The sequence below is a fragment of the Ursus arctos genome, unplaced genomic scaffold (genome assembly GCF_023065955.2).
Source record: "Ursus arctos isolate Adak ecotype North America unplaced genomic scaffold, UrsArc2.0 scaffold_29, whole genome shotgun sequence".
In the NCBI taxonomy this organism is placed as follows: domain Eukaryota; kingdom Metazoa; phylum Chordata; class Mammalia; order Carnivora; family Ursidae; genus Ursus; species Ursus arctos.
Genome location: NW_026622974.1, coordinates 28,226,767 through 28,298,855, shown reverse-complemented (window position 1 = coordinate 28,298,855; position 72,089 = coordinate 28,226,767). Strand labels below are relative to the sequence as shown.

Genomic DNA, 72,089 nt, shown 5'->3' with positions numbered 1-72,089 from the left:
GTTTTAATGGGAGATGAAAGCTTGCTATAGAGAGTAGTAAGGGGGATGGAATAAAGATCAATAAGAAATACTCAGACTAAAGCACAGACAGATGAAAGGATGGAAACAGAGACGATACCATAATAATTGAGAAGGAAAATAAAGTTTTAACATGTGTAAATGGTACTCCAGAAGAAGACATAAAAGAAAATGAGGCAGAAACAATATTTGAAGAGATAAAGGCTGAGAATTTTCCAAAAGCCACAGATTTAAGATGTGTAAAAAAGAAAACTATCCCTAGACAAAAATAATAAACTTGCTGAAATTAAAATTCAAAGAGAAATAAAACATATTTTAGGCAGCCAGAGAATGAAAGACACATGACTTTCAAAGGAGCAACAATATGAATCTCATACTATTTTCAAAAAATGACATGGTAGCCAAAAGACAATTAGATGCCATCTGAAAGTACAAAAAGAAAACTACTGACAGCCTAAATTCTATATAGAGCAAAAATATCCTTTCAAAATAACATTCTCTAATTACAAAAGAGTTGTATAAGATTGGTGCTTTTTTCCCCTACAAGTTTGGAAGAATATAGTAGTAAAGACTTCTGGCACTAAAGTTTTCTTTGCGGAAGAATAATTCATCAATTTCTTCGATATGTGACTATTATAATTTTCAATTTTTTCTGTCAGTTTTTATAGGTTGTGTTTTTCTCGGAACTTGTCCATTTCATAAAAATATTTTTTTTAATATCTTTTAGTCGGATCTTAGCGTTATGCATCTTTTCCTTACTGAAGTTGGCAATTTACAGACAATTTTACATTATCAATTTTAATAGGGATTATTTTTGTTGTTTTTTGATGAACTAGTTTATAGCTTTGTTTACTCTCTTTGCTGATAAATTTTAATAGGGATCAATTTTACAGACTTTTTTTCTATTAGTGTATATAGCACAAAAGTTGATTGAATTGGAAGATGAACACAAAATGACAACATTGTTTCTTGCTCACTTATTTGTTGTATTCAGTATTATTTTTATTTTTGTTGGAATGCCATAATTTTTTAACAAAAATGATAAAAGGTTTATACTTCAAAGAAATAATTCAATCTCCTAAGTAGCTTTTTAATCAGCTTTTAAATATTTTAAATATATCATTTGTTAAAACCATATCGGCTCATATTCATACCTCATGGCTTCATCAATTTCTTTATTCTTTCTTAATCTTCACCATCCAAGATAATTACAAAATAGGTTTAAATATTTTTACTTTCTTATTCAATTTTGTCTTTTATCTTTTTTCTTACTACTCAATACTACTCTTTTCTTGAAATTTCTTTTAGAAATGTCTGGCCATTTCCCTTCAAATTGGCACAGGTGGATTTTTAGGGTCATTTGAAAGTGATAGTTTTATGTATCATTGTTCATGTTTTCTCAAGCAAGACACCAAAATTAAGATATCCCTGTATATCTACAATAACACTAAATAATCCTATAAATATTTGCATATACCTTATGCCTTCACTTTGACTTTTGCTGCTTACTACCAATTTATCAGTTAAGGCTGGAGTAGCACCGTATTTGAGCTCACTTTGGGCAGTTCACCATCACAGCATTCTCGGCCTGCCACAGACCTACATCATTCCGTTGATTCTTTACTTAGTTGCATATTTTACTGATTTCAAAGTTATATACGAACTTCCTGTTTTTAGCTACTGAGCCACATTTCCAACTGAGACCATAAATTCACAAAGACTACTACATCCTAAAGCTATCAGTGAACAACAACCCAAAAACACACAGAAAGCTCTCAGATTTTTTCTTTTTATCTCATCAGGAAAGTCTCAGCATCAAGCATGTTTATAAACATGCGATGAAAAAAATTATGGCTGGAAATTAATTTGTAGGAGAAAATACGTGTTCATGTAATCAAAAGTAAAAAGACTGCTGATTTGTTGACTGACGAACTTGTCTTTCAGGAATGTGGCAGTATAATCCTCTCAGAACTCACCCTTCTAGCTATTTTCTGCTCTCCTGGGCAAGCCCTTTTCATGTAGTTCTGGTGCTTTATACCTAGTCTTTTCTTCCTGCAGAGGTGGAGGGACTGACAGTGGTCAATAAAGGTAAACAAGGTGACCATTGTGTTCAAGCGATAAGGCTCCCCACTAATAAAACAGTAAATCTTCTAATTACTCATTGAACATAAAGTATATTTGTTATATGGACATTTACAAATAAATTGGGAGATTGGTCATTATGAACCATCTCCTGACTTTCCTTCCTATTGAAGTTAATGTAACATTTTAAGTGTTAAAGAAATAGAACTTCTTTTCCTAAACTTTAGTGTATCCCCAATATCAGTCCACTCACCCAAGGACTATAGGTACCACAATTTGAGGAATAACCGATACAGAGGGAAAAAAAGGTCAAAGCAGTTCGCTCAGCTAGCTTTCAGTTCATTGAGCTAAATCCTTTTTTTTTTCAAGACATAAGCATCATTCAGTTCATTTCACTGGGGATTTGAGCCCAAAACACTTGATAATGTGAAGTGTATGAAGTATCATATGTTTTAGAAATAAAAGGTAACAAGACTCATACACCCGAAGTCACTGGGCCTGTCCACCTCGACTATGAAGACCAATAGTGCTTGATGACAGATTCCTATCCTATGCATTAGTGTTTCACCGTATCAAATAAGCAAATTGTAGGTAAATAAAAATATCTATAGTTCAGGCACACTTTGCCACTTTGTATTTATCACTGCCCCAACAGCAGTGACCTGCACGTTAAACTCCAGTCCCACTGGCTTCCTTTGATTCCTTTCCATCCCAGGATATTTTCACAGCTGGTTTTCTTTGTCAGGAATAACACACACACTCACACACGCATGCACCCTTTATGGCTAGTCAGTATTCATCTGTCCGGTCTCAGTCTGAATGCCACATCTAAGACTAGATTACATGTCCTTACAGAACTCTGAGTATTTCCAAAGTCATCTCACGATCAATAGGGCCCACAACTGTCATCATCATGTTTTCTAACTTGTGTGTAATACATCATCATTTTAAAAATACTTTCATTCATTTTTCTTCTACTCACAGAAACGGCATTTCACATCACAAGGGGGCAGCAACAAGTGCTTTGGGCTCTGAAATCAGATGGCCTGGCTTGCCATCCCCTCTCTGCCATCTCTGAGTTGTACGAAATGACAAGATACTTAACCTCTCTGTGCCTTGGTTTCTTGATCTGTAAGCAGAAATAATGGCACCTTTATCGCGGGACTGGGAGAGTGTCTAGCACTTTGCAATTACTCAATAAATACTAGCATTTACCATTTCCTCCCTAACTTTTTGGATGAACCTACGTGGTTTGGCCAAGATCAGACAAATAGTCTTTTGATTTCTTTTACATGTCACTTCGGGGTTTTCTTCTTCAAAGCAGATGCATTGTTTGTTTGCAATTGTCAAAAATAACTTAAAAACTAGCATTTCATTTCAAGAGATTGTGTAGGAGATTTTAATAAAGTTAAGTCCTGCCTGAAGACCTTGATTTCGGGTTTTCTAAATAGCTGGCTGTTTTCAAATTTATAGTCAAGAAAAAACATTTTTCAGAGTCCTATTTTTAGTCAAAAGCATTGATATTTCTTACAGATGACATGCTGTACCAATTGAAACCAGCACAAAAAAAGAGAAACAAAGGTTATGACATTTAACATTGAATGCCAAGCTCTCTCGTCATTAGCAAACAGAGCCTCTTTTTGTTAATTTCTGTAATCAGAAATTGTGACCTTTGCCTCTTTATTCAGCGATGACTTTAGGCTTGTATTATTTGTGCAGTTTCTTCCCGAACACTTGTTCTTTTTAGTTAGTGTTCTATTTTTTATTTACAAATTATTTTCTCTTATTTTGAAAGAAAAAAATCTGTCTTCCCTTTCTTTTTTTTTAATTGACATCAACTGATAATTATTCTGTAGAAACCTAAAATAACTAAGAAATTCTGACTCTGACACTACCGTTCTTGAGACTGTTTTTCCCCACACATGAAAGTGCAAGTGGTCCCCCTACCTTACTTGTGGATCTTCTGGATTTTCTTCCATGTAAAGTTACTAAGAAGCTGGAGACTTCTGGAGCTGGAGACTTTACAGGAATCTTCCAAGTTATTAATACCTGAAATTATTGTAACATTGGTTAAATAAGTATGATTGTACAGTCAAGCGTAACAGTCAAATTATCTGCTTTTCTTAAGTAATTTATGAGTGAGTCTTCATTTCTCAGGTATCTCCAGGACCCTAGATTTAAACTCATACAATCTTCATTATTCACACATGTTGTATTTGCCAATCAACCTACTTACTAAAATGTCTTTGTAACCCCCAAATCAATACCCATCGTGGTTTCACAATCGTTCACGGACATGCGCACTACTGCAAAAAATTTGAGTCACCCAACGCACACTCCATCAGCTGAGGTCAAACAAAGGCAATGCTCCGCCTTCTTCAGATCTCACACGCGGAGGAGCCTGATGTGGGGCTCGATCCCAGAACGCCAGGATCACGCCCTGAGCCAAAGGCAGACGCTTAACGACTGCGCCACCCAGGCACCCCCAGATCTCACACGGTAAACAAATGTGTCCTTTTCACTGTCTCTCTAGTGCCCTGTTTTCCATGTGTGCTGTTTGTTGGTGATTTTGCTGTTTAAAATGGCCCCTCTGCAGATTGCGGAAGGGCTTTCTAGTGTTTCCAAGCACAGGAAGATTGTCATATGCCTTAAGGGGACACCACATGTGTTAGGTAAGTTTGTTCAGGCATGAGTTACAGTGCTGTGGGTCATGCATTCAATGTTAATGAATCATTTAGAAAATCATTTAGAAAATCATTTAGAAAATCAAGGTCTTCAGGCAGGACTTAACTTTATTAAAATCTCCTACACAGTCTCTTGAATGCATACTAAATTAGGTGTGTTTAAAGACACCTAAGGTCAGAGGTTGATCAGTTGTCAATTTGTTTTGATGGCAGACTCACAGAAACCTCACCCTGCATTTCCCCTAGGAGGAATAATTCAATATTCACTAATTTAGTGCTCAAGGTAACTTTATAATATGTAACTACCATGAATAATGAGAATTGACTGTGTTTTGTTGTCAGCTCGAAATCTTTGAAATCAGAATCTACCTGAGTATAATTAGTTTAGCTAAAATGTCTGTCAATGTATTAATTTGGACAATTTAATGAATTTTTAAAAGCAAAATTGAACACTCACTAAATTGATGAATCAAGCTAGTTCTTTAATCTACGGTTGTTCTTTTATGCCAATATATGTCAAAATATCCAGTCAATGATGCTAATTCCGTACTTATAAAAAAGTTCCCAAAGCTTCCAATGAGCTATTGGCCAACAAATACACTGAACTTAATATCTTAACATTTTAATTAATTTTCTTAACAGTATCCAGACACAGTCTTAGTGTGCTTATCAACAGCACTGCACTAAAAGGCCCTTTCACAGGGGCGCCTGGGTGGCTCAGTCATTAAGCATCTGCCTTCGGCCCAGGGTGTGATCCCGGGGTTTTGGGATCGAGCCCCGTGTCGGGCTCCCTGCTCCACTGAGGGCCTGCTTCTTCCTCTCCCACTCCCCCTGCTTGTGTTGTCTCTCTCTGTGTCAAATAAATAAACAAAATCTTTAAAAAAAAAAAAAAAGAAAGGTCCTTTCACAGAGATGAATCCTAGAACTGAGAATATAGCCTGAAAATGAAGAATATGTTATAGAATTTATTAATAAAAATATTGAAAAAATGAATTTAAATATATGTAAAATGATTCATATTTGCATAGCTTATGCATGTAGCCAAGAGTTTACATAGCAATTGATCCTTCAAAAGACATGATTATGATTTATTCCACAAATACAAGTTGAGAACCTACTATTGCTAGGCACCATTCTAGATACGGGAATTACAGTTGTGAATAAGACAGGCAATGTTCTTATTCTTGTGAATAATCTGGGGGGTAGAGATAGACAATAAAAAATTTCACAAATAAATACAGATAGAGATAATAAAGATGATATTAGGGAGATGTGTAATAAAGATAAAGATAGAGGAGGAGGCTTACTTTAGAGAGTCTGAATGACAGGAAGCCATGTGAAAGTTTGGGGACCAAAGCAGTGCAGACAGAGAGAATAAGTGCAAAAGCCCTAAGTCTTGGAAGACTGTGGCACATGCAAGATGCAGCCAGCTAGCTAGTGTGGCTGGAGCTGGGGTCTTAGTGAAGCAAGTATAAAAATGACATCCGTACCTATGACCTCCTCATGTGAGTGAGAAGTCCTCTCTAGGTGTCTGTCTAGGAGTCCACTCTTCTTGTCTCACAGGAACATCTGAGGTCCTTTTATGTACAATTTTTAGGCTGCAGAGAATTCTGGGTACTTCACGCTTTCCTCTTTTTCCCAGAAATCAATATCCCAATGTCTCTACGCTATCAGGCCTTCTGCCCCCAGAAATCTCCATGCAAGAAGCAAGCTGCATTCTCTTTCATTTATATGGTTAAATCCAGAGACACAAGTCAACTTCTCTCAGGAATTTCCTCATCAAGCAACCCTTAGCCCCAACTGCAACGTTCGAATGTACGCAGTATGAACAGGAGATAAACTCTGACCTAACCTCCTAGGAGTTGGTTTAAAAAAAAAAAAAAAAAAAAGGAAAAGAAACAATGGGCAGTGCAAAGAAAAATAAGTTAGGCAGAAGCATGAAGAAGTCATAGCTTCACGACCAGAAAGAAGTGAGCTCTGCAGAAAAGAACTCTTTACCCATACCTACTTCTTCCCGCTAGTCATTATGGGATGGAGCCTGTCCACCATCCCCAGCTTGCAATTATGTGAACAGAGACGACTCTCCCTCCTGCTGGGTGCTAAGAAGCCTGTAAGGTGCAGCCTTGGTGACCACACTCACCCTGTAGTACTGTGAGCCGATGCCTTGTCCTTCTTTCCGCCCTCTTGGCTCTATGGGAACTGAGGTGGCGCACTGTCTACCATTCTGGCCTGCACTAAGTGGAAAACAGCAAATAGGTGGCACCTTAGTCCCTTAGAACTAAACACTGAAGACAGAACTACCCAGAAGGAGGAGCCAAAGCAAGGTATTCTTTATTTTATTTTATTTTTTTTAAAGATTTTATTTATTTATTTATTTGACAGAGAGAGACAGGCAGCGAGAGAGGGAACACAAGCAGGGGGAGTGGGAGAGGGAGAAGCAGGCTCCCAGTGGAGCAGGGAGCCCGATGTGGGGCTTGATCCCAGGACCCTGGGATCACGCCCTGAGCCGAAGGCAGATGCTTAATGACTGAGCCACCCAGGCGCCCTGAAAGATATTCTTTAAATTCAATGTCACTGAATAGTAAGTACACTTAGGAATGGTAAAAATGATAAATATTATGTAATGTATGTTTGACAACGAAAAATATTATAAAATAACTCCTTACACAGCAGACTTTGAAATCTGCTTTTCAAAATCACCTTTCTCCCCTATATCCATAGTACATAGAAAAGGTATACATATAGTTTGACGCTACTAAATTCCCTTTAATAAACCACTTCTAATTCAGGTTTACTGCTTTGTAGATTTTTTGAAGTGAGGTTTAAAATTAAAGACATAAAGGTTAAACTGAAAAATCTGGCTGTTTTGAATGTCATCTAAATTTTTAAAATTTATACTTGCTAATAGTCATCTGCTATTATCCCACAGTCACTTCAGTTATGTTAACAATGTTGTCTGTGCATCGTTTCTCTTAATTTCTACATGCTTTTTGCAAGCAGTGTTGGCAAAGATAATTACTTTAAAGAATGGAAGCTGCATTTTGCCAAAGGGAGTGGGATAAAATAGCAGAAAATTTGCATTTTCTTCAAAATGCCAAACTTATGAATTCTTGGTGGACTCTTGATTTTTGTTGCTAAAGCTTGCCAGTCCTTTCTGGATGAGATGTGTGATTGGAATTTATTTGAGTCCTTTTTTAAATGGAAGATGTGGAGACCAAAACCTTTCCAATTTAAAATTCCAAGTTTTTTTTTCCCTTTGAAAATAGTAACTATTATTAATTTTGTAGCATTGGTGGTCCTACAGACGGTCATGACTTGTGCTAACAAAATCCAAATAAGGCCTGGCTTCACAGCGAATGTGACCCATCACAAGTACAAACAGGTTAGTGTGCCAAATATCACTGAAATGGTACACTATCATCGAAAACTTGAATTTCCTCTCGAAACTCAGTATCTCCCAGTGTTTAAGTCCATGGATTCCAGAACCTCTCTGCATGGCTTCAACTCAGCTCTACCATATATTAGCTACAGAAGCCTAGGCCAGATATGTACCTGTTCGTGCATCAGTTTCCCTGTCTATAAAGTGGGATAATAACAGTATCTACCTCATAGAATTGTGATGAGTATTGAACATAAAGCACTTAAAACTTGCACAGAGTAAATATATATAATTGATAGTTAATTTTTTCACAAGACACACATCTGTCCACTCAGCATTAATGTTTTAAATTAACACCTCAGTAATTTAATAAAACTTATCCTCTTTACTACATGATTACTTACCTTTTTAAAAAAGCATTCTTTTGTTTTCTTGCTCCATTTGTTTATTTGGGGGGGAAATATTTTTTCACAGTGACCATGCTTTCCAAGAGTGACTGTGCTGTCATTCTAACCAAATCATGGCCTCCTACATTTTGTGCCCAGGAGCCATCTTTGTTTATAACGGTGTTATTTTTTTTTTTTAAGATTTTATTTATTTATTTGACAGAGAGAGAGAGAGCACGCACAAGCTGGGGAAGCAGAGGCAGAGGCAGAGGGAGAAGCAGGCTCCTTGCTGAGCAGTGAGCCTGACGTGGGACTGAATCCCAGGACCCTGGGCTCAAGATCTGAGCTGAAGGCAAACACTTAACCGACTGAGCCACCCAGGTGCCCCTGTGATGGTGTTATTAGCAGATGTTAGTTCCAGGCAAAAATTTTACCAAAAATGATAGGAATACTTTGTTTGGTTCTAGTTTCTCTAAAAAGTTAAGTTTTTAGAAGTTTCGTAGTTATCATCATATCCAGTCTGACATGTCTTTTGTTAACCTTAATATGCCAGAAATCATAGTTCCTGACATCTATTAGCCAGCATTAATTTTAAAAACCCTCAAGGAAAACCTCTCAGGGAATGGTTACTGTTACTTTTTTTTCCTGCGTTACGTAACTTCTGAAAGTAAAATAAAGGCTGGCCCTTTGATTCTTATTTACTAACAACAGAAGAAAAATGTGCAGCTCAGATTAAAATCCTCAGCAGCCAATACGTTCATTTAATTTCAATGAACCATGGAAAGTAATAACAGCATTACTTATGTATTTTTCAATATTAGATAATTCTTCAAAATATTATTAACCACAACTTGGTTATTCTTTCTGAGAAAATCTCTTGAAAATAACCATCATTGAAATAAAATTTTAATTCATGACTGTATTAATAATTTAAAATATTTCCAATTCTGAACACAAGTTTATCTTCAGTGTTTCCTGTTTGAAATGATTATTTCTATGCAAAATCATATATATATATATATATATATATATATATATATCTCACATTTTCTTTATCCACTCATCTATTGACTGATTTTTAGGTTATTTCCATATCTTGACTGTTGTGAATAATGCTACAATAAACATCAGAGTGCAGATATCCCTTTGATATCCTGTTTTCATTTCCTTTGGATATATATCCAGGCGTGGGATTGCTGGATCATATAGTAGTTTCATTTTAAATTTTTTTTTAAGATTTTATTTATTTATTTGATAGAGAGAGACAGCCAGCAAGAGAGGGAACACAAGCAAGGGGAGTGGGAGAGGAAGAAGCAGGCTCCTAGTGGAGGAGCCTGATGTGGGGCTCGATCCCGGAACGCCGGGATCATGCCCTGAGCCGAAGGCAGACGCTTAACGACTGTGCCACCCAGGCGCCCCTCATTTTAAATTTTTTGAAGAATTCCATACTGTTTCCCACAGTGGCTTCACCAATTTACATACCCACAAACCGTTCACAGGGTGAATTTTTTTTTTTAAATATTTTTGCCAACACTTGTCTACTGTTTTCTTGATAATAGTCATTCTAACAAGTGTGAGGTGGTATCTCATTGTGGCTTTGATTTGCATCTCCCTGATGATGAGTGATACTGAGTATCTTTTCATGTACCTCTTAGCCATTTGTATGGCCTCTGTGGAGAACTGTCTATTCAGTTTCTCTGCCCATTTTTTAATAGGATTCTTTGTGTTTTTTGTTACTGAGTTGTATGAGTTCTTTATATAGTTTGGATATCAACCCTTTCTCTAATATATGGTTTGTAAATATGTTCTCCCATTCTGTAGGTTGCCTTTTCATTTTTTTAAATTGTTTCTTTTGCTGTGCAGGGGTTTATTGATGGATTCTCTACTCTGTCTCATTGGTCTATGAATCTATTACGGCAGCTCCTTATTCTTTTACCAACTACAGATTTGTAGTATGTTTGAAATTAGGAAGTGTGATGCCTCTAGCTTTGTTTTTCTTTCTCAGAATTGCTGTGGCTATTCAGTATCTTTTTGGCTTCCGTATAAATTTTAGGATTGTTTGTTCTATTGCTGAGAAAAATACCATTGGACTTTGGGTAGAAATTTCATTGCATCTGTAGAGGGCTTCGAGTAGTATGGACATTTTAACAATACTAAATCTTCTGGCCCATGAATACAGGATAGCTTTCTATTTGTGCCTTCTCCAATTTCCTTCATCAAAGTCTTGTAATTTTTACTACTCTGATCTTTTACTTCTTTCATTAAGTTTATTCCTAGTATCATTGTTTTTGATGCCATTGTGAGTGAGGTTGTTTTATTTCTTTTTAGATATTTTGTTGTTGGTATACAAAAATGCAACTGATTTCTGTATGTTGACTTTATATCCTGAAGCTTTGCTCAATTCATCGATTAGTTCCAACTGCTTTTTGGTTGAGTTTTTAGGATTTTCCATTTATAAGGTCATATCATCTATAAATAAAGACAATTTTACTTCTTTCTTTCAGACTTGAATGTCTTTTATTTCTTTATCTTGTCTGATTGTTCTAGCTATGACTTACATACTGAATAAGAAAGATGAGAGTGGACACTCTTACCTTCTTCCTAATCTTAGAAAAGTTTTCAACATTTCACCAGTGAGTATGATGTTAGCTGTGGGTTTGTCATATAAAGCCTTAATTATGTTGAGGCGTATTCCTTCTATACCCAATTTATCAAGGGTTTTTATCATGAAGGGATGTTGTATTTTGTCAAATGCTTTCTCCCTGTGATTAAATGTAAAGTTAACCATTCCATTCTCAGAGATATTAGATGTTCAAATTATCAGAAGGTACAGATTTTTCCAGCTTGATGAAAGCACCTTACTTAATAATATATATTGTTAATAGTTTTAAATTAAAACCAGTTTTTCCCTCAGTTTTTTTTTTTTCCTAAACCAATGAGTAGGTTGTTTAATCCAAGTGCTTCTGGATTCTTATAATGTTTAATAATGGGGCATTTTCAGAAAATTTCCCCTATTTCATTAGCTCAATTATCTGCAAATGTCTTGCCCTGCTTTCATTCAGGGAAACAATTTAAAGCAGTTCCTTAAACTTTAAGAAAGAGTTTTAGTAATGCAAATGTCAGTGCTTTTGGCTTGTCTAAGGAGACTAAACAAAAGAAAGAGCACATTATTAAATAGTCATAAGACTTTCAAACTTTGAGAATGTTTACTTAGATCATTTTGAAAGATTAAAACATTGCAAACAAGTTCTTAGCTGAGTCAGATTTCTTTTATCCTTTCTAAATCAAGTCAGAGTTAATAGTACCCAAGAAGTCAAATAATCATCCTCATCCTTTTTTTCTGTCCCCCAAACAGATGATCATAACAAAATCCTATTAGTAATAGAGGCTCATGAAAACAGTATTGTATGGAAGAATGGGAGAAGAGATGATGGGGGTAGAGTTTTATATCAAAGTCTTGGCTTCATTGGAAAAAGTACGTCTGCAATTTTAAAAAGTCTTGCAGGTGAATCTAAACCATTTTTCTCCTCACCTCTTTATCCATCCCTACCCAGATCAGAATTACAGTATTTAAAAGAGGTTAAACAGTAAATGATTCTGTCTTCATTTGAGCATGTACCATCTGTTCTTTTTGACACGGGAATTCTACATTGGAGATAAATCAAAAAATGAGTTAGATGGTGAGGTAGGCAGAATAATGGCCTCGAAAGATCCACATCCTAAACCCCAGTAATATGAATATGTTACTTCACATGGCACAGGGGACTTTACAGCTATTATTAAAGTTAAGGACATTGAGACAAGAAGATTATTCTGGATTATCCAGTAGGCCCAATCTAATCACACAAGCCTTTAAGAGTAGAAGATCTTTCTTGGCTGTCAGAAAGAGATGTGACAGTGTAAGAAGGGTCAAACGCATGGAGATGCAATGTTGCTGGCTGTGAAGATGGAAGGAATTCACAAGCCAAGAAACATGAGAAGTTTCTAGAAGCTGGAACAGATAAGGAATGGATTTTCCAGAAGCACAAGCCCACTGACATCTAGATTTTAGTCCTGTCATGCCCATGTCACATTTCTAACTTACGGAACCATAAAGGAAGAAAGCTTTGTTGTTTTAAGCTATTAAATTTATGGTAATTTGGTTTTGCTGCAAAGACTAATGGTAGTAAGATTTTGACTTTGACTACTCTTGCTTAAGAAGTATCAGACAGTTACAGAACTTTAATTTACTCAAATTATAGACACTTGAGTATACTACAAATGAAGATTATTTGTAAGTAAGTAAACCCATTCTTCCACAATTATACAGTTAGATTAAATGTTTTCAAAGTATTTAATTAACAAATGCAGGTTTACTCAAATTATATCTAATCAAACAGGTATGATCACATAGCTATCTGCAAATAATGAAGTACAAATGAATACATTGTGGTAACTTTTCATTGTCTCCATAGCAGGATAAATACTTAGTATTTTTTGTCAAGGTATCCCCAAATTATATGTAATATAATATACCAAAACAATAAAGTGAAATGTTTCATGAAATATCCTTCCCGTTTTTTCCATACTCTGGCCTCACAATCTTGATATAATAATCAAATAGTGTATGCCCAGATTAGGTAAATAATAATCATAATCATAATTTAAGATATTATGTAACTTATGGTTCCCAAAGATAATAAATTTATTTAGGAACCATGACTAAAAAGAGAATATATATATATTAAAATGTATAATATATTGTTTGGGGGGGACATACTTTTGGCCCAGAGGAAATGTGCCCTCCCAAACAAAGGTGAAATTTCTCTGCTGAATAGTCTCCAAGGGCAGATCTGCTCAACGCTCAGGGGCCCATGAGCACGTGATGCAGTTGGGGAAGATGAAGTAAGGGTAGCTCACTGCTCTCCACCATTTGCCTTGTTGCCAACTGAACAGACAGACACCAACCCTCAAGTAGTACTTTAGTCAAAGGATCTGGTAGTAAAATTGGAGAAGGGTAGAGGTAGCATGTGTGAAAAATTTTTAAATGATTAATCTAGTGCATCCTGTGCTCATCTTCTATAATGTTCATCTTTGGAAAACAAATACCTTTTGACCCCAGAAGACTGATACAGGGAAAAAAATATAAGTACTATATGCATTTTAATTAGCAATAAACTATTCGAATAGCCCATGTTTGTCTTTTGTTGATATCTGTTTTTAACACTTTTTTGTAAGCATAGAAATAAATAAGAATTCTCTAGTGATCATTCCAATAGAATTTTGTGATGTGGGAATTGTTGCCAATATTGTTTACACAGTAATTCATTCATTGTGTCAGTTGGGATCTGGTCAGGGGACAGAAACCATATCAGTTATTTGAACAAAGTGAATTTAAATAAAGATCTGTTCGTTTAGTGCAAAGTTTTTAACTCGGTAACTAAGAGGATAAAAGAAAAACACTAAAGGGTCATGGAGGCAGTAACTCTTAGAAGGAGTAGTACCTCTTGAGCTGGAGGAACAAGGTGAGGAGGTTGGAGGAGCACCCCCAGGCACTGAGACTGCTCGGCTGGGGCTGAGTGGGCTCACAGGAGGGCTGCCTAGGCCTGCAACCCGGTGACCTGAGGAATGGACTTTGGCAAGCTGGCGTTTCTGAGGGGAGCCTGAGGCTGGTTGCGCAGCTGCTGGACAAATTGCAAATTGGATTCTGTCGATGCCACGGGCAGAGGGAGGGCATGGTGGTGGCATGCTGCTCACAGAAGTGGCAAGAAGCCAAAAAATAAATAGGGAGGAGCCCGCGCCATCATCAGAAAGCAAGGATGGAAGGGTGGGTTTGAAGTTGAGGCAATAATTTCACAACTTGTACTTAAGCCAATATAAAAGCACCTACTATATGACAATGTTTAAAATATTTTCACTTTATTAGTTTCATAGTCTCTAACCAAGTGGAAGACTTGATGTTTTTGCCCATTTACCCTTGGCCTAAAAATCTCTTCTTAATTTTTACATATCTGCATCTATCCCATAATTCTAAGTCAGCACCATGCCACTGACCTCCATAATCACCCAACAAAAAGTTCTTTCTTCCTTCTGGGAACACTCATACAATTTTGTTTGTACCTCCTTTGTGACATTCATCACTTTTCACTGTACATTATGGCTGTTTATAAACTTCTTTAGAGGTCCTCCTACATAGAGGCCATGACTAATTAATTCTTCTACTTAGCATAGTGTCTGGAGAGCAGTAGCTGTTGACAGAAGGACTGATTCTCCCACGACCAGAAGAAAAGGCCTCAGATTCCTGCAGATCTGCAAGAATTTGAAGTGAATCAGACCACTCTTTTTAACCCTCCACATCAAAACCCCGGCTGGAAAGATATGCTACCCCTTCACTCTTTTCTCTCACACTGGATCTTAGAGGATGAGAAGCACTGGGGACAGAACTCGTGGACAGTTATTCTCTTAGAGGAAAATGAATTTGCTCCTAATTCACCCCGTGCAACCACTTTCCATCTGGTTTGGAGGGAGGGGAACTTGTAGAAACCCCATTCTAGTTGAAGTTCTTCTTGGAGTCAGGCCTAAGTACCAACAACACTCAGAACACTATACTTGCTGATGAGTTTGCTTTGTTATACAAAGTCCAAAGGGAAGGGGTGAAGAGAAAATATTTGCCAAGCATGTGGAAACCAAAATGGGATATCCAACACTAAACAACATCAACAGGTGAAATATGAAGAGAAGAAAATTTAGCAATGGAAGTATCGTAATGGCACAGAATGGCTCACTGAAAGGACCGAAACTTCTAAGTTATAAATTACTGCCCCTTTTTGCACTCATTTCTCCTCTTTCTAATACTCTTTGTATGCTTATATTAAAAATATTAATAGAGAACAACTGGACTTTTTTAATTCTTTAGTTCAATAAATATTTATTAAATACCTACTGGTTGTCAGAACAACACTGGGGACTGGAAAGGAAGTTGTTAACAGAGCCCATACCTTCACAAAGCTTTGAGTCTGAGGTAATATTCAAAGTAATGTAATATTCATTATACAATTTTTGAAAGTTAAAACTAAAAAAGCTTTGGTCAAATAAAATATGCTTCCCAGAAGGTGTAATGAATCTTTAGAGGTAAGGAGCAGAAGAGCAAGCATTGTGTTTTACATGTGTTATTTATGAAGAAGGAAATAGGGTTACAAAAGTTTGTGAAAAAGGTTTTCATGTTTCTCACTTAGTAGACTGAACTAGAAAGTGAGAATTCTTTTTAACACTTATCTATCACTTGGGATTTTCACTAATTCTGGGAATTCCAGATAACTGTTAAAAATGAGAATCAGTCTCCAGAGGTTTCGCCAACTCGGTTAACCCAGTCATTAAAAATCCTCAGGCAAAAATATACCATATTGCCTACATTTTAAAAATGCATATTTTTCACATTTTAGCATATCTGAAGTTGAGATTTGCTTTAAAAGTGTTTTATACTTAATCTATTATTACTTCAGTGGTACGTCTTATAGCTGATTGTTTCCCACAATAGAAAAAATTATGGCACATAAATGAGAACAAAATAACTCTTTCTAAAAAGTGATTATTATAGGAAACGCATAGCTTTCATTTAAAACTGATGACATAAAGAGAAATGATAGATAAGGGGGCGCCTGGGTGGCTCAGTCCATTAAGCGTCTGCCTTCAGCTCAGGTCATGATCTCAGGATCCTGGGATCAAGCCCAATGTCCAGCTCCTCGCTCAGCGGGGAGCCTGCTTCTTCTTCTCCCTCTGCCCCTCCCCCGGTTCGTCCTCTCTCTCTCTCTCAAATAAATAAATAAAATCCTTTAAAAAAATAAATAAATGATATATGGCCTGGGGAATAATAAATCAAGTGTTTCAAAATTTTAATCTAGGGGCGCCTGGGTGGCTCAGTCTTAAGCGTCTGCCTTTGGGTCAGGGCGTGATCCCAGGGTCCTGGGATTGAGTCCCGCATTGGGCTCCCTGCTCAGCGGGAAGCCTGCTTCTCCCTCTCCAACTCTCCCTGCTTGTGTTCCCTCTCTCACTGTCTCTCTCTCTGTCAAATAAACAAACAAAATCTTTAAAATATTAAATTAAATTTAAAATCTTTAATGATGGAAAATAGGGTAAGACTCTCAATAAGATTGTAATAAGATGTATATTTTATAAACAAGATTGAAACAGATATATATATGTATAATGAACAATGAGTTTTGCAAAAAGATTTGTTATATTAACTCATACCACCATGGAAAATATAAGTAATTTGTATTAAACTCATTAAGCAATTTCTTACATCAGCCAAGGATTCCATTACTAGTCATTGATCTGACATTTAAATATTAGGCTAAAGAATTGGTGTCATGGGATGCCTGGGTGATTCAGTCAGTTAAGCTCCTACCTTCGGCTCAGGGTCCTGGGATGGAGTCCCGCGTCAAGATCCTTGCTCAGCAGGGAGCCTGCTTCTGCCTCGGCCTGCAGCTCCCTCTGCTTGTGCTCTGTCTCTCTCTCTCTCTTTCAAATAAATAAATAAGTAAATCTTAAAAAAAAAAAAAAAAAGAATTAGTGTCATTGTGAAATGGAATAGTCTACAAGTAAAATTCAATATTGTGTTCCTAAGGTCTTTAGTAGATCACGAATAGAGTTTAGAAACCAAATTATCTTAATTTGTAGAAAATGGGAGTCAACATAACTGATTTGATTTTGGGTAAAGTTTCTCCATCTAAACTTAAAACACCACTTTAATGGAAACTCTGAATCTTTCTCTACATCTGGGGTCAATTCTAGGAAAAATAGCAGTTGGCTGATTCAGTTCTTTGTGTGGCCTCCACGCATACTGTCCATGCTTGCTTGTTTTTCTAGGGAGAATATGTATTACAAGGAATGTGATTTAAATAAACTAAGAAGGCCCTACAAATCCTGATTTTTGGGGGGCCGATAGCTAACTAACGTTGGGAAAAGTTACTCTGTGAAACTGCTCTGTAAGGTACAGGCAAAGACAACCTTCTAGGTTTGTTTTAATAAATAAATGTTACGGAAATGTTATCGTGTGCATGTCATATATACAATAAATGTTAGCATTTATCTACCTGAGTGGTGTTAAATTACTGACTGAATTTTTCATATTTCACGTAGATATTTTGTCTCCAAATAAACAGGATAGGGCTTGATTGAATCAGTAGGGGAAATAATATTTTTCTGATATATAAACTTTTTTCTTTGCTATATTTGTTAAATAAATATAGTCACAGTGTATAAAGAGATAAATATATTTTACTATGTCATAGAAAAACAAATATTTAGAGTTTCTGTAGATAACCTTTAGAAATACAAGAATTTGTGTAGATATTTGCTTTTCTTTTTCTTTTTCCTAGCTATTTCTTACAGTCTTCAAACTAAAATTTCACCTGAGCTTAATCCAAGGTATATCAAAACAATAACCAGTAAAAAGATTTATAACTAGCTTATCATGTATAATTAAGTTTATTTCTATATGGTCATTTCCAAAATAAATATTTCATCTTTTCCATCACACCTTTCCAATTCTTCCTTTACACTTGGTGAATTCTATAAATAGGAGTATGAAATGGACGATCAATGAATTTCCAAATGAGAGAAGTCAGAGAAATAAATATAAGGGAGAAAGGCAGAGAAAGAAAGGAAGGGAAAGAAGGTGAGAGACAGGTGGGGGGCAGAGAGAGCATGAGAGAGAGAGAGGTGGGGGATAAACAGAGTGAAGCCATCATTAGGGAGTGTATGCCAGTTATGAAAGTTTTACACAATATCTTTCAGAAAGCAACTATTTTGCTGATATTTGATAAGGACTGTTCAAAATCTAAGGCAATTGCAGAAAGAAGATAAAAATTTCTGTAGTTTGCCTCCAACACCCAGACCTTCTAGCAAGCCTCTAGCCAAGAAATATTCTCAGAGACGCCTCCGACCATCTCACTGAAAAATGGCAGGCTCGCTGCTCTCTACCCAACTCCTTATAGTATCTGCTTCTCTATGTAGCACTGAGCACTACTTGAAGGAGTTATGCATGGATTTTGTTTTCTGTCCTGCTCTAGAAAATCTATGGATGCAGAAGTTTCGTTATTCACTTTTAAGCTGTATCCCAGTACCTAAAAGAGTGCTTAATAAATAATAGGGATTCAATACAAACTTGGTGAGTGAGTATAAGAAAGTGACTTCAGCACAGCCCAGGGAAGAGGAAAGACCACCCAGACTAAGAGTCAAGAAGCAACAAAGTTGCGGTCACTCCAGAAGTAAAAAAAACCTCACCATTATATAGCAACAGCAGTTTTACTGATTTCTAGAGAGGAAGAATTATAAATTTATGTCAGGAACCCCTCTTGTAGTTTTTTTTTTTTTAAGATTTTATTTATTTATTCGACAGAGAGAGATCTCGACAGCCAGCGAGATAGGGAACACAAGCAGGGGGAGTGGGAGAGGAAGAAGCAGGCTCATAGCGGAGGAGCCTGATGTGGGGCTCGATCCCAGAACGCCGGGATCACACCCTGAGCCGAAGGCAGACGCTTAACCACTGTGCCACCCAGGCGCTCCCCCCCCTTGTAGTTTTTTAAAATGTATTTTGCTATTTGTTTTTATGCTTAAAATGCTATGGCAATTAATGTGTAGTTATTCATCTCCAAAGCGGATCAGCCCTTTTTAATGCTATGTATTAAATCACTCTTTCAGACATTGCTTTAAATACCTGTTTGAACTTGACCATAACTTAACAACTGTATCTGTGCCGTTGGTGCCCAGGGAAGACAAAGCTTTAAACATGGTGCATTAGTACCTCGGTAGTACAAACCAGCCCAGAGATGGTTTTACCAGTTGCTTGTGAACCTTGACTTGGTGGGACACAGAAAAGGAGTCATTACTAGACCTTTTCCCCTCATAAAGCTCAAGTTGTAACAGAAAATGATACCAGAACCTTCTTCCAGAGGCTTAAAAAACAGAACAGAGGAGAAGAGAAACATGGCTTTTTATGGCTGATCTTTCTTAAATTCTTACTGTGTGCTGGGCATAGATTTAAATCCTCAAAATAACCACATACAATTCTCATTAACGAGATAGGCCTAGAAATTTAAATGCTCACCCAGGTTCACACAGATAGAGTGACGAATCTGAGTTTTAAACACAAACACCATCAAAAGATCAGCGACGAAACCCACTCTTGACAATGTTCCCATCTTGCGTACACACACAGTTCATTTCAAACATTCCACGATGAATTCCGTAATAGTGATCATCTCTACCGCGTAATTCTCTTTCTCGTTTGAATTAAGTGGATGCCTTTGTTTCTTCAAAGGGTTAATCTACTCTAACAGAATACTGGAGGTATTTTTAAAAGTCAAAAAATAAATTCAAAATATGATTCATTGTAAATAAGTTTGTTGTAGGATCTGGCACTAAAAGCAGTTCTAGGTCAGTTTCTCCCACGGTTTGTACAGAGACCTACATAATATTGTTTTACTGAATAAGAAGTTACATCAAAAGGGACTTCAAAAGCTGTTTGCCTACATGCAGATTGCAAGGATGTTTTATTTTACATTCTCTAGTGTGAGCACAATTTTAAGCAACACGAAGTAAGCTGCGGCTTTCCAACTGCAGGTTATTTCCCAACAGAAGCTTCCATTGCCTCAAAATAATAAAAGCGTTGATTAATTATTGACTCATTTTTAAATCACTCATCTTAACAAGACCTATAAATATACCCCCATAAAATGCCATCTATTTCTCTGTATTCTCAAAAATACATTTTTTTTAAAGGCTAAAAATGTTGGCAAGTAGAGAAAAGGTTCTTGATACCCGAGAGGTTCCCAGCCCTTCGGTGACATAGTGAAAAGGCCACTAAACCAAAAAAAAAAAAAAAAAAAAAAAAGATTTTCTTTAAAAAAAAAAAGGAAGGAAAAATACTGGCTCTAACCCCAAATAATAATCTGTGGTAAGCCATCCAAAATTAGTCTAAGGTTCAGTTTCCTCCTCCGTACAAAGGATTCAACACTGGTGTTGCTTTTTTCATCTGAAATCCCACACTCTCCCCAGTTCCTCCATTTCTACTGAGAAAATTATAACTAGTAAGTCCAACCCAAGTGCCCCCTTTTGTTTCTGTAACAATCATTGAACCTCACCTCTATCTTTTGAACTGGATTACAATGGCACTTTCTACATACTACTCTCTTAAAATGTAATATAATATCACATCATAGAACAGAAAATAGTATGAAAGGTTTGTTTCACATTTATTCCTTGATAGATATAAGCACCTTGAGGAAAACAAAACAAACAAAAAAACACTATACAACTTGTATAACTTTAATATCCCTTCACAGTCCCTAACTTTCAGCACAGAAAAAGTACTAACATTAGTTATACTACTGGAAGTACTAATAGTGGTAGTAATAGATGCTGGGTATTAAGGAGGGCACTCTTGATGAGCACTCGGTATTATACGTAATTGATGAATCACTAAACTCGACTCCTGAAACCAATATTACACTGTATGTTAACCAACAAAAATTCAAATAAAAACTTGAACGAAACAACCATTTCAAAATTACATCATATGTTGGCTAATTGAATTTAAATAAAAAAATAAATAAAAACAAATACATCATATCACCATCCTTTTTTCCTCTCTCTGAGAGGAATCTGATTCCTTCCTAGATGTTAAGGGCTCTCAGTAGATCAGTGACTACATATCCCAGCCTCATAGGGGCTTTTGTTGTTTGTTAATACCAATGCCAGGTCCCAGAGCAGGCTGGTCAAATTAGAACCGTTGTTTTTTTTCTTTGTGTGTGTGTGTGTGTGTGTGTGTGTGTGTGTGTGTGTGTGTGTGTGTTTTAAATGGCCGTGGGAGGGGGAGCAGGCTCTGATGTCTACAAAGCTTCCCAGGTCCTGGGAACCCACCATCACGGCCAGGACTGAAGACCATTGTTCTACAAACCAATTCGCTGACCTGGGTCTGAAGAAGGGCTGGAGCAAAGAGGATGAAGCATAGAAAGGGGGCTACATGTGGGGGGTTTTTTTGTTTTTATTTTTAAGATTTTATTTATTATTTGATAGAGAGGCAGCGAGAGAGGGAACACAAGCAGGGGAAGCGGGAGAGGGAGAAGCAGGCTTCCCGCTGAACAGGGGGCCGAATGCGGGGCTCGATTCCAGAACGCTGGGACCATGACCTGAGCCCAAGGCAGACGCTTGACGACTGAGCCACACAGGCGCCCCTACATGTGGTTTAACTTTGGGGCTGGTTCATTGGGCATAATGTTTATGGAAGCAAAAAGGATCATTTTAAATTTTGAACGATTATTCCATAATTCATAATTCTCCCTATGCTTTCTCCCACCTCCTGGGATGTGCGTTCTTCCTCACCAATACGCGCTTCAATGAGACGTTTTCTCTTCTCACTAGTAATTCCAGTGAATGTGTTCTTACAATCGGCAGACTTTTACAATAAAAATAAATAAAGCACAAAGTCCTTACAAAATAAACATTTTAAAATTATTTTATTTGTGGTTTCATGTGGCGAACAGGAGTGCTCCCCCCTCTGCGCCTTTTGAAATTTGGACACTTCTTTCCAACAACAACAAAAAGAAAACATGCTTTCCCTTAATGGTGTCACCCAATCCTTCCACCATGGTATTGAACGAATTAGATCCGTAGAGGGCAAACCTGCCTGGTTTCGTTTTGAAGCATTGGGGCTCACCGGGAATGTTTGTCTTCGGGAGATGGGACCGCTGCGTAAACCTCACGTACAGTTGCGAGTTTCCCTGCGCCCCGGGACCCGCTAGTGCAGAACCGAGCGTGCTCTTGGGTCTAATAATAACCTCGATGGGCTTTTATTATCACACTGACAACTTGTTCTTTTTTTACACCTGTTTACAGGTGTTCTCCCCTCTATGATGTTATCCACCGTTTGAGGAAACGAATTTATACCCGGCACCTGGCACGCAGCCGAGCAGCTGTGATTCCGCACCCCGGCACTCCAAAACACGCAAGTACAGCAAGTAAGAAGATTCAGACTGTTTTCTTCATGCCTTTCTTGGACTCATTTAATACCTTTTCAGGCTCGTAATAAAGGGCATCTAGCTATACACAAATCTGTTTAATTATATATTCTCCTCCTTTCTGACTTGTCTTTATTTTCTTTAGTATAAGATTCCACAACTTGGGTAAGAATACTTTGATTCCCTAGCATAACATTAGAGTTTATAGTCTATTCAGTGTCCCATTCTCAATCTAGTAATTTTTCATTAATATTTCAAGAAAAATAAGAAATACAGGTATTCACACGGAACACAAAATGTTAGTTTTTAAAAAATCTAACACTGCTTCATATTTATTCTTATTATTTAAAAAATTGGTATATGAATGACTACACGGTGTTGAGTGAAAATGTTTATAAACCACGACTTACTGTTTTACCCAGAAATCCTGTTGTTTTTTTTTAATTCCTGAAGAAAATGATAAACATTATTAGATATATATAAGGACTAAGGAGATATTATACCTGTGGGCCCAGGCCAAAGATATTTCTCAAAGATATATAACTAACTATATAAACCACTTAACTATAGAATCAAAAGTAAGTAGTTTCTGTGAATGTAATTACAAAATTATTCAAATGTTTAAAAAATATTGTAAGAGAAGACATAAACTGCAAAACCCAATAATTTAATTAAAAACTTTCTTTCAAATGTGAGATTAGACTAAGAAGAATAGGAAAAAACAGATGAGAAAGACAAGGATGATAACATTTTCCAATAATAAATAAGAATCAGATAATGAGTGAAAGGTTAGTACGATACATTTTTTCAAACAATATGGTTAAAAAAGAAACAAAACAGATTAATTTCTTCTACGTTGCTATTGGGAAAAAAGAGAAAGAATGAAAAACTTAGCTCATAAAATAAAAGATACGAAGCACAAAGAACAAAAAAGAGAATAAAAATCATGAATAAGTTGATACAAGTAAACATTGATGAATCAGTTACCATGCTACATGCAAATGTTTTAATTTCTCTACCAGAAGACAAGGACTCTTAGATTGGGTTGAAAAAAAAATCTAACTGTATGCTTTTTAAAATAGACATGTCTTAAATTGAAAAGTTTAAAATAAAAAATTGTAAAATATATACATAGAAAATACACAGTAAAATGAAATAGGAATCACAAGGGGAATAGCTGGTGAAGTGGGATTCAAATGAAATAAGCAAGGATGAGATTTTTAAATATTATTTTACATAAAATCTGTAAATATGTCTATGACAGGGATCAACTTTTATGGTTGGTGAAGCATTAAAACCGAACAAAAAAGATTTATAAATATAAGCAATATCAGCAGAAAGAAAGAAACAGGACACAAACAAGTAGGTAAAAATACATTAGAATATAAAGGACTGACCACATGGAAATTAAATTTTCAAAAATAAGGAAATCATCCACAAAGAACTTTTGGAGGAAAAAGGAAATGATATTGCAATTATACAATGTTTAGAAAACAATTATTTTAAAAAAACCTTTATATAAAAATATAAAATGTATAGTCAAATATTTTCTCAAAATCAAATTCATAGCCTTAGATGTTTTTATTATTAAAAACGTTAGGAGCTAAATGATTAAAATATAAAACAGGAAATGTAAGAAAGGGAAGAAGGAATGTATAAAGATAACTGAATAAGTAAACGAATTAAAAACAAAGCAGTTAATACATAAAACACTGGAGAACGCAGATTTTGAACAAAATAAGTTTAACATGTACAAACTTAGTGTAATTGAAAAAAAGGAAAATAAGATAATAGAACTTAAAAAAGGCATGAAATATAGATACAGGGAGTTTCCAATTTTCACAAAATACCATGTACATTCTGTCATAAATATGCATTATTTTATACCTATTCACAAAAATTTAAATTTAAAATGGAGTTTCTTCTACAGTAATTTTACTATCCGTGCTGAATCTTATTGTAACAATGTAGGTAATCACAATACTAAATCAGGCAGGGAGAGAGAGATTCTATTCCTGTTAAGTAGAAATATTTAATATGCCCTTGAGTAAGGATTTTACTAGAGAAGAAGGAAACAGAAAGACACAGAAGTACTTACCTGTACATCGTTTTCTTTTCCCTTAATTAAGACTCGTAGTAATTTTGAATTCTCTTCTCAAGTAAATTCAAAGATGATAAAATTTCAAATCACAGAACTTAAACTCTGAAAATGGAAATAGAATATGCTTTTTACTGAAAAAATTGAATACAGCTTTTGAAATAATTTATAATACAATTTCCATTTTCAGTGATAGACACGATCGACCTTTTCAGGGCCTCAGGTCCCCAAACCATGCAATGAGATATAGTGAGTGGGATCTATCCCACACTGGCGTGCATTAAGTCTGGACTCCGGGAGCTTTGTATCCAGTATTTTATCACTAGACAGCCAAGATAGCAATAATAAATTGAGGGGAAATATCTGATCATTAAGAAAACAGACTCTAAAATCCACCATAGCGCAGGTTTCAAGAATGGTTCTGATTCCATAATGAATTCACTAGCCATTTAAATGCACTGTGTTCTTAACCTCTTTCGAATGTCTGACTTCAAGTTTTAATTTCTAAGTGTTAACTTCATGAATGCGGAGAGATTAAACATTTAAATGCAGATACCCAGGGATTCTCATCCATCCATGTTTTCCATCAACGAGGCATTTTGGATCTCTCAGAGTTCCATAAGTAATATATAATATGTGAAGGAGGGCTACAGATGCCAAACCTCGGTCTGCAGAGACAACTTTTTCGGGGGATGGAAACAGAAACAGAACTTGCTAAAAGGTTTCCAGGCCTGGAAGTCCAAAACGTTGGTCTGAAACTTGACTTCTGTAGCACTGAAACCACTGGTAATATTTAAAAGCAAATTGTGGGCTTTAAATAACATTTCCCATGCTGACTATAGAAAACGGAAACAACTTCTGGGTGTCCAGGCAGGACATCTGAAGTCTTTCACAAATGGTAAATCATGAATCAAGAACACAGGACCGAGAGTAAAAATACAGTGACACTGCATTGTTAGGAGGGAAAGTGAGTTTTTCTTGAGTCTTTGATCTCCTTGAAGGTTGTTTATTTTCTTGAGTTTTAGAAGCAGGCACACGATAGGCATAGCGTATTATTCAGGCTCGTTTCCTCCAAAGTGGGGTCTTTTCATGTTTCAAACACATAAATCAGAGCATTCTTAAAAAGAAACAGTCTTTTGGGCCTCACGCTCCAAATAAGTGCAGTTCATTGAGCACAGAAGTAAAGACCTATCAGGCATTAGAGTAGTGTCTTCAAGGCTCCTCTCTTCTGCACAGTCTGACTTTCCCTCACCTCCCTCATGACTCTGCCCCCCTGGTGTAGACAGAGTTTCACAGCTGGAGTAAATTTAATGATGCCTCCGGTAGCCATCCTGTTCCCTTTTTGCTCCTCTTCTTTTCTATTGAGTTCTCTCTGTCTTTAAAAGACAGAGAAAATTAGAGATGGAAACAACCTTAAGATCATCCCTATGATGTTTTATCACTAATTGCCCCTATATGCTACCAGAACAGATAAATAATTGAGTGGGAGAAAAATCAAATAAATCGATTAAAAAATTAATCCAAAATGTTTCATTTTCCTTTTGCTTTGCTCACTGGTACTACACACTTGTCGGAGAGTTGAGCCTCTTTCTTGCTGAGTCACAGGCTCAACGTGAAGAAAGGGAATGGGAAGTCTCAGTCTACAGTCCGCCTCCACATTCCGACCTGGCCTGGTGACTCCCTGGCCGCTGACTTAGAGCAACGCCTCTCAACATTACGGGGTGCTAGCCCCCTGGAGACTGCCTGCTGCGGCCAGCCTTACTGCCATCTATGCGACAGATGCAGCCGTTCCTCGGTGGCTCCCATCCTCGAGGGAGGCTTCCTCAGCGACCTGACGATGTTTGTCTTAATGACAGTCCCCTGGCCCTGGGACTCAGACTCATCCCAAGGGAGTGATCATGGAATGTTATGAACTGAATGTTTGTGTGCCCCCAAAATGCACACATTGAAGCCCTACCCCCCATGGTGATGACATTTGGAAATGGAGCATTTGGGAGGTTAGGAAGTTTAGATGAGGTCATACAGGTGAGACCCTGTGATGGGATTAGTCCCTTCTAAGAAGAGGAAGAGAGATCAGTGTTCTCTTCCTCCCCACTATGTGAAGACACAACGGAAAGGGGCTGCCTCCAAACCAGAAAGGGAGTCTTCACCAGGATCCGAATCCGGATTTCCGGACCCCCAGGACTGTGGGAAACAAATGTCTGTTGTATAAGCCACTCAGTCTATTGTATGTGGCTATGGTGGCCTGAGTTGACTAGAGCAAAAGCCAATGAGCCTTCCCTCAGGACTAGCCCAGAGCGCTTTCCCTCGCCCAGCTTGGGCATCCTGAACGTCTCCTTCTGTCAGTGCCTTGACAGCTGAGGGATGACCCTTATTCTCCCGAGGACTACTAAGTGGGGCCTGGTGGTCATTCCCCACAGGGCCAGCCCATTACTCTTCCTCGCCAAACCCTCTAGTCAAGGCTGCCTGGTAGACATGAGTGTGTGTATATGATATGCAAACGAATGGGATGAATATATATAAGTTGCTCCTTATATTAATATGGAATATAATCGAATCAAGGAGTTATGAGCTGAGCTGTAGCTTAGAGGTCACCTCTGCTGTAATACCTTTTTTCCACAGCTGAAAGAAACAGAATCTCAAAGAGCTGAAGAGCTTCCCCAAATTCACAGAGGCAGGGCAGAAGTGAGCACAGAGTAACAGTCTGCCAATCCATGCTGCTCAGCTCATTTTATACTTTAAACACCCGGTTTTATTTTCTAAAATGTCAAGGAACAGGCTAAATGTTTTAAATCACACACACATGCATATGGCTCATTCTGTCGTCGAAGATTTTGGAAACATGAGTATCACCATGCACGCTTAACGGTTGGCCACATGCTGCGATTACAGCATGACACATCAAAGCCCGAGGACTAACCAGGCCTTCTGGTTCCTCGGGTTTACACTGTCATCTCCTGAACCGAAAATCTTCCACAGCAACTGAAGCGAAAATCAGACAGACCTGCTTATTATGCTTTTGGGGATGGAGAAGTAAACAAGGCAAGTCATGCCTTGAGCAAAATCCAGCCCATTGGAGAGACTGACAGCTGCATAAAGTCTGTCCGTGCGAAATAGGCTGCGATCATGTCTAAGGGGCTCTCGTCAGAAACCAGTTTTACATTCGAACCGAGGAGGTAAGGTCAGTTCTTCGGGGAAGAATCAAGGAAGATATCATTCAAGATGCCTGAAATGGTGATTAGGATTTAGGCAGGAAGTTGGGGCGCCTGGGTGGCACAGTCGTTAAGCATCTGCCTTCGTGATCCCGGCCTTCTGGGATCGAGCCCCACATCAGGCTCCTCCGCTAGGAGCCTGCTTCTTCCTCTCCCACTCCCCCTGCTTGTGTCCCCTCTCTCGCTGGCTGTCTCTCTCTGCCAAATAAATAAATAAAATCTTTTAAAAAAATGGATTTAGGCAGGAAGAGACAGAGGAAGATACGGGAAATGAAGGAAATGCTCTGAGCAAAGAGGTGTCTTGAAGTGGACCAAAACAGGGCTTCTCCAGTGAGGGCTGACGAGATCAGTGTTGCAGGAGAATGGATGGGTGGTAGTTAGGTGAAGAACTGGGAAGCCCGGTGAGAGCCCGCCAGATCTTGGAGGGCTTATCATTGCATGCTAAGAAGTTCATTTTAATGCAGTAGACAGGGGAGGCAAGAAGAATGATTCTCAGCAGAGAAATGATCAGGTGTCTGTTAACTACACAATTACAACAGCAAAGACAAATAATAATAACATCAGATATTCTCTTTCTTACTCTTCAGTTAGACATTCAGAACCTGAGGATCCAGTTTGTCATCAGTTATCGGTGAAACCTTATCTCCAGAGTTATCCTTTCATTGTGATTTGTGATTTGTTTAATCTTTTCGAAATCTGCTGATGTTTTCACTTGTTGGCTGCCAAGATCCTGGCTCTGGCTCTGGTCCTCACTTAACAGCTCCTTGGCTGCCCTTCTCCATTCATCCATCACATGCTTAAAGTCCATCCAAAATACTGCAGTACATCTCACTTTTTCCATTTCTTGTAATGCTCATGTTACATTGGCCTCATGTACACCTGAAAATTAGATTCAAGTAATTTCTGGTTCTGATGCTTCAAGCGCTTCAGGCCTCCGTGCTTACAGAGTGTCCTGCAAGGCCCTGGTTGCACCCTTGTTATTGAGACTGGATTTAGGGAAATTTCATGGTCAAGGTTCAGCCTAGTCAAGAATGAGAAGAACAAGGCTTGTCCTGGACTTGTCTGGGAAGCTGAGTTCAAGAATACTAGAGTATTGATTCATCTGATATATTATTCCTAAAACTGACCTCTAGAGCACCTGCCACCTGTCCCCCTAAATATTTTTCATGAATTTTAATCCACCTTATCCAATTATTTAGTATTCTCATGGTAGCTGCTGAAAATAGCAAAATGCTGTAATTTCATGGAAAGATAACATTTAAGTGAAATGTGCAAATCCCTGTTTCAATAGACAGATCTTTATTTCCACAGATAAATTCCCCTTGAAAGTCACCTGTTTCCTCTCTCTCTCTGTCTCTCTCTCTTTCGCTCTCTCTCTTTGCCTTTCTCTCCCTGCCCATATATTTTTTCATCTGTTTTCCCTCTTTTTCATCTCTGAGCACTTATCAATGGCTAATGGCTCCCTCAGAAATTCTACATTCAATTGTTTCAAAGATCAGAAAACATTCCTTAGAGAAATATGCTCATTTTAGGGATGACAGTAATGGGATACAGAGAAGATGTACTTAAGGTTTGTTTGTAATGGGAGTTACAAACCTAGTATGGAAACTCAAAACTCCCAATCCTTAGTCCACTAAGAAAGTTATAACCCTGATTTATAATTAGTTTGAAAGAGATCATGATTCTTTCTTCTGTCTTAGAAATAATCTTGGCTCCTGGCTAAGAATTCAGTTACGTCATATCAATTAACTCAAGGACAAAAAATTCTAAGACAAAGACTTGACTGGCCCTGCACTTAGAAGAAATCCAGCTGTGACTCAAGGAACTTTTTATAGAAATGCACTAGCCTTACTGGCTACTGCAAAAACCTATCATTGGCTTAAATCATCTGGCACTAAATTCTTAATTTAGCAAATGTCACAGGCATGACGTATGTTAGTTTTCTGCACTAAGAGAGATATTTGCATTCAGTTTAGAAAGCAATTTGTTTCGAGAATGTCATTACATAAAAATGGAAATTTTTTTCCTCTGTGATTTATTATCATTTTTAAGCAGCATTTTTCAAAACCATTTAAATTTTCCTTTAATTTCTGAACATTATAGAAATAACTCTCAAGAATATTATCATATCTGCATTAAAATCATTTTAGTCATTCATCTTTTATGGAAATTGAATTTTGGGCACTACCTTTACTGACAAATTATAGTTTAAATAATCATGCGCTGGAATGATAAAAAGATTTATTACTTTTAAAGTAAATTGGAGGTAACTGGTTTTATGGAAAGAGGTCTGGCTTCAGAATTACAAAAAATGAAACTCAGGTCCCCTGGGTGGCCCAGTTGGTTAAGCATCGGCCCTCGGCTCAGGTCATGATCCTGTGGTCCTGGGATTGAGTACTGCATCGGGCTCCCGGCTCAGAGGGGAGTCTGCTTTTCCCTCTGCCTGCTGCTCCCCCTGCTTGCACTGCCTCTCTCTCTCTCTCTCTCTCTCTCTCTCCCCCTGATAGATAAATAAATAAATAAATAAATAAATAAATAAATAAATATTTTAAAAATGAAGCTTTGTCATTTGCTACATGTAGGATTTAGGCAAATTACTTGATAGCTCTTTAAATGAAATATGGCCTACTGATTACAATAGTGTTACAAAAATTTAATATTATGAGTGTATTAAAAATTTCCTAGCTCAGGGATAGATCATATTATGTACTCAAAAGTATTAGTTCTCTTTCTCCTTTCCGAAGATATAAGAATATTGCGCCACGGTAGTGGTGCTCTTCACTTGGGCGTTATGATTTCACTACAAGCGACCATTCTTAGTTTCAATAATTAAAGAAATTGTTAGCAAATCAAAAATGGAAGAACGAATCCATTTACTTCTTTTTTAATTGCAAAAGCATTTTGCCAACAGCTACTGAAAATGAGAAATGTTTTAAAGCATACTATCTTTTCCTCGGTCAAGTAGTGAAGCATTTATGGGGATGTTCTTCTCTAAATTTTACTTTACTTAAAACCAAAACTCCAGATAGTTTTTCTCATTAAGCCGAAAGAATTTATTACCTGATTTTATGTCTAGTATGTACTTGAATGAACATTAACAAGTTCATCTTTTTTTGGAATGTTTTGTGTCATGTTTCAAATCTGTCTCACTGACTCACTGAAAAGGAGGATTTAGTGTTTAATCTAAAGTTAAAGATCAATGTAAGTTAGTAAAGAAATACAAATTGTAAAGGAAAAGTAGACTGAGGAGCTCAAGAGAAAAGTAAAATGAGTAAAAAAAATAGCTGAATATTAAATATTGAACTATTTAACTATCTCACAAAATTAGAGCTAGCGGTTGATCCAAATTCTAAATATATTAATGTGAATGTACCTATGATTCCAACCCAGGCTGACTCAGTATACTGTTGGAAGCATCTAACATAAACTGGAAAAAGAAAAAACATGGGAATAAGAAAGGTCTATGGGGTGTTTTGTTTTGTTTTGTCTTACTCATCTTCAGACACACCCTGAGATAATTTCCAAACATCAAGGAACTTCTGAAAATCACTCAAAGCAACAGAAGATTCAGTGGAGACAGGCAGGCTTATTAACATGCTAGAAACAGAATTAGACATGTTCTTTAAAAAACAAACAACAGCAAAAACCTTGTAATTGGTAATCAGATCTAAATTTTTTATCTAAATTCTAAGACAATTATCTCAACAAATTTTATCCCAGTTCTATGAAATTCTGTTTCCTCATGGCAATAATTCCTCCCCACAGACATGTCTATCACAGAGCCCAGCCCAGATATCTGGTCATTGCAGAAATGGGGTAGACACAGAATAATTGAGTAGAAGTTTCACAGAGGAGGTCTAGGGCTAAAAAAAAACAAAAACAAAAACAAAAACTAGAAAAAACATGTCTAAGGGTTAAAGTTCTCTATAATGAAATTAAGACTAGCACTGAGGGCTGAATTTTATCCTCCCAAAAACAATATGTTGAAGTTCTTATCCCCAGGACCTCAGAATGGGACTGTATTTGGAGATAAGTTCTCCAAAGAAGTAAAATGGGGTCATTAGGGTGGGCCCTAATCCAATATGACTGGTGTCCTTATACGAAGAGGAGGTTAGGAAACAAACAGGACAAATGGGGAAACCATGTGAGGACACTGGAGGAAGACAACCATCCATAAACCGCGGAGAGAAACTGAAAAACAAAACAAAACAAAACTGCCAACATCTTGATTCCAGACTCCTAACCTCCAGAATTGTAAGAAAACAAATTTCTGTTGTTTAAGCCTCCCATTCTGTGGTACCCAGTCTATGGCAGTCTATTTGCTGAGAATGTTTTATGAGATCAGAAAGAAGAAAGGTTGGGGCGCCTGGGTGGCTCAGTCGAAGCGTCTGCCTTTGGCTCAGGTCATGATCCCAGGGTCCTAGGATGGAGCATCGGGCTTCCTGCTCAGCGGGAGTCTGCTTCTCCCTCTCCCTCTGCTCCTCCCCCTGCCCATGCTCTCTCTGTCTCTCAAATAAATAAATAAAATCTTAAAAAAAAAAAAAAGAGGAAAGGTTAAAATGACTTAGCTCCCCTCCAACTCTGAGATCCTATTAAAGTTTGTAATATGCCTGTTTATGTCTCAGCTCAAATTCTCTAGGATCCTATTGGCTTTCTCTCCCTCCCAGTTTCCTCTATTTCCTCAATATTATCAATTACCTGTATACTAAACAGATCAATCCACGGGCTGATTTTCCAGTCACTCTGCAGCTACATCCTGTGTTATCTACCATCTATGTCCTCATCTTTACTTCCGCATTAGACTGTCGACTCTTTGAGACAGAGGCCATTGTACTGATTTTGCTTTTCCTAAAGGACTGAATGAAATACGCAACATAAGCTCGCTTGTCCATTTATCAATAATTAATCAACCCAAGTTAACATGATGTGTCCATGATGACTGCAGTGTCATTCTCTTTCCGGGGGTGGAGGGGCTTAAAATTCTGCAGTAGTTAGGACAAGCCGGCTCAAGAATCATGACATGAGTGCACCAAAGAGATGTTTAAAGAATACTTACCTCAGTTTCTTCATTTGCAAAACAGGAAGCCATAAACACGAATATAAGAAAGACTAAATCTATAGAGGGAACTGAATAATCTAACATAGATATTTTACTATGGAGGCTGGTCACCCACTTTATTTCATTCCACTTAGCTTTAATTTTTCTCTTCCCTTATTCTACATGTGTCCCCATACTTCCTGCTTTTGTACCTTTTTTACTTCCTCATCCTTTCCTGATCTAAAGGGATAAAGATGGAAAAAATGGGATAAGTAAAAAAACAGACATGTTTTCATATTACATTGTCTAATATTTGCACAAGCATATAGATAAGTCTTGCTGTAAACACATTAAAGCTTTTGTAGGGACTTTTATAAATATTCAATTAAATTAATATATACTGTATCTCAACTATGTGCAAAATCAGAGCCCCACTTGTAAGGCAGTATATTATAAGCACTCATAATGGAGGAAAGATTGAACAAAGGAAGGAAAAATCCACTAGAAGACCCACAAAAAGGAAAAAGAAAAGAAAAACCTTGAACCTGTTTCTTTGAAAAACTTTCAAAAAGTTAATATTTTGCATGACTTTGGCTACAAAAAAAAAATTGATTTATCTCTCTGTTTACCAATGTTTGGTCTTGAACTTAAAAAAAAAATTCCTATTTATAAATTTGCTCCCAAAATTATTACTTGGTTGTTTAGAAAATCTTGAAAATGTTGGATGTACTGAAGGAAAGGTGAAATCAGATGCTCGTTGAGCTAAGCAACTTAAAATGCTTTCCAAACATTTTTGGTTCTATAAAATCTAAATTTATTTTCTGAGAAATCATCAAATGTTTGTTTATGTTGAAAAAACATGAAGCCATTTTCCAATTTCTTTCATGTAATTTGTACTGCTTTTTAAGAACTACGTTTTATACTGAAAGACTCAATTTCCTTACTGAAACTAATAAGTTTTTCTTTAACAGAGCTAGAAGAAATTCGAAAACTTAGTAAGTATGGGTGTTAGTTTTAACTTGGCTTGAAATTTATGACATTATTTTTGGGAAGAGAATAAAAATCTGTATAATTTCCTCAAAAGTCCTTATTCCCCCACGCAAAAAGCAATTCTAGGTGACTGCCATTCAAATTAATGCATTCCAAAAATGTAATAGAGAAAAAATACCGTTACATAACTGTGAAAATATCATCTTCTCACCTGATAGGTCAGTTTCAACCATAATCAAAAGGGAATCCATTTAGAGGAAAAAATAAGTCCTTTACATACATAAACTCCTTATTCTTAGAAAGCTCAAGTGCAGATAATAATAAAGCTGCTTGTATGGTAATTATAAATTTTTCTTTTACACATATAAATGATGTATATAGTCACAATTAATTTACTCTTTCATAAAATATTTATTGAGAAAATTCTATGTGTCAAGCACCATTTCTAGGCTTTTCAACCATAGTGTTGACAAGAAAGACAAAGTCTCTGCTCTTACGCAGTTGACATTCCAGTGGGAGGCAGAAGATCATAAATAGGGTCATTTCAAAAGAAAATAAAACCAGTGATGGAGTACGTAGTGAGGGTTGGAGGAAGCATGGTAAGGCAGTCAGAAAGCTTTCTTGCAATGAGGAGGGGATGGCCGCGCGGAGATATGAGGAATCGGCCATGGAAAGATTCAGAGGTAGAATTCCTGGAGGAAGGAACAAGTATGAAAGGCACTCAGGAATGATCTTGGAGTGTGCCTGTGGGGGATTAAATTCTTAGACAATTTTCCATGGCAAGGTGGCATCTGTTTTCCCTCCCCTTGAATCCAGACAGTCTTGCAACTGCTTTGACCAAAGAGTGTGTCAGAAGTGAGGCTGTGCCAGCTCCGGGCTAGTTTCTCAGAGAGCAGGAGGCTTCCACCTGGTCTCTTAAAGCCCTTTGCAGACATGTAACCTCTAATAAACCTCCTGGAGAGAACGTAGGGAGAAGGACCTGTGACTACAAGGAGAGGCAGATGGAGAGAGGCCCTGCTGAGCGCAGACTTCCTGCTGCCCATTCTGGGCTCCAGACATGTAAGGGAGGCTATTTGTGATCTCCCCAGGCCAGTGGCCAACTGAATACACCATGGACAGCAGAAGAATCACCTGGCCAAACTCTCCTGGAATTCCTGACTCATAAACTTGTGAGAAATGGTAAGATGTCTGTTGTTCTAAGCCACTAAATTTTGGAGAAGTTTGTTATGCAGTAAGGGGTAACTGGAACATTTCTTAGGGCAGAAAAAGACCAATATGGTAGATGCGTGATGAAGCAAGGAGACTGTGATCTGGAATGGGGCCGGACATTTTATACTAGATGCAAGGAGTGACAAGATGGGAGAGAGTATGATTCTGACCTGACATATGTCTTTAAAAACACAGCCCCGCTACCTTTCAGAAAATAGATTTTAGAGAGGTAATAGTGTAAGAAGGAAGAACAGTTTGGAGAAAAGTATTGTAGTCATGGGATCCTCATTTAATTCTCAGACCTCTTGAACCGGCAACTCGTACTGTCTTTATTTTACAAATAAACATATTAAGAAATACAAAGGGCAAATCATTTGCCCAGGGCTGCACAGGTAATAAAAGGTGGAGTATGACTGAAAGCCAGGCCAATTCCAAAGCATTTGGCTTAACTGCTTCCCTAAACCAGGAGTTGTCAAAGAGCAGTCCCTGGGCCAGCAGCATCAGCCATTATTACCTGGAAACTTGTTATAATTGCCAGTTCCTTGGCCCCATCTGGACCTACCAAATCAGAAACTCTGCAAGTGGGCCATGACTCTGTGTTTTAACAAATACCCCAGGTAATTCTGATGCAAGGTCAGAAAATCCCTCTGTGCTACAAAAAAAAGGAAGAGGGCTCAGAACTGAGCTGAAAGGTAACTTCTGCTTCTGATGTCTGGCCGAGAGCAAGAAACCAGTGTAGAGAATGAAGAGGAGCAGTCAGTGAAATAGAGAGGAACCCAAGAGACTATGGTGTCAGCCAAGACAAGAAAATGGTACAAGAGGGAGAGGTTGTTCCCTTGTGTCAAACATTGCTGAATAATCAAGAGGAGACTGGAGCATGATTGGTAGACTCGCCAGAATAGATAGAAGTCACTGTTTACCCTAAAAGTGGGTAATTTTGTGGGCTAATGAACAAAGCCTGGTTGGGATAAAATAAAGAAAGAATACAAAGGCAAGAAAGGGGGAAAAAAGCACAGGTGTTTTTTAGAAGTTTTTTTTTAAATGAAGTGTAAAAATATGGGATGATAGAAGAATTTGAAATAAGTGTTTTTTTATATAATAGATATTAAGGCATTTTTATATGCCTTTAGAAACCATCCAATGTAGGGAGCAATTGAAGTTGAAAAAGAGAGCAAGATATGATAATTATGTCAGCAAAGTTCTTGAGTAGCCAAAAGTAGCGTTTGTCCTCAGGTAGGATCAGAGACTTTTCTTTTTTTTTTTTTTTTTTTTTAGATTTTTTTTTTTCTTAAGGTTTTATTTATTTATTCGACAGAGATAGAGACAGCCAGCGAGAGAGGGAACACAAGCAGGGGGAGTGGGAGAGGAAGAAGCAGGCTCATAGCGGAGGAGCCTGATGTGGGGCTCGATCCCAGAACGCCGGGATCACGCCCTGAGCTGAAGGCAGACGCTCAACCGCTTTGCCACCCAGGCGCCCCCAGGATCAGAGACTTTTCTTATCCTAACAGGAGGTGAAGCAAGAATCTCAGAATCAATGCAGGTTAGTCTGAAGAAATGGTGGTGAGATGAGGTGGGTCTTGTCAGTGTTTACAACTTAGCAGTGATATATGGTCTAAGGTCATATGTCAGAGTTGGGAGTGGTGTGAAGAAGAGAAAGTGGAGATTAACCTTCTTAGAGTGTGGGAACAGAAATTTAGTAGAAGAATGGAGGACTACGAGCCAGTACTGGAGACCACCTGGGAGACCGTGGTTATTAATTTCATGTGAGATCACTGAGAAGAGTTATTTTCTCCAGCGAGTTGAATCCAGGGCTGGTGCTTTTCTGGGTGAATATAGTAAAGTAAGACAGAAGAAAGACCATTTATGAGAAAGTGATTACAGTGATGGATATGGAACCAAGGCCTTCAATGAAAGGAAGAAAGTGAACTATAAAAAGGATGCTGTGCAGTGAAAAAGAGAGTCAAGGGGGCGAGTTCCTGGAGGGGTGAGAAATTGTGGGTGTAGGAGTTACTGGAATAAGTAAGCCGGATGGATAGGAGATAGTGGTTGGAGACTCAGATTCCTGAAACTGAGAGTTTGGAGTTTACACAGTCATTATCGATTCAGAGTTACAGGAAAGACTGTAGGAGTGGATGACTGGTGTGGTTGGTGGCTGGAGTGAAGGAAGTCAAGTGTGGAGCGACCTAGATACCAGGTAGACCATAAAGGAGGTAGCCAACAGCAAGAATGATGGCATGAGTAGTGATAAAAAAAGAAAAAGAGTCAAGTACTCAAGTATGTGTGCTCATGTGTAAATATAAAACATGTGTTTTATCTCTCCTTCCAAAATGTAAAGCTCTTGAAGGCAAGTTCCATGTTTGGTTCATTTAGTCTTGCCTGTTGTGCTGAGTATAGAGTGTTATATTAGGGTACGATACTGTAATATGATTTGGATAAAGGAATCAATTTCTAACAATTTAAGAAAACTAGTGAGCACAGTAGAAAGGTTTAAAAATAACATTTATTTAAACTGATAGGCATAAGAAACTACTAATTTCCTACATATACAATTCTTGCCACAGTCTTATGAGAACACAACTCTGTAATTTTTGTTCTGCCTATGCTCAAGAATCATACAAAAATTTAGATACAAAAAAAAAATGTTGAAGAACCGCTTTTAAGAATTGCTATAGTTTTGGGCACCTGGGTGGCTCAGTCGGTTGAGCATCTGTCTCGGCTCAGGTCATGATCCCAGGGTCCTGGGATCAAGTCCCCATTGGGTTCCCTGCTCAGTGGGGAGTCTGCTTCTCCCTCTCTTTCTGCTGCATGCTCTCTTTCTCAAATAAATAAAATCTTAAAAAAAAAAAAAGTAAAGAATTGCTATAGTTTCCAAACTTCCAGTAAGGTAAAATTCCAGTAAGCTTAGTTATTTTTAGGGTACCCATGTATGTCAGTTTTCCTGGTTGATGAAGTATTTGTCCCAGGTTGTTATTTTTTTTTTTTACCAGCTATGATTATTAACAATTTCCATTAAAATTAGCTTGATTGGGTTTGATGGTATTCTACCTGGTAGTTCTAACTTCTGCCATGGTATCTCTTAACTAGTTGTGTGTGAGAAACACATGAATCACACAGAGATCTTAAACACTGCCAGAATCTACCATCTTTCTTTTTTCAACTATCTCCTGATGTGAGGAATGAATACTTCACTTTTCCAGGACAGCTTGCAGAGTGCTTACTGATAAAATTTTAGAGCGCTGGGCAGGAAGGGCTGCGGACTACTCACTCCTCATCTTCGGTAAGAATGGGAGGAAAATTGAAGTCGGCATGCCAACAGGTGTGCCATGCTATGGCTGGTACTTTAGACTTTGAGATGCATAAATTCCTTAGGCCACCAGGTGAGGTCAATGGAAAATATTTAGAGTAATCAGAGGGTGGAGATACATAAAATATATGCAAGAAATCAAAGCTAAGCCCTGCCACAGAACACGGACAGAAAAATCCTTACGCATTTGTTGCCTCGTGGTCATTTACTGTATGACGCAATCTAAAACTATTTATTTGGCTGTAATGTTTTGTTTATGACTTTTTAATAAACTTCTTCAACAATAATGAGGTTAGCAAAAGGAAGGTACATTTAAAATAAAAAAATATAGAGCTGCTATTTCTCAAGAAAGTTTATAATAAACGTGTACCATACATAAGATGTTCCTTGACAGTCACTATCCACCATAAAGGCCATAACGATACGACTTCTGCAAACCAAAAGATACAAATATGCTGAAGAAGTATGGTTATCTTTTTAAATGTTAGGGTTTTTTTTAATAACTGTGCCAAAAGGGAGTATATGTAGTTGTAGATGATATATTTATCCATTTCTCTAGAAGCACTACCTGTTCCTTCAGATCAAATGGACTATTCTAAATTAATTTTGTTCATTTTTGCATTTTAGATTCCAAGTTTGTTCATTTGTTTTTAACATACAGAAAATTGAAACAACTGCTGTTAATGTCTCAGCTCCATTAGCAGAGGGAAAAACTTCACAGACAAATCATGAAAGGTTTAAAAAATGATTAGTGTCCTCATGGAGTAAAAGCAATGTACTTAAAAATTCACTCTATTTAAATTCTCTGATATTATTATTACAAATGCTGTTGTAAATTCAATTGAAAAGATTAACACAGAAAATAAAGTTATTTGGTTTTTGTGGTAATAATACAAATATTAATTTTGTTGGAGCAGAGCATAATGACACAAATAATATTCTCTTACTAAAAAACAAAAGCAGCAGAAATATACCTAGAATTGATTGCAACATAGTCATAATTCACAATCGTCCTCAAACAAGGTTCTGTCAGCCTAAACACAAACTGCAGTTGTTAAAATTTATGCCATTTTTATATATTTCACAGGGTAATTGTGCCTCAAAATTTTGTTACAAAGCAGCTATTGAATACAAAAAAAAATGTCTTCAGCATGGCAAAAAGCATTTTTACTTTCTGTTACCTACCGTCAGTTAGATTTAAAAACGTTCGGAACTTTGAAGAATTATTCTATAAATGAATGTATCCTCCAATTCAAATGAAACATTTCGCAAATGAGTCCTTTGTATTTCTACTGCACTGTTTAAAATTGGAAATCTTTCATCAGATCATTCAACAGATGGAGTACCAAAACAAATAGAATGTAAAGACTTTAATCAAGTGCACTTATTAAAAAACAAAGTTGTAATTGAGAAGACATCAAAATGTCTCCTTATAAAATAAGCACAGGAGGCACTGAATCAATTAAACGATGACAACTCAAAAGTGCACAAAATTTATCTTGAAATTTTATAATTTCTCTTTGGAATATTTTGACATGGGAGAAATCTTTTTATACAGTTCCTATATTTAACTGGATAGATGTATATTCTTATGATTTTGCAGCATCTAAATTTGGCAGAAAATCAAAAGGATTATAAATAGAGACATGCGTTTTGATTATTTTTCTTTAAAAATATTTATTAAGGAAATTAAAAGATTAAAATAAAAACCACTATCTGTGAAAATATTTGGGTTGAAATATTTATACATTTCAAAAAAAATAGAAATGATAATGTTCTGTATTTAGCAAGAATTTGCTGTGAACTTTCCAGGTAACTTAGCATCTGTAGAGAAAACATTTACTCAATAAAGAAGATTATGAAGAGACTGTCTTTTTCCCACCGGATGTTTTTTCCTGCTTTATCAAATATTAGTTGCCCAAAGAGCCGAGGGTCCATTTCTGGGTTCTCTATTCTGTTCTATTGGTCTATGTGTCTGTTTTTGTGCCAGTACCATGCTGTCTTTGTGATCACAGCTTTGTAGTACAACTTGAAATCCAGCATTGTGATGCCCCCAGCTTTGTTTTTCCTTTTCAACACTTCCTTGGCGATTCGTGGCCTTTTCTGGTACCACACAAATTTAAGGGCTGTTTGTTCCAGTTCTTTGAAAAATGTCATTGGTATTTTGATTGGGATTGCATTGAAAGTGTAGATTGCTCTGGGTAGCATGGACATTTTAACTATATTAATTCTTCCGATCCATGAGCATGGAATATTTTTCCATCTTTTTGTGTCTTCTTCAATGTCTTTCAAGAGTGATTTGTAGTTTCTAGAATATAGGTCCTTTACGTCTCTGGTTAAGTTAATTCCAAGATAACGTATGATTTTTGGTGCTATTGTAAATGGGATGGATTCCCTAATTTCTCTTTCTTCAGTCTCATTGTTTGTGTATAGAAATGCAACTGATTTCTGAGCATTGATTTTGTATCCCGCCACATTACTGAATTGCTTTATAACTTCTAGTAGTTTGGGGGTGGATTCTTTTGGGTTTTCCATATAGAGTATCCTGTCATCTGCAAAGAGAGACAGTTTGACTTCTTCTTTGCCGATTTGGATACCTTTTATCCCTTTTTGTGGTCTGATTGCTATTGCAAGGACTTCTAGTACTATGTTGAATAATAATGGCAGTCTCTTCAATAAATGGTGCTGGGAAAATTGGACAGCTACATGCAAAAGAATGAAACTTGACCACTCTCTCACACCATACACAAAGATAAACTCCAAATGGATGAAAGACCTCGATGTGAGACAGGAATCCATCAAAATTCTAGAGGAGAGCATGGGCAGCAACCTCTACGACATCGGCCACAGCAACCTTTTTCATGACACATCTCCAAAGGCAAGAGAAACAAAAGATAAAATGAACATGTGGGACTTCATCAAGATAAAAAACTTCTGCACAGCCAAGGAAACAGTCAAAAAAACTAAGAGGCAGCCCACAGAATGGGAGAATATATTTGCAAGTGACATTACAGAAAAAAGGCTGGTATCCAAGATCTACAAAGAACTTCTCAAACTCAATACACAAGAAACAAATAAACAAATCATAAAATGGGCAGAAGATATGAATAGACACTTTTCCAATGAAGACTTACAAATGGCTAACAGATACATGAAAAAATGTTCAAAATCATTAGCCATCAGGGAAATTCAAATCAAAACCACACTGAGATACCACCTTACGCCACTTAGAATGGCAAAAATTGACAAGGCAAGAAACAACAGTTGTTGGAGAGGATGTGGAGAAAGGGGATCCCTCCTACATTGTTGGTGGGAATGCAAGTTGGTACAGCCACTCTGGAAAACAGTGTGGAGGTCCCTTAAAAAGTTAAAAATTGAGCTACCCTATGATCCAGCAATTACACTACTGGGTATTTACCCCAAAGATACAGACGTAGTGAAGAGAAGGGCCATATGCACCCCAATGTTCATAGCAGCATTGTCCACAATAGCTAAATCGTGGAAGGAGCCGAGATGCCCTTCAACAGATGACTGGATCAAGAAGATGTGGTCCATATATGCAATGGAATATTACTCAGCTATCAAAAAGAACAATTTCTCAACATTTGCTGCAACATGGACAGCACTGGAGGAGATAATGCTGAGTGAAATAAGTCAAGCAGAGAAAGACAATTATCATATGGTTTCTCTCGTCTATGGAACATAAGAACTAGGCAGATTGGTAGGAGAAGAAAGGGATAAAGAAGGGGGGGTAATCAGAAGGGGGAATGAAGCATGAGAGACTATGGACTCTGAGAAACAAACTGAGGGCTTCAGAGGGGAGGTGGGTGGGGGAATGGGATAGGCTGGTGATGGGTAGTAAGGAGGGCACGTATTGCATGGTGCACTGGGTGTTGTACACAACTAATGATTCATGGAACTTTACATCAAAAACCAGGGATGTACTGTATGGTGACTAACATAATAAAAAATATTATTATAATGAAAAAAGAAGATTATACAGAGAAAAGTCTAATGTAAAAAAAACTTTTCAGATTTATTAACTACAAAATGTTAACTTCAAGCAAGATTTCATGCAATGTCATGAAAAAAAGTATTGCAATAACAAATACATTCACTGGAAAAATACCAGTGACATGGTATCAGAAATAGATTTGGATTAAAATAAAACTGATTAAAGTTCTTGAATATGGAACAGGAATAACTGTTCTACTTATGCTATTTTTTAAAATTAAAATAAGCAATATGAAGAATTGTTTTACATTGCTTTTACGTACTGTTATTTTTTAAAAGAATATTGATTTTTAACATAGTTTTTGAAAAAGACAGATCAACTAATATAGTAACAATTTGTTAGTAGATGAATATATATATATATATGTAGTTGGTCAATCTCAAAAACGAATATATTTTTAATTATTTTAGCAACCCTTTCAAAAGTGATCTGGTTTTGTGAGAAATTATATAATTGCCATAGTCAGAGCTTTCTGGATTTTGGTTTTAGAATTACTCTATTACTTTATTTTATGCATAATGAATCACTGAGCAATATTCTGGAATTCAAATAAACAAATGTCTACTATAGGTATTTTGTACTGGAGCCTCAGAAAATCCTAGAGCTGAGATATTAGAGATCATGTAGTATAGACTCCACACTTGACTGCTAGAAAGCCCAAACCTGAGGAGCTAAATGTTAGGCTCAAGTACATACCACTAATTAGTAGTGGAGTTGGTCCTGGAATCCCTCTCTAGCAGTCACTCAATGCTCCTTTCAGTACACCATGCTTTAGAGGGCAGCTTCCTATTCAAGCAGTCCTACAAAGTGTTGCCCTTTTCCAAAAAAATGACTTATGTTTTGCTATTATGTTCTTTGTTGGCTTTAATTTGCAAATTTACAAGTCAAAATTACATGTTTCCACCAAATTATTTCTTCCTAAGAATGTTTCCATATACTGCCCAGATAAAAACAATTGAATACATAGTTTTCTGGATTATTTGTATATTTTTGGTTTGGATCATTCCAAATTTTTTTCATAACTTTACAAAGATCTGAAAACAATAATTTAAGGTCTTGATATTCCATTTGTGGTTTAAATGCTGACAGTAGTTCTTATTTATCTGAAGACTGCTATTATGATGCAATTTCCTTTTTACAATGCTTAAAAAAATAACCAACCCACACTTTCATTGATTTATAGAGGATGAAATCATATTTGTATTTCAAGAGAAATAATAACCACCAAGTTAAGAAGCAAGTTGTCTTCAGTTCCATTATATCTTCAATAGTTGCGGATGGGGACTCATAAATCAATGTGCTCCCATTTCTTGCTGGAAAAATCTATTTGAGTATTTCTGAATTTCTCTCCCAGGTTATGAGAACAAACACCCTAGCATGCTTCGTGCATTTGTTGATGGGAACTGCCACTTTCTGGGTATTCTTTCACTGACAGTTTGACACTTTTCACTTTGACTAGAAAAAATAAAATGTCAGTTTCCAAGTAAAGAGGAAAGTCTTCCTGGAGACTGTGTTTATAACAATCATTATCAGTCTCACTTTTGGAAAATGATTCATGAAAAGTCAAACAAAAAGATTTTTTCCCCACATAATGCTAATGAAAAAATAGATACAATAGCAAAAATTATATATGTATATGTATATACAGTCAATCCTCACTATTTAAGAATTCCATATTTGTAGGGCCACCTGGGTTATTTAGTTGGTTAAATGTCAGACTCTAGGTTTTGGGTCAGGTCATGATCTCAGGGTCATGAAATTGAGCCCTTGCAGGGCTCCCTGCTCAGCATGGAGTCTGCTTGAGATTCTCTCTCTCTCCCTCTGCCCCTCCCCTCATTTACACACACGTGCTCTCTTGCTCTCTCTCAAATAAATAAATAAATAAATAAAATCTTTTTAAAAAAGAATTCTGTATTTGTGAATTCACCTCCTTTCTAAAATTTGTCATGGCAAAATCAATACTCCCCCTCCCCACTCTGTACTTCTGCCCTCATTCAAAGACACATAAAACAGTTGACAACATTTCCTGCATCTCTTTACTAACTAAAATATGTACATTTCTACCCTGATGTTGGAATACTCTAACATAAAAACTGAAGAATACAGAACTTTCTAACTTTTTATGAAAATAAAAAGGTAGACACACACATAACGAAAAACAACGGTATTACAAAAAAAGTGATTAATTAGAATTACTACATCTCACTCTTCTGCATAAATTCCCACTGCACTAGGAATAAAATTCATATCATCGGCCATGGCCCACAGGCATATGTGACCTGTCTCTGACTACCTCTCCAACCATACTTCCTGCCTCTCCTTCTACAACCACCTCAGCCATATTGTCCTACTTTATGTTCCTTGACCAACTAACTTTGTCTCCACCTTGGAATTTGTATTAACTCTTCACTCTCCCTGGAATGCCAACCCATGTCCTCACCCAGCTAATATATTCTTGTCTTTCAGCTCCAAATGCAAAAATCACCTCCTTATTGACTACCTATTTTAAATTAAACCCAACATCCTTAAACTGTCTATTACAATACCCCATTTTATATTCTTTATAACCTTAAATCTATCTAAAATCACCTTCCAGGGGCGACTGGGTGGTGCAGCCGGCTTAGCATGCAATTCTTGGCTTCAGCTCAGGTCATGATCTCAGGGTCGTGAGATGGAGCCGCGGGTCCAGCTCCAAGCTCAGCACGGTCTGCTGGAGATTCTCTCTCCCTCTCCCTCTGCCTCTCTCTCCTGCTCACTTGCTTGTGCTCTCTCTCTATCAAATAAATAAATCTTTAAAAAAATAAATAAAATCACCTTCCATTTGTTGGTTCGCATGTATTTTGCCTCTCTACCCCCCAGTATGTAAATTAGTGTATTATCCATCTTATTCTACACTATTTCCCTAGCTCTTAGAAATCTGCCTGGAACATGTATTATCAAATGTCTGCTGGAAAGAATAAACTATTCATGCCATTTAAATGCAAAATGTAGGCTCCCCAGAGATTAAATATAATTACATCTGGACGGTAGCATAAACTGTTAAAAAATCTTTAAAATTATTGTATTTATCTGGTTGCTGTGTCTATACAATGTGTAAAAGAGATCTGTTTAGGCTTTTCTTGGATTTTATTCTCATCAGATTTCTGATACCAGCCAGACCTACCATGAAGCCTTGCAAGAACTTCGGGGGCAGAAAAAACAGCACAGCCTACCTGAAAGGGATAGAAACATTCTTCCTGAATCATCTGTAGACATATGCATGGTCAGGTGTAGGAGACCTCATTTCCAGAGAACATTGTTAACCATCAAAACACTGCAAGAGATTAAACTAAAAGTAATGGCAAAAATCCCAACTCCCACTGTTGTCAAAGGAATAAAGAGAGTTATGTTAGTAAAAGAAAAGGATGAGCAAAGCTATTTCTCATCTACACTTACATCTATGTCTCCAATTGTAATCTCTGACCAGCATTTCAACCCAGGTCTAAAGAAATCTAAAGAATATTTTGTCTAAGATAACTTAGGGCCACATAGGCTTCCACATGTCTACAGTAGGATTCGTCTCTCTTCTCCACAAAATGATCCGTTTCATAGACCCAAAAATGTGCAATCATCTTTTGTGTTTTCCTCTCTCTGTGCCACGTGTTCTCCCAAGTACCAAACCTACCCAGCCTTTCTCTTTGAATTGTCTTTTGGCTCTAGTCCTTATCTCCGTCTCAGGGCCCCCACCTGGCCAAGATCCATGTCATCTCACATCCAAACTCTGCATTCATCTTCTTCTGAGATGGGCTGATTACCCCAAAGCTCAATTGCAAACTCTGATTGAGGTTTGGAATATGGCCTTCCTATTGAACTCTGTCGTAACTTTTACCCTCAGAATTATTTCTCTGTGGAAATGGCTTAGGCCAATAATCTGATTGGAAAGAGAGGTTACAGGACTTGTTCTGAGGCTTCATGTATATAATATTTTAAGCAAGTCAGGGAAAAATATCCATTATCCAAATCAAAGAATAGGTTGAAGGGCTGATGCAAACTATGGGGGTGACAGGGACCTAAAGCTCACCAAATCTATCTCTTGTTGTCACTAATACTTAGGACCCAATCTGCCCTATTTATATAGGTACTGATTATGTGCAGTGGAAAGTATACCGTGTTGAGAGCATAAAGGTCTTTAGGTTACAGGACTGCCAGATCTCCTAACTCTAAATTCCAAGTTCTCATCACTACGCTACATGGTGTCATTCAAGTGTAGACACAAGGAGGCTTGATGACATATATCTCTGTATTGTTTCTAAAATAAAATTAATCTGGTTACTAATCCACTTAGAGTATGACTAAATTACAATTTTAAAAAGTCATTGCTTTTAATTCATAAACACTACCCAAGAAAATGAAACTTTTACTAAATTTCATAATAGATGGAAAAAGGTACCTGCAGACTTACTCCAAAAGTAGTTCTGGGACACCTGGGTGGCTCAGTCAGTTAAGTGTCTGCCTTCAGCTCAGATTATGATCCCAGGGCCCTAGGACCGAGCCCCACATCAGGCTCCTTGCTCAGAAGGAGTCTGCATCTCCCTCTCCCTCTGCTCCCCGCCCCCCCCCGCTTATGTTCTCTCTCTCTCAAATAAATAAATAAAATCTTTTAAAAATACTAGTTCTTATTGCATTTGTTGAGGAATTTTGATACTTTAAGAAAAATATTGCTGCCAAATTCAAACTCATAATTCTTCAGCAACACACGTTTGAATCTCAATGAATGCACACGTTTTAAAGAAAAGTACAAGAGGTCGTTAACAGTGGTAACAAATCATCTGTAACAATGGTCCCTGAGGGGCGCCTGGGTGGCTCAGTCTAAGCGGCGCCCTCGGCTCAGGGCGTGATCCCGGCGTTCTGGGATCGAGCCCCACATCAGGCTCCTCCGCTATGAGCCTGCTTCTTCCTCTCCCACTCCCCCTGCTTGTGTCCCCTCTCTTGCTGCCTGTCTCTCTCTCTGTTGAATGAATAAATAAAAAAAAAAAAATCTTTAAAAACAAAAACCAAAACCAATGGTCCCTGAGATACAGTAGTTCAGCTGGCAAAAGTCTAGCTGATTAGGCTGACATTCAAGCTCACCGCATGTGAGGTAGTTAGTTCCAGTCCGCTTCATGGCCACAAATTACATACCTAACTCTGATCTACCAATTAAAGTGTATGACTTTGGTTGTGAGGATGGCCAAATCACAGCATGCGGCCATCTGTGGCAACATGACTACTGGAAAAAACATTGCCTTAAACTCTATGTCTTACTGATGATGGATCAATAGTGTCACTGATGCATAAACGAAGAAGCATTTTAATTGCACTTTATGACTCTATCCTCAGTGCACATTAACTTCATAAAGAGGAAAGATGAACATGGTTTTCAAGACCCAAATATATATGTATTCAAACTCTTCATTCTACCACTATCCTTATACACCTCATTCTTCATTTCCAGGTGCACTTACTCACTTACAGATTGGTTTCTGTCCATGAGGCTAATCAGAGAATAGGACAATATGTGCTTTTTCAAGGTGCTGCCTCTTGGCAGCCCTCCTTCAGAACTATTTTCCAGGAATATGCTCTTTCTGAAAAACTTAAACGATCTGTCCTCAAAGGTTTTTGACAATAGCAGTAAAAACCCCAGATAACTAAGAAAAAATGGTAAGATATACTTTCTAACTACATAACTAGATGGCATCCCTCCATATTTTAATCTCCTCTGAAACATGGAAAGAACGAGAAAAAAGTAGCAAAGATGAAGTTTGGTGAGCCCCACATGCATATTTCATCATATCATCTAATCTCTTTGTGATTCTTAGTTTCATTTTTCCTTGGCTTGTCCACCAGTCAAAGATCTCTCTATGTCACTACTGTTGCCATGAAGATGTCATACACTCGCTGCTGGTAACTACAAGCCTTGGCTGTCTGGTGGCAATTGGGTTGGGGTATTCTTTCCAGGAATTCTAAGCTCACCCAACTCTCATGCTGTGACTTTGTCCCTCTGTTAACGAAATCTAACACCATAGTTTGTGCTCCTCTATATTGTTTAAAGCAATGGCCACAAGCTCAACATATGCCTTCATTTGTGTGCAAATTAACTTCCACATAAATTGATATGTGTGTTTTATTTAATACAAAGGACAAGTGTGAGAGGAAGGAATGTGGTTTACAGGAAACGAGGCCAGTGCTCTAGAAGACCCTTACTCAGCTAGGACCTGGGTGAGATGGTACAGCGTGAACAGTCCTGTGCCTGGAACTCGGAGGCATGGATTTTACAAGAGCATCATGGGCTTTGACTGCTCTCTACTGGATAGAAAATAAATCTGGGTATTCTCAAATGCATAAGTACTTCAGAAAAGAGTAAATACATTTTTTTTTACCTTATTTCTCTTGTAGTATTAGGGAGATAAAGATCCCATTTTCTTATTCTACTTCTCACTATATAAATTATTATCCACATCCTGAACTCCTGGGTTTTTCTTTTTTTTTTTTTAAGATTTTATTTATTTATTCGACAGAGATAGAGACAGCCAGCGAGAGAGGGAACACAAGCAGGGGGAGTGGGAGAGGAAGGAGCAGGCTCATAGCGGAGGAGCCTGATGTGGGGCTCGATCCCATAACGCCGGGATCACGCCCTGAGCCGAAGGCAGACGCTTAACTGCTGTGCCACCCAGGCGCCCCTCCTGGGTTTTTCTTGATGACAGGTGTACAATCATATATTTATTTCTAGCTTTACTTAAAATTTTACTTTCTCCTTCATTTATCTAAGTCACTTTAAGCAAATAGTATTAGTATCATAATTTCTTTCCACACATACAGAATTCAATGTTCAACCAAAAATACTGTCATGTTGGTATTGTGAAAAGAAGTCCCCCCTGCCCATCACACACAAACACACATACATTCACGGGATACTAAACAATACTGTGTGATGATTTTTAGGTGTTAAGATAAAAACAACAACAAGATTTCAATTTTGAAACTAATAATCTAGAAGTTAAACTCTGAAAAGGAAACACGATGCCTCTGAGACACTACCATCTAAAAACAGGAAAGGTCATGCTGCCTGCCTGATTAAGGGGCCTGTCCCTTCCAAGTGCTGACGTCACAGCTGTGCTCCTGCTAGGAGACAGTTGACCGGGAAATGGTATCTATTGCTTCATCTGTTGGCCTTCTGCATGACATCATGTGAGTAAAGAGTAAAGGCAACTCTGAAAGAAAGGGAAAAAGTTTGGTAATATAAAGGAGATACCAACTGGCAGAAAGAAAAATGAGCCCACATAACAAAAACATAATGCAAATGAAAATCCACACTTAGAGCTTTCCTGAAAATCATACCTAAAACAAGCTTTCTCTAGACATTTCCAAGATGCACTTTGTAACTTCTGGCATTCAGGCTGAAAAGGTAGAGATAAAATATTTGATTTGAAAGAAGCATCTTATAGATATAAATCCGCAAGTTTAGAGCCCTACAGGCTTCCCTATCACCACAGCGCATCACCTAGGCCCACCACCACGTCGGGCTAGGATCGCCATTGTCCTTGCTACTACTCAAGCCCACTACCCACCCTCCTTACTTTGCATTTTATACCTCAGCGACACAGAATTGCTCATAGTTTCCCAGTATGTGATTCCGTTTCATGGCTATGTGGCCCATTACCCTCTACCTGTCCACTAACCCACTTCTTTGCTTCCTGTTAATTCTTTAACCTTCTCCCAAGGGTTTTTTTCTGGAGCACCAGCTCCTATCATCCCAAAGCTAGACCCAGGCTTCAATTCTCCAATCCCATGATAAACCTTGTCTGCCTTCATCATAATTCTATTTTGCTTTCAATTTATCTGTTAATTGCTTGTCTTGAGTCGAGGGTGAGAATGGAGTTTTGGGTTTGTTTGTTTCATCTTTACATGCCCAATTTCGAGGATTGCATCTGTCACAGAACAGGCACCCAAAGAAACTGGCCTGAACTATATTAAACCTCCTCTCTGGCCTCATCAGGAAATTGAAGCTGTTGGTCTAAGCTTTAGAAGATTTCTGGGGTCGCTTCCAATACTAAAGTGATTTAAAACATCCACTACACAGATTTACAAATGATTTATGCTATTGGTTAGCTGATATAAGACTATCCCAGACCGTTCCAACGCAATCAGACCACACCTTGCACCATTTAGAGCACATTTTTTTATCAGCAATTTTATGGTAATTTCCAGCACTCAAAATGGCCAAGCTACTTCTCCTGGCCTCTTTGCACAAATCTTTCCTGGACTTCAAGATGCTGCAATCAGCATTCAGTGTCGTCATCCTGCTCACTTCCTTTGAATATGCCATCTCATGTCTCCCCCTATTTTTAATCATGCTACTAGTGTCCATAAAAAAATCCCTCAAATTTTCTCCTTAATAATTGTCTCTCAGGCTAACATAGTCTAGCTTACAAGTCCTATATCTCTAAAGGAATTTTTTTTTCAGATATTCCACCTTCAAATCCTCCTTCATTCAGTTTTCTTGATATGTCACAAAATAGTTCTTTTTTTTTAAAGATTTTATTTATTTATGTGACAGAGAGACAGCCGGCGAGAGACGGAACACAGCAGGGGGAGTGGGAGAGGAAGAAGCAGGCTCTCAGCGGAGGAGCCCGATGTGGGGCTCGATCCCAGAACGCTGGGATCACGCCCTGAGCCAAAGGCAGATGCTTAACGACTGTGCTACCCAGGCGCCCCAAAAATAGTTCTAATACAAGATTATTTCTTTACTTCAGACCCACTAATCCTAAAGTGTTCTACAAGCCATAGGTAGGCAATGAAATTCAACAAGGTTTTATCAAGCACATTCTAGTCAAATAGTTGTAGTAGACCAATAAATGATTTTTAAGATGGGATTGCAAAAAGCTTGAATTTACACTAAAGTATAAATGGTTATGAACAAATTATCTTAAAACAAGGTAATATGTGATAAATATCATAGGAGGTTAAGACGAAATTCTGTAGGAGTCTGAGAAGAGAGTTCTTTTCTATTAAGGTGACCGAAGAATGCTTAGTAAATGACTCAGTAATGGGGCTGTCCCTGGAAAATCAATAGGTTTGTGATAGGTTTTGACAGGAGGGAGAAGAGGGGCATGGATGAAAGGATGACATGAGTAAGAAAGGCGTGGAGACCAAAAAATGTATTAAATTACTGAGCAGTTTGGTTTCTTGGAACCCAGGGAAGCATCTGAGCTTTAGGTGAACAAATTTGGTTGCAGAGGGATCATAGAGAGACTGATGGTACAAACAAGAAAATTTAGTTTATCCAGGAAATGAGATGTAGAAGACTGATGAATTTTGTGGATTGCAAAAAGAGGCTAGAGCTCTTATGCTAAGTGAAATAAGTCAGTCAGAGAAAGACAAATACCATATGATTTCACTTATAGGTGGAATTTAAGACACAAAACAAATGAGCAAAGGGGGAAAAAAGAGAGAGAGAGAGAAAGGCAAACCAAGAAACAGACTGCTAACTGTAGAGAACTGATGGTTACCAGAGGGGAGGGGTGGTGGAGATTAAGGAGGGCACTTGTGATGAGCACTGGGTGTTGTATGGAAGTGCTGAATCACTATATTGTACACGTGAAATGAATATTTATTTCACTATATGTTAACTAACTGGAATGTAATACAAACTTCTAAAAATAAATGAATAATTTTTTTTAAAAAAGGAACTAGAGTCCGAAGCAAAGAAGTCTGGATTCTGAGTGTGAGACTGAGGGGAGGCAGAGTCTACCCTCTGGCTACATAACTACGGTATCCTTCTCTTTGGAAGTGAGGTATAGTGTGCAAATTACATTTTCCCAAAATAAAAGAAGTGATACTATCAGTACCTTCTCATCTGGTGGTAGTAAGAATGTAAAGAAATTAGTTACATAAAGTACTTAGCACAATAACTGTACATGATAAAATAGCAAATGCCCACTAAATGTTAACTATTATTAATAGTAAATTATTTTAAAAGATTGTATTTTAGAGATAGTTTTTGTTGTTGTTATTATATGCAGTAAATTTTAACTACTACTCAGATTTTTTTGTTAACCAGAAATCTGAAATCTCTCTCCATGACAAAGCATATAAATGATCGAGTAACTGCTGTATTTATAAGAAATATATACTCAGTCATTCACTTGACCAAAATCTATTTCTCAGATATATTTGGTCTTCGGCCACAGTTCCTGAAGCCAGGTGAAATGGGTGTCTTGTTATTAATAATGGTGACTTTGGGACCCCACCCAAGGCAGGAATAGTTGCTCCGAGGACCAACTCCATGATTAGAGGGTTGAAACTTTTAGTCCCCTTCTTGCTAAGGGTTAAATCAGCCAATGGCCAATGACTTAGTCAATCATGACTAGGTAATGAAGCTTCCACAAAAACTCAAGAATACAGTTTTTTGGTCCTCTTTATCTGGAGAGCTTCCATGTTTGGGGAACCAAAATGCTTCCACATGCTACTGAGCCAGGCCCCAAGCTCCAGAGGGACAGAGCTCCTCTGTTCAGAACCTTGCCCTATACAGCCCTCCATCTGGCTGTTGATTCCTATTCTTACTGTATCTTTTCATAAACTGGCAAATGTGTTTCCCCTGAGTTCCGTGGGCCACTCTAGCAAATTAATTGAACCTAAGGAGAAGGTCCTTGGAACCTCCAGAGTTCAAATGGTGGGTCAGAAGCACAGGTAATAGCCTGGGGCTTCTGACTGGCATCTAAAGTGGGGAGTGGGAGACAGTCTTGTAGGACTGGACCCTTAACCTGTGGACTCTGATGTTATCTCTACGTAGGTAGCGTCAGAATTGAGTGAAACTCTCAGATACCCTGTCGGTGTTTGAGAATTGCTTGGTGTTGTAGGGGAACCCCTCAAACATTGGAACTGAATCTGGAAATATTAAAGGAGTAATATACTATAAGTGTTAATACATGCATAGGAGCTTTCCAGGAGGCATGTACACAAACGTAACACGCTAAGGGATTTTTCTAGGGGTTGAGATTACAGAGGCCTCTCACTTTCTATGATAAACATTTCTACGACGTTTACTCTTTTAACATCACTAAGTGCATAAGAAAAAATAACAGTGAAAAAATTAAAATATATAATGCAAGCAAATGGATGTTTGTTTTATTCTCTTCCTTAGTAATGACAAATGTGTGTTCTATATATACTCAGGACTACGTTCTTTCTCAGAATCACAGTCTCTCAAGTATGCAGTGCTTTATCTAGTCTTGTTAAATCGCTCTTTATGCCATTAGACTTAGAAATTACAGCAGAAAATGGAAGTATCAAAGAAAAAAGTTTGAAAAATGTTGATGATTTGGCAAATAATCCTATGGACCTTTTAATAACATTTGAATTCTTAAACAACTATTCAATTGTTTATCTGAAAATAAATATTTTCAAATACATTGGCTTTTTCTCAGTTCCAATAAATGAATTAGCTTTTTCCATCTTTCCAAGAATAATTTCCATGCTTTCATCCAAGTGGTTAGTACTAAAAGCTAATTTGACACTGTCTCAACATACAACTATCCTTTCCATTGCACATATATTTATTTTAAAGGAATATTTTGGTGTTAGAACTTAAAAATTCATGGTTTAAAAGTCCTCTATTAATAGTTTATAGGTCTTTTATGCAATATGTCACTAGGATATCTGCAAAGGCAGTCACTTTAGCAGTTTTCCAATAATTTGGTTCCCTCTCCTCCACCATTGTAACCGAAGAAATCATTTGATGGAAGGAAGAAGCTAAATTTCTATTAATCTGATTTGTTTGCGTATTGCAAGTATCTAGCTAGATATAAAATTCATTTTCTAAAAATTTTAGAATACCAAAAATGATCCACTTAGAAAGAATTTCTTATGCCATTCAGCCAAAGAGATTTATATGAATGCGTCCAGGACACACAGCTGGTTACGTGTCAGGGTCTCAGCCAGGACCCAGATCACCTGACACTCACTTCTATGTTCTTCCCTCCACACTGGTTTTCATACCCAGAAAACTTCTCCAATCCCAATTAACCCTAATCTTATTTGTTCATACCACATTTCTTTTTTAGCCTCTGCAATGTACAAGACATTTCCTTTGAACAGGAATCTCTTTGAAAAAAGGTTCTACAAGAAGGAATGAGAAATGGTGCCGTTTTTGCTACTGTTTTTGTTATTTTAACACACAAGACACTTCCGCCTTTTTTTCATCATGAAGCCCTGGCTGCTATGCTTCTGACATGAAATTTTAAGAGTTTACTGTTATGGTTTCAACAAATTGCAGAAAGTTGCATAGCCATTGGAATAAGAAGTCATACTTCTCTGTAAATAAGATGAGGAAGGGATTGAAATGCCCTGTGTTTCAACCTTGGTCTTTCTTCAAGATGTTCTATCCAGAATCTGACCCCAGAAAACAAGATGATTGTTTCTGTCTATATACCTTTGATCAAATGAGAGCTAACACACTTTGTTGGTTAAGATCATTATTAACTGTGAAGCAGAACCATTACTTCTGGATTGTGGATACTCAAACCAGTTGTAAAGACAAGCTGAAGAATTTAATAGTCTGCTTTCCTCATTTGGCTTTTGTTTCATGCTGAATCACTATGTTACATGACTTCGAATTTAAATTTTTGCAACTGACTCAGAAGTCCACAATAACGATCCTTTTTAATATATTGTTATGCCTTATGGTATACAATGGAAAAGGTCCTTTTCCCCCAAAATAAAAGCGTTTATAATAGCTGAAGAGAAAACTCTCAGAAATTTTTCCAGAATCTATAAAGACAACAGACAATCTTTAGTTACTTTGAATATTCCTTATATAGAGAGTTACAGAAAAATAAACTAGGCATTATTTAACTCACTGAACACAAAATTATCTAGAAAAAAATGCTCATAACATACTGCTAATTTGGTTTAGAATTTTAAAGAATTTCTCTAATTCACAAACAATTGGCATTAAATGAAATAATGAATAATATTATGAATGAATAGTAATATAATTAAACTAAATATTTAAATAGCACCAGGAAGGGAATTCCTAAATACGTATCTAATATTCTACATTAGACATTATTATGGGATACATATTCTTTATTTACTATAACATTATATTAATATATGACCTTTCAAACATTAGGAAATTATTAACTTAGGAAGCTAAATCTTTAAAGTATTCCCTTATAGAATTATACTACTGATAAAACAAGTTATTCTTTAAAGACATACAGATGGCCAACAAGTACACGAAAAAGTATGTAATATCACTAATCATCAGGGAAATGAGAATCAAAACCACAATGAGATACCATCTTATACCTGTCAGAATGGCTACAATCAAAAAGTCACAAATAAGTGCCAAAAATAAGTGTTGGCAAGGATGTGGAGAAAAGGGAATTCTTGTGCACTGCTGGTGGGAATATAAATTGGTGCAGCCACTATGTGGAGGTTTCCCAAAAAATTAAAAGTAGAACTACCATATAATCCAGCAATTACACTTCTGGGTATTTGGGGGAAAATGAAGAAAATGAAAACTCTAATTCAAAACGATACACGCACTCCCATATTCATTGCAGCATTATTTACAATAATATTAAGATAATACAAGATATTCAAACAACCTCAGTGCCCATTGATGGATAAATGGACAAAGAATATGTGGCATATATACACAATAGGATACTATTCAGCTACAAAAAGAAGAAAATCTTGCCATTTGCTACACATCAATGGACCTTGAGGACATTATGTTGAGTGAAATAAGTCAGGCAGACAAAGACAAATACTGTATGATCTCACTTATATGTAGAATTCATAACACACACACACACACACACACACACACACACATACACACACACACAAAACCTCATAGATACAGAGACAGACTGGTGGTTGCCAGAGCTGGGGGGTAGAGGGTGGGCAAAATGGGTGAGGGGGTTCAACAGGTACAAACTTTCAGTTATAAAATAAGTCATGGGCAATACTATTGCACTGCATATCTGAAAGTTGCTAAGAGTAAATCTTGAAAGTCTTCATCGCAAGAAAAGAAGTCCATAACTATGTATGGGGACAGATGTTAACTAGACTTATAGTGGTGATGATTTCACAACATATACAAATATCAAATTACTATGTTGTACACCTGAAAATAATATAATGCTATATTCAATTTTACGTCAATTAAAAATTATTTGAAAAGCTGTTCAAAAAAGAAGCCAATAAAAATCGTTTCTTCCTACATTTATTTAGTTATGACAATTTCTGCGTTGGGACACTCTTGACACAGCTTTTAATTAGATTGATTCTGAAGAATCTTCGGGTATGAAACTTGTCAATGGGTCCTGGCATACATTAAAGTCAGCATTCTTTGGGAGGCATTTTCAAAGAAAAGGAACAATTTCTCTGAGGAATGTCTCTTGGCAAAAAACTCCCAACTGTTTTATTAATCACATTCATTGCCATTCAGAGCAACATATTATATGCCACTCATGTCAGCGATCGTTATGGCAGATCTAAATAAAACCGGAGAATGTGCGATGGCCAAAAATCCAGTAGTTATAATTTTCTTAAAAACAACTGAAAAAGAAATGGAAGGAAGGGGAAGGAAAGAAACTTCATAATATACTTAATCTTTGCATTTTCTAATGCTCAGGAAATTAAAATAATTTCAAGTCTACCCAATACTTTGATGTATGAAAACAATAATGCAATACATGCCATTTGCAAATTGTACAATTTCAATTGTATATGCTATGCTAACTATAAATACCACATGTTTATACAGTATTTTTCTTGGAAGTAAAACAGGAAGATGATAAACGGCCTCTGGTTTTCATTCAGCTGATATTTAAATACAAAGTGACAAATCAGTGGGTTTGACCTAGATGTTGGAGCAGGGACTGTGTTGGGCCTCTATATCTTCCAGGCCAAGGAGAGCACAACCCTAGCAGTGTGCTTTGCCCCAATGTGAGACGGAGAAAGAATGTCTACTACGGGCCTATGAGTATGCTGATTGCCTGCATCATGGCCATCTCTTGTCAATGTCGTGGAGGTAAAATTTTCCTAAAAGTCTGGTTTGGCACAGCCACGTCCTTAAGAGGGTCCCAAATCCAATTTTATGAAGTACAAATTGGGACTGCCCAGGATATGCACCAGCCTCTTGGTATCAGCAGGAAAATTATGAACAACCTGCTGGTTTCCTCTAAAGGGCAGATAGATATTCGCCATCCTCTTCCGTTTCTTCCCTGATACAGATTCAGCCCATCATTGACTGAAGTCCTATCTCCTCCTTGAAATTTTCCTAGGTTTTTCTTCTCAGGCATAGAAAACTTTTGGGAGATCTGTGGGTATGACCCAGTAATTCACATTGAAATAAGTACCCCACCCAGATGATTCAGTGGCCCAAACATATATTTGAGGAATTGCTCTCTAGTAAAAACAAAAGCTTTTGCAGATTTTGAGGCAGAGGATGGACGAAATCTAAGTTATGTTTTAAAATAGTTACTTCCAGTTGCTTTATTGAGACTACATCCTAGGAGAATAGTATCAGGAAGTTTAGAATCAGTAGAAAGGTTTGTTTTTGGTTTGTTGTTGTTGTTGTTGTTTTGTTTTGTTTTTTTTATTTGTTTTTTTTTTTTTTTTTTTTTTTTTTTTTCAGTAATCCAGGCAGGAGACGATAGTGGTTCTCACCTTGGTGGTTGCAGTGCAGGTGGTGAGTTATAGTCGATTCTGGTTATTTTTGGTGCTAAAGCCAACAGGAATTTCCTGACATAGTTAATGTGGGGCGAGAATTAGACAACACTTAAATATAATGCCACATTCAGTATTGCCTGAACTAGAAGGATGGAGTGCTATTAAATGAGGTGAGGGAGGCTTTCGGTGAAGTCAGTTTGGAGGGTAAAAGGAGCAGTTTGGGTTGGGAAATTATGAGTTTGAGATGACTGCTGGGTATTCAAATGGAGATATCAAGTAGGCTGTCAGATATACGAGTCTGATACATATAGAAGAGTTTGAGCCTGGAGAGTTCAGATCTTGAGGGTTGTCAGTATCCAGATGGCTTTTAAAGCTAAGTAGATGAGCCAGCCCCACCTCCTGACTTTTGCATCTTTCTAATCCAAATTCCTTCCCACCTGACCACAAGTAGTGATCCCAGGCTGCTCCTTAATAAGATTCTACATGCTAAGGTCAACCTCTGAGCCCACATCCCAATTTAGGGTCCTTGATTTAGCTAAAACACGTCTAAAATAAGATCCGCCCATATCTTTTAAATGCTTCTTACCAGTAAAAGACTCAAAATTCCATAGTCTTTCATTTTAATTTATTCATTCATTCTTTCTTTTATTCCTTTCATAAACATTCACTGAAAACCTACAATGTGCTGGTTTCCTTTCTAGGCACTAAAAGACTAAGAACTTCTTACTAGTAAGCAACTGAGTTATAAAGTCTGCATAAAAACTAAAACTAGAACATGGGTTTAATTGAGGCATCCACACTGTGTAGTCTACTAAGGATTCTAACACCATGAATCACTTAAACAATACAACTCATATGTGGCATTCACGTTTTCAGAGAACAGGATTTTCCATAATGTGGGGGATGAACCTTTTACGATCAGTGAATTCAGTGTTTTCTTCTATTGTTGGTGGCTACCAATTGCTGCTAGGTATTTGCAGAATTACTGCCATGTTTCTCTTTTATTTATCATTTTGCCTTGTTTCATTTTTATTGTCTCCAATTCTTTGTTTATTCACTAGCAAATAAAGCCATGAAGGGTAGGTAGGTGATGAATTATTTGCCTTATAGTCAAAAAGGCTTGAGACCATTGGTAAGATACAATTACTGATGGTCTAAGAGGCCACCTATCTAGTATAATTTCAAGGGAAATTTGTAATCCAACATGTCTGCTGCAAATTTGACACACTACATATTTAAAGATGCATTGCTTCAGGTAAAGCATGCCTAGCAGATCCCTATTCACACAGAAAAAACAAAAAACACAAATACTTTGTGCCATTACTTAGAGAAAATCGCTTCATTGTTTTGTATTCCAAAGTAATATCTATCTGTGAGCAAGATGGCAGAAGAGGTAAAGTTAGAGTTTAAGGGGAGAGTTAAATGATGGTTGACCCTGCTTACTCTAAAGATGCTCTTTTGAACGCTAAGGGCTAGCTTGGGGAACCACATTCAAAGGAGATACTCTATGGGCCTGTGGGGTCAGAAAGTTCCACAGAGTCCTGCCTTCCTACTTCCCACACCCTGTCTCGATGGCTCCTGGCTCTTTAGCATCATCCTGTCTTGATCTCCTGACTGAAGACTGCCTACATCATGAAATCCCAGAGGAGTTATTAGGAATTCCAGGTTCACACCCCTAAATTTAAGTCTGGCACCCAGTCTCCCATTTGGTCTATAGAAGAAAATCAGAGAGTCAATGTGAGTCAAGAGCAGGGACAGCTGGGTGAAGAGCTAAACTGGAGTAAATCACACAACCAAAATGGAAGAATGAGCTATTGGCGCAACCAGGTGGCAAGAAGCCAAGATAATGGTGCAGCAGAAGGATGAAAATAACAAGAGAAGACAGGCAGGCATAAAAGTCTCTGAGACCGCAGGACAATTTTGCCTTCAGGAATATGTTAGGAATTCATCATTTCTCACCTTTGAAATAAGGACGTTCTTGGGTGCTACTCTGAACTCACCAAGAAGAAAGGTGAACTTTTTACGCTTGTGGTTCTCTCTCTTTTTTTTTTTTTTCCAAATGTGAAGAGATGCTAAGTTTAATTTAAAAAACAAAGTATTATCTTTGAAATCTTTAATTAAAAACAGAAATCCCGAAGATAGGGAATACTGGAAAGACTGCTGGTGAGTTACAGTTAAAGTCTGTGGGACTTAATTTATGAGTTCTATGTTTGTCAACCTCAATTCCAGCTGAAGACCTGTTTGATGGTGCTCTTGAAAAGCAGTAGCCACTGATAAGTGAGTGCCTCAGCAACAGCCACAGCTGCCGCTGTGGAGCACTCTTTACATGTACCAAACGCCTGGCATCTTTAGGAAACCTGCTTCTTCAGAGATAGGGAAATTTGGCCCCTTGTGAAGGCAGCAGTAAGTAAAAATAAATAAATAAATAAAAACTGTCAGGTGGCCTGTCATCAGTGCTTTTCCTTCCCAGAATTTCTTTCAACTTGTGCCTGATCCCGGAATCCCATTATCCTCCACATAGCTTGCCTATTACGACCCTGCCTATTGATACAGAACTAACAGTATCTTACGTCCTCAAAGACCCAGTTACCCGTTCCAAAGATTTCAGCTAGCAATCTATTAGCACCTGTGGGCTGAGTTAAAGATCTGCTATATACCTCTCAACTTAAATTACAAAATAAGTAAATTCCTTTATCCCATGTTCCCCTCCACATTTTACAGAGAAGCTTCCCAAGACCTGATTTCTTTTCAATTTTCTCTTGAATCTACTCCCATAAAGCTTCTGTCCCTACTACTTCACCAATTCACTCCAAACTCCCAAATCCAATGTGCAATTCTCTGTTCTTGTTTTATGTGGCATAACAACTTTTAACACCGTTGATCAACTTCCCCCTCCTAGAAAATTTATTGTATTTTCCATCTGGGACACCACTGTTTTTAGTTTTTCCCACTAGCCTCTCCTTCTCAATCTCTTGTGCTCGTTCCTCTTCATCTTCCTAAACAATGAAGTGCTTTGAGGGTTCAGCCTTGGAACTCTTCTTGTGACAGTTACTTCTAGAGTGATCTCATCCAGTCATGGCAGTAAATACTGCCTACACTCTGATGACTTTCAATTTTATCACTCCTGCCTGAATGTGCCTCTGAAATCGAACCTTAAATATTCAACTGCATTTTTAATGTCTCCTCTTGGATTTCAAATAATCATCTTACCATATCTAGAATAAATGTCTTGATTTTCCCCCCCAAATCTTCTAACAGATTTTCCCACTTTGGGAATGGAAATTATGTTTTTCCCATTGGTCAAGGGTCACACGCGTCTCTTCACTTCTCTTACACTCTACATCCAGTATAACCTCAAGTCAGGTACACTTCCTGAATGTGTCTGGAATTCAACCACCTCTCACCACTTCTACTACTCCCACTCTGGTTCAAATCATCAACATCTCTTACCTGCATTATTACAACAGTCTCTTAACTGGTGTCCTTCCTCCTACTTCTGCCTCCTTATATTCTACATACAGAGATCCCCTAGACACTCAAAATCAGAGCAGATCAAAAGTCAGGTCAAAATGCTACAATGACTTCCCATTCCATCCAGAATAAGAACCAAAATTCTTACCATGACTTATCAGATCATGTTTCATAGCCCATCTGACCTGACCTCCTCTCCACTCTATTTGTTCACTATGTTGCAGTCACACTGACACTGGTTTCCTTCCTCTTTCTCAAACATGGTTCTACCTCAGGGCCTTTGAACCTGATGCTCCTTCTGCCTGGATCAGTCTTCCCATAACCAGCATGGCTCAATCTCACTTTCTTCAGACTTAATTCAGCTCACAGCCCTCATCTTATCAGGGAGGTCTTTCTTAATATCACTCTATAATAGAGCAACCTCCTTTCTTATTTACTTTCTATGTCTCTCACCCTGCTTTATTTTTCTTAAGAAGTTTTATCACTGTCTGACATATTATATAATTACTGATGATCTATCCTACCCTCACTAGAATGGAAGTTCCAAGGCAAATATTTTGTCTCCATGTTTCACTGCCGTATCCACCATACTTAGAATAGTGTCTGGGGCTATATAGAAGATATTTAACAAATATGAGCTTAACTATTTAATTAAATAAATAATAAGTGTATTTATAGAGTCTTTTTTAATGCCAGTTGGAATCACTTCTTTCCTTCCTGACGCTGCCTCTTGAGTCCATCTGCTAGTATCCCAGGGTCTGCCTGTGCTGGCTCAGGTGACCATTCTAGTTTCTCATGCCCCAGGAATATTTCTTCATAGTGTGGAATAGAGGAGAAAAAAATAAACTGGGACTTACCTGTTTAATATCAAACCGATCCAATCCTTTCGCTAGACACTCGGGATCCAGAGATGAAAGCTTCAGAAAACAAATGGTGAACAGTTTAGTTGGGTGAGAAAGACAAAACAACAATTTCAATATGTTATTCAAAGCCCCATAGCAGAGTACATAAAGGGTTCTATGGGAGTACAGAACAGAGCCCTAAACCTTAGTGAGGTACAGGGACACAAGAAGTGAAAAAATTTCAAAAGTTACGAAGCTTGCTGAGTAGCAGGAGAGCAGGGATGGACACTCAGGTATAATACATAATTTGTGGATGGTCTTCTGGGCATGAAGACTGCAGAGCAGGAAATAAGCTAAAGAAGTAGACAAGAATCAGGTCATCAAGAATGTGCATGCCATGATGAAAGAGTATATATTTTATTTTGAAGTTGACGGGGAGCCATTGAAGGGGTTTAAGCAAAGGAATGAAATGACTAGGATCTAGTCCTGGCCCCGCCCTTCATGACTAGGATTTAGGCCAAATTATTTCATGCAATGCCTATCCAATTTTTTCAGCCAAAAAAAGCCTTTGTTCAAACAAAGGGTATCCAGAACTAACACATAAATCAGATAAAACAGAATACTCTGGTTGAAGACTGGCCTGTTTGACCTTTTACTCTCTGCAGCAGTCTCTGAGGCCCCTCCATGAAATCCTCAGAACTCCATGGATTACATGGCACAAAAACCACTGACTACGTATCTGTTTCCTCATTGTGCCAAATTCCATAATCTCTAGAAGGCTTAAAATATGTTTTTTCTATACAGCCTTACACAGCTGATATTCTCCTAACAACATTCTAAAGCAATCTTTTTAGATCATTTGATTGTGGCAAAAGGTGTCAAAATTGTACTTTCATTTTTCCTCAAGAGAGCTTGCTTCAGTTAAAAAATATCCTTCCAGAGAATGACTTTTATATGAAAAAGAAAGATTTCCAGATATTATTGATAGACTATGTATAAGAACCTCATGGCATCTTTTTTTTTTTACTATATATATACTATACTACTATATTTACTATATATAAAACACATAATAGACATATATAAACATAATAAACATATGTATTACATAATTCAAAGTCCTAGGAAGGCAGTTACAGAGTTAGGTTAACAGTTCAACATTGCTAGGGCTTCTGAGTCTATTTCAGCGTGAGTCTATTCATTTCTCCCTCATGGTTGCAAGATGGCCACAGCCACGCCAAGCATCATGCCCTCACCTTGCTATTCACAAAGCAGAACCTCATGGCATCTTAACCAGCAGTACATGCTAAACCCTAACTAGAAGTTTAGGGCTGTTACCTAGCAGTACTATAAATCAACAGAAGCACTAAATACTGAAGCTATGCTTCCAACATAAAGCTGCTGCAGTACGTTATCATAAAAGACTAGCCAATGAGATTTTGTTGCCTTCATGTTTATTCTTCTCAGGTACTGCGCCCTAGATAGCATCCTTTAATGAAAGCATTCTTTCTCTTCATTTTATTCCATAGCTAATAAAAGTCTCTTGCTATATGATTCTGAATTTAGTTAACACTATCCTGGATAAGGACTTTAACTTATCCAATATAAAAGGGAAGAATAGACATTTTGGAGAGAAAATTATGAGATTACAGCATGAAAGAGAAATGCAAATATAGTGGGATATGTTGAGGCATTGAAAGATGTGTCTCATCTCCATTCCCATTGTACTCCATGGCCCTTCCAGCATGTACAGCATTCTACCACTTCTGCCTAAAAGAAGGAGGGCCACAGCACACATACTAAGGAAAAATTAGACAATCTTGGAGTTAGCATTTCAGAACATAAGCAATAGCTTAAGTGGGGAAAAAAGAAATGTTTTAAATTTAAGAATTCAAAGATTTCAGGGCTTGTAATGTACACTCTCAAATTAGGTACATATGCTAGGCAGAATAAAAGCCATCCAAAAATGTCCACATCCTAATCCCCAAAACCTGTGAATATGATACCTCGCTCGTCAATTAAGCATCCTGAGATGGATAGATTATCCTGAAAATCACAATATAATCACAATAGCCCTGTGATTAAGAAAAAGGCAGCAGGATTAGAGTCAGAAAAGGTGTTAAGGAACAGAGGGTCAAAGCCAGAAAATACTGTTTCTGGTTTTCAAGATGGAGGAAGTCAAGAAATTCAGGAAGCCTCAGAAAGCTTTTGGAAACAGGAAACAGGAAACAGATGGCACTGCTGACCCACTTTGGATTTCTAACCTTTAGATAATTAATTTGTGTGGCTAAGCTACTAAGTTTGTGGTAATTTGTTGACAGAACAATAGAAAACCAAGACAGATTTTGGTACTGAGAATAGGGTACCTAATTAGGTAATGGGTAGAGGCTGGGAGAATTTTGAGGGGCATGCTAAAAAAAAAAGACTAGAATTCACTAACACACTGTTGGCAGAAATATGGTTAAAGGCACTGCTGGTGAAGGCTCAGAATGAAGTAAAGAGCATGATAGAGAAAGCTTATATCATCTTAGATCAGTTCTTCAGGTAGAAATAAAATCATTCCAGACAGAAACACAGAAATGTAAGGAGGACTGAAGAGAAATGGAAGGCATAAATGTGAGTAAACATAAACAGATTTGATTAACAAAACATAATATAATGTCTAATGTAGTTTAAAATGTATGTAGAAATAAAATCTATGCCAACAATGTAAAACGGAATTGGAATAAAGGGAGTGAAAGTGTTCCAGAGTTTTAGCACTATTAGAGAAATAGAAATGTGATCACCTGGTACAAGGCAAGGACAGATATTTGTATAATTTAGTAGCAACTGAAGAAAAATAATGACTAGGTTTTAAGAAGTGTCACTAATAAATTAATAGAAGGAAAAATATAAAAGGAAAAAATGGACAGAATAAGAGGAACAGTAGACACATCCAAAATCGTACAAGGGATTTTATGTTTTTTTAGTAGATGATGAAGCAAGCAGACCAAAAATCAACAGGGATATAAACCTAAAAGCACAATTCATATATTTCATCTAATTAACATATATATAACATTGTATCTAACAATGACCGAATTAACTTATTTGCAAATACACATGGATCATTAACCAAAATTTATGCTGTTAATGCTGATATAACAAAGTCTTGACAAATTTCAAAGACTGAAATCATATATGTTCTTTGAGTGCAATGGAATTAAACTAGAAATAGGCAAAAGATAACTAGAAAATTGCCAAATGTTTGGAAACTTAAGAAATACTATTATTATGTATGTATAACCCATACATAAATGAATACTTAATATTTATAGAATAAAAATATTTGACCAAAGTTAATACCCATTCATTATAAAAACTCTTAGCAAACTAGGAGCAGAACAAAACTTCTTAATATGATAAAGACCTTCTTAAAACAACCTACAGTAAACATATCTGATGGTGAAATATTGAAAGCTTCCCCCCTGAGATTAGGAAGGAGGGACAAGGATTAGCTAACACCACTTCTAATCAACATTTCAGTAGTGTCCACTGAGGCGCAATCACGGTCATCAGTGTGCAATAAAGCAAAGTTGTAGGCGATATTTTATCATTTCCTTCTTCCACTACCCAATGTGTCTTTTGTTCTCAAGCAGGAAATCAGCTAGACTGAATTCTTTACTCAGTAGAATACAAACCTTCACTCCTGATGGGTCATTTTCCTCTCTTATTGTTGATTGCTAGAGTTATTAATTTTTACTTTGGACATTAGACTAAAAAGTATCTGAGAGAATCCCGTGGGTCTCAAATATAGAGAACATGGTTTGGACAACCACCCAAATAAGTGATCTTTGTGGGGAAAAGCTGTGGTAGAGAATAAGAATGAATAAGAAGATATTTGCTTAACTTCAGTACAGATCCAATGCATGTAGCCTGTGGTCTAGGTCTGTTCATCTCTGAAGAGAAAGTTATTTAAATGTCAGATGCAACCCTGATTATACTCAGATGTTTTGACTTGAGGTCCTGCTTTCCACGAAGCCTTTCTTCGGAGTCCCAGAGTCCCCACCTCTGTCACCACTATGGGTTTGCTTTGTCCAAGCCTGTCATGTTCCTCTGGTACAATTGTAATATATGCATCTGGAGCCAATTGACGCTTGCTTACTTTTTAATATTCATCAGATGGGAGTAATATGAACTGATCAGAAATAAAAGCTTATAAGTAAAGGGAGTAAAGAAAAAAACAGAATGAAAGTGCTTTAGATACTGTTTGTCCCTAAGTAGAAATGAACCACCTTTGACATCTGAAGTCCAGGGAAGGAACCTCGGAGAGTTTTGAAGGAACTTAGAGGAAGGGCCCTCACCTCCAATCCAGTGTAAAAACTGGCAAGTATGGTAAAACACGCACACAAACAAGCAAACACCTTGAACTCAGTAGAGTAAAAGTCAATAGAGAAGAAATTACCAAAGGTGATATCCAAGCTGACATACCTGATATCTCATGATATCTTCCACTTGCCCCTCCAGACTCACTCCCCTTTCTATTTTGCTTTCTTCCTACTGGTTCCAGTGGGATTTAGATAGTGGGGAACTGCAATAGAAAATGAAGACAAAGTGTGATACCAGTGTATGTATTCCCCTAAAGCCCTTCCTGAAAAGTCACCTTAGGTTGGCTGCGTCCCTGAACGATCACTGCTCCTTCCAAGTCAGCCTTCACTTCTTCATAGTCCCCCTTTCTAGGTTCTGGTACCCTTTCTCCTCTCCCTTTTAGGGTCTGCTGCTAGTTCTGTGTGCCTGTACTATCCCTTGTTGTCTCCTTACTTTCCCCACATCTTTGTAATTAGTTCCTATGTAAATAAACTCTCTCTGAAATACATTAATTTGAGTGTGCCATTTGTTTCTTGTAGGGACCCTTGTGAATATGAGTCTTACGTGCATCCTACTGTGCTTCACGGAGGCAGAAAAGTTCAGTTTCTTATGGATTATTCTTAAGAATAATATGGACGTAGCAGTGAGTCCTAGGCCTCCGGGTGGTCTTTCACGCAGAAAGAAAAAGCAATAATGTTGACAGGGCAAAAATCATAGGGAAACGTAGCCGTCTTTGCAGTTGCAAGCACCAATAGATGATGACCAAGAACTAGACCCCTCTTCACCTAATACTCCACCCCCAACCCTTGGCATTGCAAAGCCCACCAGAGCATAATAGGGTCAGGAAGTATAAATTAAGCTGTTACAGGTACAAAATTATTTTTCTTGGAAATGAACTATTTCACTAAAGCAGGCATTCTTGTTATACAATTGACCACAGAATCTTGAAAATTTAAAGTCATTTTAAACTATTCCTTCTCCTTCATTAATCAGTTAGAAACTGAGAACTGTAATTTTCCCTGCAAAGTATCTTTCAATTATATTTCTTCCTTTTTTTTCATTAATTACACCTTTGCTTAGGTATTAATCTCTCTGAATTATTGCAGCAACCTCTTAATATGTCTTTTGTATTAACCTCTGAAAAGCTGGAATTCCCCTCAGCCTACTCATTTATAACATAAACACATCGTGATTGTATTGATATTGACATAGTATACATGGGAATAAGTTTTAAACCCTAATTTCAAAGAAAGAAGGATGTCAACTCTCAGAAGTAGGGCTAATTCCCTGCACCTGGCATGAATCTTGTTCCATGGGTATCTCCCTCCCCTATAACACATAAAAGCTTATAATAGATATTTACCATATTCTCTGATTACAAAAAAAATTATAAATTAGGTAAAAATTTGGGGCCCCTGGGAGGCTCAGTTTATTAAGTATCCAACTCTTGATCTCAACTGAGGTCTTGATCTCAGGGTTGTGAGTTCAAGCCCCACACTCCATGCTTAGCATGGAGGCTACTTTAAAAAAAATCATGTAACAATTTAATTAATTGAATTGTAACCTAACACTTTATTGAATGAGTTGGATATAGTAGGTGCAAAAAGAGAAAGTAATTTTATTGTTTCCTACCACTGTCTTTGCAAATCTACTCCAAGATTTGCTCTCATCTTTAGGCAAAATTTGGAGAGTTATTTATAGATTTCCTGATTACTGCAAGTACTTTTTGTAAGGTAATAAAAAGTCCATTCCCACCTTACATGAGAATTCTAAAGTTCACTTAAATTGTCTTTCCACTCCCTGCTCTGGCTGACCTCCCTTTTGGAAGGCTGTGTTAGAGAAGAGAGTCATGGTGTAGACTTTTCTCTTTCACCAATCTTCCAAATTTCCAACTGCCACTTGAGATCCTTCAGCGCTAGAAACTGAGAAAAGAGAGGTAAGAGGGAGAAATGTTGTGCATGACTGACTTAATTGTCATCTGGAGCTCTGTTAATTGAGCACGCTAATGCTTCTGAATTCTTTCCCTTGGCAATGCCATTTTTGGCTTTCCCATTGGCCCATCAATACTTTCACTTTAAATTTTCAGATTAGGTTGTTCTCTTTCTTGCCCTAATCAATCCTGACCGACAACCCATTATGCAAACAAGCAAGCTCTCTTACATCTTGTATAAATGAACGATTTAGAAGTATTAAAAATACATTCAATCTCCATTTACATATCTAATGGTTTCTAGGAAAATCTATAATACAGAGGAAAATTATTACAATGTACCAGGACCTTTACAAATGATATTTTATTTAATCTTCACAAAACACTTTGAGAAGACTTTATTCTATTACAGATCAGAATACTGACACTCAAAGGAGTTAACTTGCCTAAAGTTATATAGGTAGTGAATGTCAGAACCCAGATTACAACCTCATAGAAGACTGATTATTGAAATCAAATGAGTTAACATTATAAAGTGCTTAGCTTTATATAGTAAACATTATCCAACAGTTTGTTAGGTACATAAAAATCAGTTGCTCCAAAAAGACATTCTCTTATTTCTCATTTGTCATTCAAAAAACTCTTGAGTTGGTGCGCCTGGGTGGCGCAGTCGTTAGGCGTCTGCCTTTGGCTCAGGGCGTGATCCCAGAGTTCTGGGATCGAGCCCCACATCAGGCCCCTCTGCTAGGAGCCTGCTTCTCCCTCTCCCACTCCCCCCTGCTTGTGTTCCCTCTCTCGCTGGCTGTCTCTGTCAAATAAATAAATAAAATCTTAAAAAAAAAAAAACACTCGAGTATAGTTCATTCATTCTACAAAATCAACCAGCATAGACTACTATCAGAACTCAAATTTTCTGCCCTTTTATAGCTTAATAATACATTTGGATGTGAGACATTCATACCTGAAACAATTGAGTAACGCTGCAAGACATATTCCAAGAAATGCTAATCATTATTACATTTGAAAAAGGGAGAGATTAGGTGCCTATATGGTGCTATCAGTTGAGCGCTGGGCTCTCAGTTTTCACTTGGTGGAGCTCCGCCCTCAGTGTGGAGTTGGCTTGAGTTTCTCTCTCCTTCTCCCTCTGCCCCTCCCACTTGTGCTCTCTCTCTCTCAAATAAATAAATAAATCTTTAAAAAAAAAGAAAAAAGAAAAGAAAAAGGGAGAGATTGCTGAGGACACAGCATCTAAAAATGAAGAGTTAACACAGAACTCTAGAGATCTCATCACAAAAGGCAAAGCATGAAAAAGAAATGCACGTACAGAAGTCAAAACTGGACAAAACACTCACGAATCACTTTTTTTAACCACTGATAAAGGCAGAACCTCAAAGCAAAATTATGTAAATGGTAACTCTTTTACCAAATATTCTAAAAAGTAGGGTGAATGGTTACTTACGTATGGGGAAGATAAATGTTTAAAAAATAAAATATCATTAAAAAAAGAAGAAAGACATTAGTTCATTGATATGGAATAAAAAACCAGAATTAATAATAAATAACTCAAACAAACTGATTATTCAAGGCAATGTGGAAATAATAAGTTCTTAGTCAAGGTTCAAAAATAAAAATAGAAATTTTAAGGGACTATGCTTATGCGTTCTTTGGTTTTATAGCTGTGTGGCCCAGATTTAATCATTAGCTGAATAAAGGTTTTTGGCATTGAAAATAAAGTTAGAGCATATATATGTAAATTTTTATATTCAAATTTAGGACCTAATAAAAGACTAAAATTAAATTAAAAGTATGTATGAACTCTGTTTAATGTTTAGTTTATTACCTCAGCTTAATCTTAAAACTATTTTTTTAGTCCTTCTCTTAAAAGATATTTCAACAGATAATTGGCTATAACTGGATACACAAAAAATTTTAAATGAATTCCACATGGAATTTTATGACTCCAAGCGCACTTTAAAATTTAGCTTCTAACAAAGGTTGTGTTTTGTTTCAAATTACTATTTAATAAACATACCTATTATTAATTAACTCATCATCTTTCTGCATCATATTTTTCAACCCTATTTCTTAAATGTCAGCAGCCTTCTCTGATCAATAAATGTGGAAACAACACGCATAAATTAGAGAACCTAACCTACCTAAAAAATAAGGTTAAAAAATAGAGAGCAGATTATATAATAAAATACAGAAGAGAAATTTATTTTATTAAGTTCAGAATCAATTAATTGAAAACTGTTTACATCAGCCATGTCATGATCATTTTGAGACCAAGTAGTGTGTGGTTATGGGATTTTAAAGTAATACGCAGTTATGGAAATTCGTGGAATGAATGAATAAGTGAAGAATCCAGATTACAACATACAATTTTATTATTTCCTCAACCATTTTAATATAAAACACACAAAAATAAAATATCAAACCTTCACCTTCATTATAATAATCAAAGAGAACCCTCATGTTATCATAGGTAGAAGACTGGAATCAATATTATTCATATTTAGTTTTTATTAAGTTAACATATTCTGAACTTATTCACTTAATTGCCAAAAAATTTTAACTCAGAACAAGACGGAAGAATAGAATAGAAGAAGTTTTTTTTACCATCATCCCCCCATAGAACATTGGTCTTGACAACTATCCATGGATGAGTATACCTTTATAGTAGTCTAGGAGTCCATCAGAGAGGTTCCAATACACTGTTGGAGAAAAAGAGAGAGAGAGAGAGAATAGATGCATTGAAGAGGGTAAAAAGAAAAAAAAAAGTTTCACTTTACTTGAATCATCCATCCCCCAAGAGAGCACTGCTCAGTGCCAAGAGAAACCCCATCAGCCTGCAATTTCTTCCACAGGGAAAATGAAAATATACTGTATGAGTACTTGGTTTCTCGAGCCAAGCAGGATATTGCCCAAGAAGTCCACTTCTTTCTTGTCCCACCTAGAATACTGAAGTGATAGGCACGGCTGAGGGTCTGGGTGAGCTGGAAGCAGAGTAATAATGGCTCCAAATCATCGGAGGGCTGTGCATCTAACTAAATGACTCACAGAATTCATAAAGGACCCCACCCATGAGCCTCTGGCAACACCTTGCCTGCATATCCCCTCAAATGGCCCAAGAGCAACATCTATGTTGTGTGTATCTCACCCACCCCACTTTGGCCAGTTCCTCATGCATGCCCCCACAGATGTCCAGTGTGAGCCTTTACAGACAGCTTGCAAAATAAGCACAGAATCCCTGCCCTCTTCTGGGGAATTAGGAGAAAACAAAAACAATTTGAGCATTTCAGGGCACCACCTAAGGCAAAACAGGGAAATCACCATGCGCTGCCTGCCTTTGCAAGATGAAAAGAAGGCATACAACTTT

The 72,089-nt window shown here is 37.3% G+C and overlaps 1 long non-coding RNA gene across 3 annotated transcripts; it reads right to left on the bottom strand.

The window, feature by feature from the left end:
- Positions 1-38,061: 38,061 nt before the first annotated feature.
- Positions 38,062-71,525, bottom strand: LOC130541997 (uncharacterized). 3 transcript variants are annotated; one of them, XR_008956194.1, is made up of 4 exons: positions 71,330-71,525; positions 66,904-67,003; positions 62,449-62,508; positions 38,062-41,270 (listed from the first exon to the last, which is right to left on the bottom strand). It is a non-coding gene; the product is annotated as an uncharacterized LOC130541997 (long non-coding RNA). The 3 variants fall into 3 exon arrangements; XR_008956193.1 differs by having other exon boundaries at positions 71,383-71,525; XR_008956195.1 differs by lacking the exon at positions 71,330-71,525 and adding an exon at positions 68,536-68,934.
- Positions 71,526-72,089: the final 564 nt, after the last annotated feature.